This window comes from Thamnophis elegans, chromosome 7, assembly GCF_009769535.1.
Source record: "Thamnophis elegans isolate rThaEle1 chromosome 7, rThaEle1.pri, whole genome shotgun sequence".
Taxonomy (NCBI): domain Eukaryota; kingdom Metazoa; phylum Chordata; class Lepidosauria; order Squamata; family Colubridae; genus Thamnophis; species Thamnophis elegans.
Genome location: NC_045547.1, coordinates 48440520 through 48512608, shown reverse-complemented (window position 1 = coordinate 48512608; position 72089 = coordinate 48440520). Strand labels below are relative to the sequence as shown.

At 38.9% G+C, this 72089-nt stretch overlaps 1 protein-coding gene across 2 annotated transcripts; it reads left to right on the top strand.

Annotated features, from left to right (window-relative positions):
• Positions 1 to 39404: 39404 nt before the first annotated feature.
• On the top strand, positions 39405 to 57941 carry DYRK2 (dual specificity tyrosine phosphorylation regulated kinase 2). 2 transcript variants are annotated; one of them, XM_032221824.1, is made up of 3 exons: positions 39405 to 40676; positions 41471 to 41619; positions 55294 to 57941. In XM_032221824.1, exons 1-3 carry the CDS (start codon positions 40592 to 40594, stop codon positions 56887 to 56889), a joined length of 1830 nt encoding a protein of 609 aa, XP_032077715.1. In that variant the 5' UTR covers positions 39405 to 40591; the 3' UTR covers positions 56890 to 57941. The 2 variants fall into 2 exon arrangements, with proteins under 2 accessions (XP_032077715.1, XP_032077716.1); XM_032221825.1 differs by lacking the exon at positions 39405 to 40676 and adding an exon at positions 53545 to 53669 and having other exon boundaries at positions 41545 to 41619.
• The last annotated feature ends 14148 nt before the right edge of the window (positions 57942 to 72089 follow it).

The following is a 72089-nucleotide window of genomic DNA, read 5'->3' as shown; positions in this document are numbered from 1 at the left end:
AGAGGAATATCCCCAGCCTCTGCTGAAAGCAGCATCAGAAAATTGCCATTGTCCTAAAGCAGTGTTTCTTAAACTTTATTTCTTCAAGATCCCCTCCTACTTAAAAAAGAATATGGAGGACCCCAAAAGAGCTTTATTTTGTCTGGGTTATATTTACTGATATTTAGTGTACCACAGTGGTCCCCAACCTTTCTGGCTCTCTGGACTAGTAGCAGTGGCAGTGAGCAGGGGAGGAGATGGTTTTGTGCACCTGCCTGCCACTTGTGCAAATTTAGCTTCACACACTCGCATGTTGCCTGCATTGCCCAGTTTCCAATGGACTGCATACTGGGATTGGAGATCCCTGGCATGCAATATTAAAAAAAAATCAAAATGATGCATTTGTTGCCATTATTGCTTCTCATGATTGTTGGATGGGATTTTAATATTGAAAAGTAATAGAACATAGGCTGGAAAATGTTTTTTATTTTACACACCCTTAAGAGGGTTTTGGGAGGGGCAGGGGTCTAAAAACCATTCTTTAAGAAACATTGTCCTATGGTAATGTCTCCCTGCAGTTCCAAATGAAATTTTGAGAGAATCATGTTTTTAATCTAGCATTCTTGTAGGGGATTCTGGGAGTTGAAGTCCACACATCTTCAAGTTGCCAAGATTGAGACTCATATATTATTCTAAGACATGCCTAGAAGCAACCTTTATAAGTATCATAAAAGAAAAATGAGGTAAAAAATGTCCCTGACAGTATTATTTATTTTAAAAGACAACAGATTTCATAACATAGATTTAGGAGCAATTTATCTGATACTGATTTAACCAGTTGTGCAATGCAATTACGTTAGTGTGCTAGAAATGGTGCTTGCTCCATGCTCTGGCCGCCATGTGAGAATCAACCCATCATCATTTTGAAATTGGCCTGGTCTGTTTGTTGACTGTTTAATATTTTTTAAGCCAAATGAATTTTTAAGCTTTTATATTTGTAAAATAATACAGAAACAGTGACTAAGTATTTTTCTCCTGCACATGAAGTACACAGTGCCATCTATTTATTTGCTTTACTCTATTACATTTATAATTTAATAACAATAATAAGGAGATGGATGGAACAAGCCATTCCAGCTCTAGTATTAACAGATATACAGCATACTATTTGATCTTTATTCTAGTCTGGACTTTGGGAAAAGGTCAGTACTGTTCTGCCTTGCAAAGAGCAATAAAAAGAAACAGGCTAGTCAATTAATCCAAACTGCCATGGTTTACAGAATAATTCAATGGCTTTGGGAAAAAAATAGAAGACATATGTTTAGAATATGCAGAAGCTTTCCAAAGACAAGGCAAACAGAGCCTCAAAAGATTTATTCCTTAAGTGAATTTGCAACAAGTGAAGAAAAAAAAGTATCTTAGGCTTTGAATGTCCATTTTTGTCAGTTGTACCTGAAAGTCTGCATATACTGAACATATTCTTGTACATGCACTTTCTAATATTCACTTCCTATTACTATTTCGTTCTGTTTATAAACTTATACCATATTATATTGCTTGGTTATTTTCACTCTGATCTATACAGCTCGGTGCAAACTTTCCCCTGTATACATAGTTGTACTCAAATTTTAGAAGTAAAATACATCAAAGTATTCTGAAAAGAAGAGATTTCCACATGCTTACTTATTTGGTTCTTGTATAAATTTAGGGGTGTATGTTGATGGTTAACTTACCTCAAGTTTCTTTGATGTAAGATGGGTAGCATATAAATGTTATAACTAAATAAATAAGTAAATAATAAATAAATAAATAAATAAATACATCTCCTTCATATTGACTCAATCTATGAATGGTACTTTTGAAGTTTTGAAATAGCATTTCAAAATATACAGGTTTTTTGATAAATATCCACTATTATAGGTGGCTTGAGTTCTCGGTCTTAGCTCTGCCTCCTTCCCAGATGTTTTATGTTCATAAGGAAACATTTTGAGGGGGGAAAATAGGATAGAAATCCTGAGTTTTATTTGGTATAACAACCTAAGGAAACTTGGGTTCACGTTGTTTGGGCTTGAGATGAATTAAATATGATATTGCCTGGAAATGGGAGGGGAAATTGTCATTACATAAATATTGATCATACTGTATTTACCCTACCAAATCCCACTTGAAACTAAACATTCACACAATGGATGGTGTCAACATAGTTCAATGTCTCACACTGAAAGCCCCCGGAAGCACATGACAATCTTATTTCTTCACAAAAATCAATTTTTCCCAAGCACTCTCTCGTGTTTTCACCAGGCCTGTTAATTCTGTGATAAGGGCAATTCCAGTTGGGTATTGTATTTAGCTCCTGTTGCGTTTCTCTACTGTGCCATTCTTTGTACTGTAGCCATCAACTATCTAGTCAGCACTGATCTATATTTGGAAGGAATTTGGAGTCACTATACTTTCCTCTTCAAACATAACATGAGAAGTATTCTTGTCTTTTTCATAGCAGAGGCTGCAAAATGTTGACCAAGTTTTGAGTTAATCAAATATTTTTGATCAGTTGATTTGATATGAGTTTCTTGCAAACAAATTATATCATTCTTAAACTGTTTAAGATAGTGAAATATTTTCTTTCTCTTCTGTGGAGAATTCAGTCCATTGATGTTCCATGTTAAAATCTTAGTTGTCATCTTTGGTTACCTGAAGCTTTTTTAGAGCCTCCTGCATGGCCTGTTTAACCTTTGGCCTAGCTCCTCCCACGGCTTCTGAGCTTGTTGCTGTAACTCCTTGATCGATGGCCGGTGATTGTTGAGGTTGTTGCCTTTTAGCTTGTTTTTCCATTCGTCTGGTAATCATACGGCTGGGTCTTTGTTCCATAACACCTTGCCCTTCTGGGGAGGGGAGATGATCCATCTTCTCTGGTAGTTGTGTGGTTTGCTGTCTGTCTTGTCCGTCTTGTGGTCTTTCTCCAGATCCAGAAGGGGCAGGGCGTCCTGCCTTCAAAATATTGTGATAAAAATCTCGGGCTTTCCATACGGAATTGAGACGATATCTTTGCCTGTCAAATGTAAGTATAATACCAAATGGCGCGTCCCATCTGTACTGTATCTGACGGTTTCTGAGTTCTTCCACTAAAAAAGCATAGTCTCTCCTGTTCTTAGCATTTGAGGTGGTATTTCTTTCAAAACAGTCAAATCCTGGCCCCCAATTTGGAGCCTAGTGTTATAAGACTCTTGTAGTATCATGTTTCTGAGCTCTCTTGTAGTGAAATATATAACTATATCTCAGGGGAGTTGCTTCTGTTTTGCCACCCAAGAATTAGTGCGATAAATTTTATCGATCTGCCAGTCAAAGTTAGACCCCGGTCTTCCCGCCAGACAATCAAAAGCTTCTGAAAAAATCTGTTTCAAGTTCTCCTGTTTATCCTCACGCAACCCCCTTACTCTTAATGCCAGCTCCATTGGCCTGTACTGTATCATAATAATTTCTTTTTCAGCATTTTCAACTTTTTGTTGCACCACCTCAGTTTTGGATGTCAAATTGGTATTAGCTTCGTTAAGATCCTCGAGACTATCTTCGATTCCAGAAACATGTTCTGTCAGTACAGTTACAAGTCCCAGCATATCATCTTTCATTTTAGCAACCCTGGTATCAATTTTTTCATACAAGTCAGCCTTAAGTTCTTTTATCTCGTCTTTTATCTCCCCTTTTATTTCCTCTTTGAACTCTTTCAGTTTGTTTTCCACTTTGTTTGTCAGTTTGTTAGTCAGCTTGTTATGAGCTTCGCTCAGTTCTCTCAGAAAGAGTTCTGTCGTTAGTAACTCTCCAGTAGGGGGCATAGAGGGCGGTGGCTGTGACTTTGTACCAAGTATTGGCGATGTGCTTCTGGGGGCTGAGGAAGAGGGCGGTTTCAGATTAGGATTTGGTTTTGATGCCATTCCAAACTTTATCTTCAAGCAATTAGGAAAACTCTACTGGCCCGCTATACAGTTGTGGAATGAGGTACTTTTTTTTTTATAAACTTCATAGGACTTTGCAGAAGGTTTGCAGAAGGTTTCAAAAAATAAGCATTGTAACGAAACAGTTCAGCATATTCACCTCTGTTTTAAATATCTCTATATTAGCAAAGAGTCTTTTAAAACTTTAAAAGTGAAACTAATTAGTAAAGATCTGTTGGCCGGCTGTGAGGCAAAATTCACTCCCTTTCTTTGAAGTTTTGAAACTCCGTATAATTAGATAAACAATGTTACTCAGCAATTCAACTGGCTCGTCGCCATTTTAGACGCCTCTTTAAATAGATAAAATAACAGAAGAGGATCTTGTATAAAAGAAGCTAGGATTTAAATAAACAATTAATGCTCTCACATACGAATGCTGCTCATTTTGAAATCAAGTAATTCAATCTTTGAACTGAGTGGGAGGGAAGCTTACTTGGGGCTGCAAGGCAGCCAGAGAATTCCAGCACGGAGCAGTTCTGCCTTCAGCTGGCCCCCCTTCTCTTCACAGACACAGAAGCTGCAAAGATCAGAAAGGCATTTGCTTGACAAAACTCCTCTCCTTTCCCTTCTTTTCCTGAAGAGGAAGGTGTCTGTCAGATGTCTGATAGATGATCATCTTAACAGATAAAGCAACTGGTAATACGGGAGCAGCTGTGTTTAGCTGCTACCATCAGTAAGTCCCGCCCAGGAACATGGTATAGTTGTATACTTAAGAAAAGACATCAAAGCTGAGCTAATTGAAGCAGATCTCTCTGGAAGATATATTACGCTAGATCTAATCTTAGAAGGGAAAAAGACATTACTTTTGGGAATTTATGTTCCTAATCAACAGCAAGACGGATTCTATAGAAATCTTCATGCTAAATTAGTACAGTGGGACTATAGGTCTTGTATACTACTGGGTGATTGGAACAGTGTGATAGATACTAAAAGAGATAAGACCTCTCGCCCAAACACCAAAATGCGAGCTAAGCTACCCAAACCTTTTTTTGACATGATGGACGACTTTGAATTGAGAGATATTTGGTGAGAAAGAAATGCAGAGGAATATGACTTCACCTTCTTCTCTGATAGACATCAATCCCTTTCAAGGATTGATTTTATACTAATCACTAATGATTTGCTTTCTAGGGTGAAGAGGACAAAGATTGCAGCTAGGTCCTTTCGGATCATAACCCAGTTTGGATGGAATTGGGAAGGGCAGTGCAGGCAAGAAGGTCTTGGAGATTGAATGAAAACTTATTCAGACATAAAAAGTACATTAATCATTGTAAAAAATTGTTATCTGAATACTTTGTTTTGAATATGAATAAGGGTATACCTATGGAATTCGTATGGGATGCAAGCAAAGCGTATATGAGAGGGGTGCTGATGAATATAAATAAAATACATAGACATAAACAAGGGCTAAAACGAACAGAATTGGAAGAGGAAATTAAGAGGAAAGAGTTGGAGTTAACAATGAATCCAGGCGATACAAAGGTTAAGGAAGCAATTACAATATTAAAATCTCAATTTGACATGTTGATCTCTGACCAGGTAGCCACTAGTTTATTATATGCAAAACACAATACTTTCTGTAACGCAAACAAACCTGGCAGATGGTTAGCGTATCAGATTAGGAAAAAAAGGAAAACTCGAAATATAACCAAACTGATTTATAGAGGGAAGGAGGTGTTTCAACAGGAGGAGATTCAAAAGGCATTTCGGGAATTTTTTACAGAATTGTATAAAGGGGATAAAATTAATGGTGTAGATATAGACAAATACTTACATAAAGAGAAAATACCCTCAGTTAGAGAAGAGCACAGGCAAAAATTGAACCAACTAATAACCTCGGGGGAAATTTTGCAGGTAATTAAGCAACTAAAGTTAGGGAAAGCACCAGGTACAGATGGTTTGACAGCGGTTTACTATAAAAATTTACAGTTAGAAATGGTAGAACCTCTTAGAGAATTATTTAATAAGATTCAAACGGAAGGTAAGGTGCCTCCATATTGGAAGACAACGTTTATATCTTTGATACCCAAAGAAGATCAAGGTATTACCCAACCAAAAAATTATAGACCTATCTCATTACTTAATGTAGATTATAATTTTTTTACTAAAATACTAGCAAATAGGTTAATGCTGGTTATTCAACAATTGATACACACTGACCAAACAGGTTTTATACAGGGGAGACAGATGAAAAGTAATGTTAGATTAATTATTAATGCATTAGAATATTTGGGAAAGAACAATCAAATTCCTGCTGCGTTCATATTTTTGGATGCTGAGAAGGCCTTTGATCAAGTTAACTGGCAATTTCTGTTGAAGATATTGCAAAAAGTGCAGATAGGAGATAGCTTTTTACAGTCAATTAAAGCAATATACCAACAGCAAACAGCACAAATCATAGTCAATGGAAGTTTAACAGACTCTTTTCAAATTGGAAAAGGTACAAGACAGGGCTGTCCTTTGTCCCCACTATTGTTTATTATAACTTTGGAAGTATTGTTGAATAAAATACGGGGCTTGGATGGTCTAAAAGGGATCAAGATTAGGCAGCAAGAATACAGAGTCCGCGCTTTTGCGGATGATTTGGTCATAATATTGGAACAACCGCAGGAATCCAGTATGGTTTTAATGAATACGATTAATCAATATGGTCAAGTGTCTGGTTTTAAAATAAATTTAGGAAAAACAAAAATATTAGCTATATGAATACTAAACAAAAGGAAGAACTAGGAGGGATGCTAGGATGTGAGGTAGTCAAAAAAGTCAAATATCTTGGGGTTAATATTTTAACCTCAAATGGGAAATTATACAAGCATAATTATGAACCACTTTGGCATAGAATACAGATAGAGATGAAAAATGGGAGAAATTGCACTTATCTTTGTTGGGTAGGATAGCGGCAGTGAAAATGAACATGCTACCAAAATTTTTATTTCTCTTCCAAATGTTACCTATACTTAAAAAAGATGCGAATCTTTTAGAATGGCAGAAGGGTATCAACAAATTTGTGTGGGCAGGAAAGAAGCCGAGGGTTAAGATGAAAATAATGCAAGATGTACGCGAGAGAGGATGCTTGAAATTACCTAATCTAAAACTATATTATGATGCAGTGGCGCTATCTGTAATTAGTGATTGGACTCATTTAACCAATAATAGAATACTGAATATCGAGGGACACGATCTGGTATATGGTTGGCATGCTTATCTGTTATTCAACAAAAAATTGGATAAGAATTTTAAAAGTCATATTTTAAGAAATGCTTTACTGCGGGTCTGGAAAAAATACCAATATAAATTAAATGACAAGATACCCATGTGGGCAATTCCTAGACATGCGATTGAAAATATGAATACAGCACAAAAACAGGATAGAACTACTTACAGACAGCTTCTCATTTTGGAAAGGGGGGTTCTACAACTAAAATCTTTAGAGGTATTAAAAGAGGAGAAGGTAGTTCAAACATGGTTCCAGTATGGGCAATTACAGGCCAGGTGGAAAATAGATCAAAAAATTGGTTTTATCCAAGTTGAAGATAATTTGTTTAAACAAATAAGAGATCAAAGCTTAATGCATATAAAGAAGATGTCAGCTTCTGCCTTGCTACTGCTTCAGCTGTCATGAAACGGGGAGGGAGGGTTTGGTATTTGGGTGGGGTTATTCGATGTGCTGGAGGAATGTTCTAGTAGTCACTGGATGGTTGGACTACGCATGCGTGGGTGCTTCCCGCCTGGACCAACGGCCCCGACATTCCATCTTCGTGATGCCTTTTGAAGTTATCTCACACCTGACACTTGAAGGACTTATGATTGGCCTGAGGCTATGATCCCAAGGGGTGGGGAATGGACTATTCTATATATCAATTGCTTTCGCACCTAATTAAACAGACTTCGTTTCGCAACTGCTCGCTAACCATTTGTAATTAGTAAAAGCACTTTTGATTTCCAACCCATGCTCCAGTGGTCACGCGCCAACAGGCCCGTGGCAAAACGGATGTGCCTCAAGATCTTCTTTCTGACCTTCGGAAGGGGGTCAGGGAGGGGGGTTCAGGGGGTGGGTGGGGGGGAGGGTGGAAATATAGACTCAATTTTCAGAACAATGAATGCACTTGGATACTGTTGCTTTTTTTTCTTTTTTTTTTCTTTTCTTCTTTCTTTTCCTTTTATTTTTCTTTTGTTTTAGTACAAAACAAATAGACCAATGAATACTAGAAATACACCGAAGCGAGGTGTAGAGGGAAAGAAGAGGGGGGAATTAAGAGGGAGTGAGAAGGGAATGTAAGGAGGGTGAGATGGTGGGAAGGGGAGAAAGGAATGGCTGAGGGGGAGGGGAAGTAGAAGAGGGGATTGTTGGAAGGGAGAAATGAAAGTTGGAGGGGTAGAAGGAAGGGTGTATGTAGGATAGAAGTGTTAGTTGTTTATTGCTTCTTCTTTTTTTTAACTGCACAGTATTTAAGTGATTGTATAAAGGAAAATGAAAATGTAATAAAAGAATCTTTGATAAAAAAGATCTCCTTTCTGACCTCAAGCTAGCGCTTCCTCATGATGACTGGTTCTTGAACCATCGGGACGAGTGCACTATGAGGGATGATCTGCCGTGGATCGGTGCCAAATTGTACATCCCCGCCTCCCTACGCCTGGTGGTCCTTCGTCGCGCTCATGACTCCAGATTGGCGGGTCATTTTGGATTCGTGAAAACTTTGCATCTAGTGAAGAGGCAATTCTGGTGGCCCTCTTTAAAGAAGGACATTGAACTTTATGTGGCTAGTTGCCTGGTTTGTGCGACCGCTAAACGGCCACCAGGGAAACCACAAGGGCTGCTCCAGTCTGTCGCTCGCCCGGTTGCCCCTTGGAAGGAGATTTCTATGGATTTTATTGTTGAGCTCCCCGAAAGCCAGGGGCACACTGTCATATGGGTTGTCACGGACTTGTTTTCCAAGCAAGTTCATTTCATGCCTTGCCACAAAATTCCTTCCGCCAAGGCGCTGGCTAAACTCTTCATTTCCCACATTTACCGCTTGCATGGAGTGCCCGACCGCATCATCTCCGATCGTGGTATCCAATTCACATCTGTTTTCTGGAAAGAATTTCTCAAATGTATTGGCTCCGCCCAGGGCCTTAGCTCCGCCTACCATCCTCAGACTAATGGCGGCTGTGAACGGACTAATTCTGTTCTTGAACAATATTTACGTTGTTTCATCAATTATCAACAGGACGATTGGGTAGACTTGTTACCACACGCAGAGGTGGCCTACAACAACTCTGTCCATTCCAGCACGGGCTTCACCCCTTTCCGGGTCGTTTATGGTCAAGATTTTGTTCCTATCCCTGAATTGCCTCAGGACCAGCCGCAAGTTCCGTCAGTCGCGGACTGGAGTGAGCATCTCAGTCGTGTTTGGCCATTGACCCTCTCACTCTTTGGGCGCTGCGCATCGGGCCCATAAGAAACAGGCGGATAAAAAACGCTCTCAGCCCTATGAATACCGGACTGGTGATTTGGTTTATTTGTCGACGAAGTTCCTGCACACAACGCAGAGGTCAAAGAAGTTGGGGCCCAAGTATGTGGGGCCGTTCCCCATAGTGAAAGTCATCAATCCTGTCTCTGTTCATTTACAATTGCCCAAACACCTCAACCAGGTCCACCCAGTGTTCCACATTAACCTCATAAAGCGGCCCCCTGATGACCCTCCGCCTGCTCCTTTGCTCGTTGATGGTGAACGTCACTTTTAAGTTTGTGACGTTCTTGATTCCCGCAAACGCCGTAATCGCATCCAATACCTGGTGGCTTGGAAGCATTTTCCTCCCTCCCACACGGAATGGGTTGATAAATCCCATGTTCGTGCTCCCAGATTGCTTCGGAAATTTTATGCTGCATACCCTGACAAGCCTTAACTTTCTCTCACCCCCTCCCTTCTTCTTTTTCTGTTTTGTTGTTTGTCTGTTCGTTTGTGTTTTTTTTTCTAGGCCTGACAGCCTTTTTCCGGGGGACGGCCAGATGTCAGCTTCTGCCTTGCTACTGCTTCAGCTGTCATGAAACGGGGAGGGAGGGTTTGGTATTTGGGTGGGGTTATTCGATGTGCTGGAGGAATGTTCTAGTAGTCACTGGATGGTTGGACTACGCATGCGTGGGTGCTTCCCGCCTGGACCAACGGCCCCGACATTCCATCTTTGTGATGCCTTTTGAAGTTATCTCACACCTGACACTTGAAGGACTTATGATTGGCCTGAGGCTATGATCCCAAGGGGTGGGGGATGGACTATTCTATATATCAATTGCTTTCGCGCCTAATTAAACAGACTTCGCTTCGCAACTGCTCGCTAACCATTTGTAATTAGTAAAAGTACTTTTGATTTCCAACCCATGGAATCTCTTGGCCTTTCTTTCCTAATTATATAATGGAGGGATGCTGACAGAGGATATATAATGTACTAATACAGATGGATTCGGAAACAGAATTAGTCAAAGACTGTATGATAAAGTGGGCTCAAAATATTGAAGAACCAATAATGTTGGATACATGGGAAAGAATATGGGTAAGAAATGTGAAATTTACACAAGCTCAAAACCTGAGAGAAAATTTTTATAAGATGTTCTATAGATGGCATTTAGATCCTAAAAAGCTGGCTTCTATGTATCCGAACGTACAGCCTAAATGTTGGAGGTGTGGTTCTCTCGATGCTACATATTTTCATATATGGTGGACCTGTCAAAAGTTAAGGCATTTTGGATTAAAATATGGTGGATTATGCAAAATATCTTTAAAAGAAGGATAAAGTTTACTCCTCAGTTATTTTTACTAGGTATATGTACTGACTTTACAGTGGTAGAGACTAACTTGGTTCTGCACCTAATAACGGCGGCAAGACTGTTGGTGGCGCAATACTGGAAGAAGGAAGACTTGCCTACAACTCAAGAATGGACATTGAAAGTTACAAACTTAGCCGAGAAGGCTAAAATATCGGCATATCTTAAAGATCATTCAAATGAGAGATATAAACGAGACTGGAAAAAATGGATTGACTATATACAAAACAAATATGGGACTAAGAAATTCCAGATAGTCTACGCTTAGGATCAGGAATGAGTTAAACTGTTCAAAGTTAGTGTAACAGGAAGAGGCCAGATGGCGCGGGTAATCAGGACCCTGGTCTCAGGCTGTTGTCGCTAAATGCCAGGTCTGTTGTTCACAAGGCTCCCCTCGTCCGGGACTTAATTTTAGACGAGAGGGCAGACCTGGCATGTATTACTGAAACCTGGCTGGGCACAGAAGGAGGAGTCCCCCTTGTAGAGATGTGCCCAGAAGGATTTCAGGTGCTTCATCAGCCGAGAGCCCAGGGAAGGGGTGGCGGTGTGGCTGTTGTTATCCGGGAGTCTCTAGTACCTCGTAGGGTCCCTGCTCCGGAGCTTGTCGGGTGTGAGACTCTGCTAGTGAAGTTGGACCTCAAGGGTCAAGTGGGTCTGCTGCTAACGTACCTGCCTCCCAACTACGTTGCAGCAGCCCTCCCCTCGCTCCTCGAGTCAGTAGCCAAGCTGGCAACTGAGTTCCCCAGGCTTATGGTTCTGGGGGACTTTAATTTGTCATTGCTCGGTGAACACTCTGATGGGGCGCAGGAGTTCATGGCTTCCATGACAGCCATGGGCTTGACCCAGGTAATTCGGGGCCCAACCCACTCAGCGGGTCATATGCTCGACCTCGTATTTCTCTCGGAGCAGTGGATGTGTGATCTTGGTCTGAGGGGTAGTGAGACCATACCCCTGTCGTGGTCAGACCACTGCCTACTGAGGCTCGACTTCCGGAGGCCAAACCCCCACCGTAGGGAGGAGGAACCGACCAGGTGGTTCCGCCCCAGGCGACTGATGGACCCTCTGAGGTTCCAGACGGAGCTTGGGGTTATTCCTGATACCCTCGCCCACAGTTCGGCGGAGACTCTGGCTGCTGCCTGGTACTCGGCGGCATCGGAGTCTCTCGACCGGATTGCGCCACTATGGCCCCTCCGGGTCAGCGGATCCCGGAGGCCTCCTTGGTTCACCGAGGAGCTCCGGGAGAAGAAGCGCCGGAGGAGACGCCTAGAGCACTTGTGGAGGTCCGATAAGTCCGAGTCGAACCGAGCACTCCTAACAACCTGCACCAAGGATTACATCAGGGCACTTAGGGCAGCAAAAAGATCTCATATTGCCACCTTGGTTGCGTTCGCTGAGTCCCGCCCAGCCGCCCTGTTTAGGATAACCCATTCCCTCCTAAATAGGAGGGATACGGGGGAACCCTTGCAGGGTAGAGCTGAGGACTATGCCCAATTCTTAGCGGACAAAGTTGCTCGGTTTCGGTCGGACTTGGACTCCACCGCTGCAGATCCAGCCGGGACACAAGAGGATTACTTGGCAAACCATCTCTGGGTTGAGTTTCAGGATGTTGCCTCTGGGGATGTGGACAAGGCCATTCGAGCTGTGAGTGCCTCCACCTGTACTCTGGACCCGTGTCCCTCCTGGCTGGTTGCCAACAGCAGTGAGGTGACACGTGGCTGGATCCAGGCGGTTGTAACCGCCTCCCTTCGGGAGGGCCACTTCCCCGCCGCACTTAAAACGGCGGTGGTGAGACCCCTCCTGAAGAAACCATCCTTGGATCCAGCCGTTTTAAATAACTACCGTCCTGTCTCCAACCTTCCCTTTGTTGGGAAGGTTGTTGAGAAGGTGGTGGCCTTTCAGCTTCAACGGGCCTTGGAGGAAGCTAGTTACCTTGACCCCTTCCAGTCCGGCTTCAGACCCGGTTACAGCACAGAAACCGCTTTGGTCGCATTGACCGATGATCTCTGGAGGGCCAGAGATGGAGGCCATGCGTCCATCCTGGTTCTCCTTGATCTCTCGGTGGCTTTCGATACCATCGACCATGGTATCCTTCTGCGACGACTGCGGGAGGTGGGGGTGGGAGGCACTGTTTTGCAGTGGTTCTCCTCCTACCTCTCGGACAGGTCGCAGTCGGTGTTGGTCGGGGGGCAGAGATCGTCCCTGAGGCCCCTAAAATATGGGGTGCCGCAGGGCTCGGTCTTATCCCCCCTACTATTTAACATATACATGAAACCGCTGGGCGAGATCATCCGGAGGCACGGGATAAAATACCATCAATATGCGGACGATACGCAATTGTATCTGTCCTCCCCGTGCCAACTCAATGAAGCGGTGGATGTGATGAACCAGGGTCTTGAGGCCGTTAAGAACTGGATGAGTGCTAACAAACTGGTACTCAACCCGGACAAGACCGAGTGGCTGTTGTGTTTCCCTCCCAACAATTTGGCTAATGTTCCACCTATCAGGCTGGGGGGTCAAATTCTATACCCCTCAGATAGGGTTCGTAACATAGGAGTCCTCCTGGATCCACAGCTGACCTTCGACCATCATCTGTCGGCTGTGACCAGGGGGGCATTTGCCCAGGTTCGCCTGGTCCGCCAGTTACGACCCTACCTGAATCGGGAGGCTCTCACAACAGTCACTCGAGCCCTTGTGATCTCTAGGCTGGAATACTGCAATGTGCTCTACATGGGGCTGCCCTTGAAGTGCATCCGGTGGCTGCAGTTAGTCCAGAATGCGGCCGCGCGAGTGATAGTGGGCGCACCGCGGTTCGCCCACATAACACCCATCCTCCGCGAGCTGCACTGGCTACCTGTTGATCTCCGGGTGCGCTTCAGGGTCCTGTTGACCACCTTTAAAGCCCTTCATGGTAGGGACTTCCTGGGGGCGTGGCCTGTTGCCGAGGAGGGCTCCACCGAGCTCCTCAGAGATCTGGTTTGTATATCTAAATAAGATCATAGATAGCACCCCTTTTTGGCTAAGAAAGGGGCAGGGAGGATAGCTCCGTAGGCTAGGGTCTATTCGTAAGCCACAGCCTTTTTCTTTTTTTTGGCTGTGGAAAGAGATTAGATCCAGCCGGAGCGGAGCTTTTATCTCCAGCCAGTTCTTCGCAGCTGCCTTTTTTTTTGGCAGCCCCAGACAGGCTAGCCCCCCCCAGGACAAAACAAAGTTTTTTCAAGCTAGAATTGATACGGGAGGGTACCACCCCTGTGAGATTTATGCTTTTATTACTATCTTAAATACCAGCACCATTCGTCTTAGAGACTTCTTTGTCTAAATAGACCTCAAAATGGCGATTTCTCTCCGTGGATGATTGATACTGGATGTACTTAGCCGGTGTTATCTTCCTGCAGACCGCTCCTTAACAAAATAAACTCTTCTTCTTTGGAAATAGAGGGGAGCGAAGCGCCGCTTACTTGTTTATTTATTATGGCACCCAGATCAAAGAAGCGTCTTGCTACAAATGTGTCTAAAGAATTTAAATAATTTTTACTGGAAACACAGCCTTTGTCTCCTACGCCCTCTACTGGAGAATTTTTAACACAGGAATATCTCCTTAAAATGTTTAATGCCTTTAAGCAAGAAATTAAGGAATTTGTATTGGAACTTTATGATGATCTAAAATCTAAAGTTAATCAAATGAAGGCGAATACGTTTGCAGCCGTGTCTGCCCTGTCAGATTACTCTGCTGAAATAGAGAACAAATTGGAAAGTCTGGAGAAGGCTAATCTTAATTTGACTACCAATATTCAAATTTTACAACAAAAAATTAGAGATAACGAAGAACAGCTTATGATGATAAATTTTAATAGGAAGGCATTTGCAATAAGAGTCAGAGGATTCCGTGAAAAGGAGCAAGAGAATTTGAAACAGACCTTTGCTGAAGCCTTCAGCCATGCGCTGGGAAGCCCGGGACTTAACTTTGATTGGCAGATTCGGAAAATCTATCGCCAGAACTCATTGATAGCGGAACAGCGACAGCTCCCGAGGGACATAATTATACATTTCTCTACAAAAGAATCTAGAAATGCGATTGTGCAAAAGTTTCATAATAACAGTTTCCGAGTTGACGGCCAGGACCTGATTGTTTTCAAAGATATTCCTTTTCAGATGCTGAAGGCAAGAAGGGACTACACCTTTTTAACTAAGGAGCTTAGGAGTCAACAGATTCGATACAGATGGGAGGCCCCTGCCGGTATCACGGTTACATTTGAGAATCAAAGATTTCGTCTTAACTCTGTTTCGGAGGCTCAAGATTTCTATTGTAGGATTCTGAAGGCGGGACTTCCTGACGCGCTTGGAAGAGAGGAGAGACAAGCGGAAGGAGAAGGCAAGCGGCTGGCCATGTGGCTGCAAGATGGAGGGGGTAGCCCCTCCTCCCTCGGAGAAGCAGAAAAACGGAGATCGAGAATTTAGACATTTCAAAATGCTTGCTAAAGTTGAGGACAGAATGGGGGTTTGAGACCTCTCTCCGGTAGAAAAAGCGGACTAATTTTTATCAGAAGGGAAAGCTGGGTGAAACTACTTTGAGCTAGATTCTAAATTAACGTCAGCATAAATTTGATAGTGGTAAACATCAGACAAGCAAGGGATGAGGGTAAAATTTACGTTGTTTAAAGCTTATTAGAACAGAAAGCCGGTTGGGATTATCTTAAGATAAATGTAAAAAGAATGCGGAATGATTTATGTTGTTTAAACTTTGTTAGATGGGATTATTTTAAAATAGAAGGTTAACTGACTTTTGCTGAAAGTATTATTTGAATATGTGGAATGATCCATGCTATTTAACTTTTATTTCAAGGGAAAGTTGGTTGAAATTGCTCTGAGTTACATTTTAAACAAATGCTAGTATAAATTTGATAGTGGTAAATATCAGACAAGTAAGGGACGAGGGTAAAATGCATGTGGAATGAACTACGTTATTTGTGGTAAACATCAGACAAGCAAGGGATGAGGGTAAAATTTACGTTGTTTAAAGCTTATTAGAACAGAAAGCCGGTTGGGATTATCTTAAGATAAGTGTAAAAAGAATGCGGAATGATTTATGTTGTTTAAACTTTGTTAGAAGGGACTACTTTAAAATAGAAGGTTAACTGACTCTTGCTGAAAGTATTATTTGAATATGTGGAATGATCCATGCTACTTAACTTTTATTTGAAGGGAAAGTTGGTTGAAATCGCTCTGAGTTATATTTTAAACAAATGCTAGTATAAATTTGATAGTGGTAAATATCAGACAAGTGAGGGATGAGGGTAAAATGCATGTGGAATGAATTACGTTATTTAAATCCTATTAGAAGAGGAAGTCGGTTGGAATTATCTTAAGATAGAAATTGATTCCTGTGTAAAGTAATATTTGATCTACGCTGTTTAATTTTACTAAGAAGGGGAAGCTTGGTTAGATTATTTTGAATTACTGTTTGAAAAGGGGGTAAAGAAAGATCATTTACGCTGTTTAAATTTTACTAGAAGGGAAAGTTTGATTACTTGTCTGTAAAGTTATATTTGAATATATGGCATGAACCACGTTGCTTAAATTTTATTGGAAGGGATCATGAGGTTTAGGAAGAGGAACGGGAGAATCTACAGAAGGTTGGGGTAAATAGCAAAGAAGTAAGAGACGAGAATAAAATATAGATAGAATGATTTATACTATTTAAGCATAGATAAAGATGGGGGGCTGAGATCAACACAAAGAGTGGTTTCTTTTTTTTCTTTTTTTTCTTTTTTCTCTTTTCTCTTTTCTTTTCTCTTTTTTTTTTCTTCTCTGTTTTTTTTTCTTTTGATATATTACTTTTATTTTTTAATCCATATGTATACAAGATATTTTAGACAGAAGGTAGTGCCAGGTGTGGGCCCTGGGAAGTCGGGAGGATTAGGGATGGGGATTTGTGGGGGGTGGGGTGGGGGGGTGTTAACATAGTCTTAATAAGAACAAGAATGTATTTATATACGGTGGTTCTTTTTTTTTTTTCCTTTTTTTAATTTCTTTTTTTTCCTTGGTTCATTTTACTTTTATCAGATCAAACAACACTCGAATAAAGGCATACACCAAGGAGGGAGGTAGAGGGAAAGAAGAGGGAGGAGTAAGGAAGGAGTAAGGGGAATGTAAGGAGGGTGTCCGGGGAGTAAGGGGAGAAGGAAGGTTTGAGGGGAAAGGGAAGTAGGAGGGGAGTGTTAGAGGGAGAAAGGAAAGTTGGAGGGGGTAGATGGGGTGTATGGAGGATGAAAGGGTTATGTGGGGTTGTGAATGATGAGTTGTGTTTCCTTTTTATTTGTTCGTTTTATTCCCTTTTTCTTTTTTTTTTCTTTTCTTATAGTAAATACCCTGTATATAAATGATTGCAAATGGAATGTGAAAATTGAATAAAATATATTTAAAAAAAAAAAAAAAAAAAAGCCCTTCATGGTAGTGGATCTGAGTACTTGAGAGACCGCCTTCTGCCAATTACCTCCCTCCGACCGATAAGATCGCACAGACTGGGCCTCCTCCGAATTCCATCTGCCAGTCAATGCCGACTGGCGACTACATGGAAGAGAGCCTTTTCTGTTGCAGCTCCGACCCTGTGGAACGATCTCCCCGTCGAGATACGCACCCTCACCACCGTCCAGGCCTTCCGCGCAGCCCTTAAGACCTGGCTATCCCAACAGGCCTGGGGATAAGTCTTCGATTTGCCCCACCCGAGTGTGAATGTTGAATGTACGTTGTGTTTTTATTATTTTATTTATTTTGTGCACATATTGTTTGTTTTGAATTTCACCCCCCCCCCTAATGATTGTAAGCCGCCCTGAGTCCCCTCAGGGAAAAGGGCGGCCTATAAATCCAAATAAACTAAACTAAACTAAACTAAACTAAGAAGCTAAGATCAATGTAGAGATGTTATTAATCTCTTTTTTTTATTTCTTTTGTCTCAATATATTTTAGACTGTGTTTGTTAAAAATCTATACCGTGTACGGGCTCTGGGAAGTCGGTGGGGGAGGGAGGTGGAGTGTTAGGGGGGAGGGTAGGGGAGGGGGGACATATACTATGAGTTAGATTTCAATGTAATGCGATTTCACATGTATACTGTTTCTCTTTAATTTCTCCGTAAAAATAGGACAAGCTGAATACATTGACATATAGTAGAAATACACCAAGGGGAGGAGGAGTGGGATAGAAGGAAGAGGGGTAGAGAAGGCGGGAGAGAGGATGGGAGGGAGGGTGAGAAGGAAGGGAGGGAATGTACTGGGAGAGAGGAGTGGTAGAGGGGGAGGGGAAGTAGGGTAGAGGGGAATGATGGAGGGAAGATAGTAAGTTGGAGGGGGCGGAAGAAAGAGGTGTATGGAGAGCGGAAGAGGTATATTGGGTTTCTATTTGAGTTTGAGTTTGAGTTTTATTTTATTTATATTTCTTGGGGGTATTGCTGACAAGATGAACTGCTGTGATTATTGTTTAATGTTGTATGGCCCCGGTTATGCACAGTATATATGTGACTGTATGAAAATGAAAAATGGAAAATAAAAACATTTTAACAATTTTTTAAAAAAAGAAGTATTCTTGTCCTAGGAAAGCCAAAATATTCATTTCTGAGTTCATAGTTCATAGTTAAAAAATCTGATTAGAGGTTAATAGAAAGCTAGCAAACTCCATGCAGCTGTCAGTGATTCAATGGAACAATCCAGTTTCATACTAAAAATACAATCAAGGCTTTTGTTGATGATGAATATTCATGAAGCATGTATATAAAATATTGTATTCAATGAAGGCTCACATACTGTATGTGAATGCAAGTGCATGATTGATCACTGTCATTACATGAAATGACAGTGATCCAATCATGCCCTTGCCATTTCATACTTTTAAAACAGAAATTAGCAGCATTTAGAAAAGTGATCAGAATTAAAAAGCTGACGAGAAAAGGCTTTATACTTGCACAATGTTCTCTCTTGCTCCCTCCAGAAACTTTCCCATTCAAAAGATAGCACACATAGGCAAATACAGTATCTGGGGACCTACAAAGAAACTTACAGGGACAGGAATTTAAAATGGCAGAATGACAGATGGGAAATAGTTGACCTGTTTTAAGCTGGTCCTCCCCTGTTATTTCTCCCATCCCATTAACATCCCAGGAGGTATCTTTTCCTGTTTGAAAAGAAATGTCATGGGGATATTTCAGACATCTCTGCATAATGTGTAGCTTGCTCCAAACTAAGGAAAACATATCTCTACTGGTTTATTTGAGAACTGCAGGAAGTGTAAGATATGAAGCCTTAGATCTCTGAATGTACCAGTAGCTAGGAAACAACAATGGGGTAGAGCTATTCGGTTTCTACTTTAGGTTTCTTGTACACAACTGGGGTCAACTTTGTAAGTAATTCAAACCAATGTAAAACTCACTGGGTGAGCTGCCTCTTTCTCTACAAATTGAATTGTGTCAACAATGCAAAGCTGTTTTCTCTCAGTAGAGTGCATTACAAAAAGTGCAGACAACTTTTGCACAGATATTCCAGCACCGTGTGTGTGTGTGTGTGTGTTGTGGGTGTAAGTAAAAAACAAGATTTGGATCATGATGATGTTTGTGATAGTGATGGTGGTCATCATAATGATGGATATAACTCTTTTCTACACTGACTAGACAGGTCTCTGCAGCAAATTCTTAATTATTTTTTATTGCTTGATAAGAATATGAAATACTAAATTAGTGTCAGCAACCCAGAGTCACTTTGCAGACTGAGATGGTAAAAAGGTAAAGGAGTCCCTGCAGATTTTACTCCGCTAGTTATTACCGACTATAGGCGGAAGAGCTCAGCTCCATTTCAAGGCCATTGAGCCAACACTATCTGAAGACATTTCCATATTTATGTGGCCAGCATGATCTCACAGACTGCTGCTACCTTCCCACTGAAGTGCTATCTATTTATCTACTCACATTTGCATGCTTTTGAATTGCTAGATTGCAGGAGCTGGGGCAAGGACAGGAGCGTACTCTGTCGTGTGGTGCTTGGGCCTTGAAAGTGGGCTACCAGCTTTCCAGCCACTGAACCACAGTGCCCTCCTTCAGAGTGAGATTGGCAGCATATAAACTTAATAAATCACATATTTTTAAAAACTGACTCTATGCATTTGACTGTGCTTTGCATATAAATTTAGAAAATGTTCATACCTAAAAGCCTGTTCAGCATAAAATTAAACTCTGAGCTGATTAAACATAACTTTCTTTAAAGAAGAACCATTTGCACCAAGCAGTTAATTGTCTGTTATTTAAAGTTTGGGGGATTAGAATATTCATTGTGCACAATGTTCCAAAGAATGCTCACTTCAGATGTAATCCAAGTAGTGGATTTGTATGTTTTTTTCTTTTTTTTAAATAATTCTCTAATATTAATTTTGCATGCTGTCAGAAAGCATATATTAACCTTTATATATCCTTGCACATCTTTGGAACAAATCTGAATAGTCCAGGCTATAGGGTTCAGAAAAGATAAGTAGGTGTGTGAAGATAGCAAAGAAACTATGACAGTTCAATCAGGCTGAAAAGGCCCCCAAGAACTGGTTCTGCAGCTAAATGGAGGAAATTGCCTTAAACCAAATTAAAGCATGATTTCTCTAACTCAGTACATTTCTCTCTGACTTGTAGCAACTATCCAAGATCTTATGGTACCAGCGTTTTTCCAAACACTGCCACTTTTGTGATGTCTGAGGACTGCATTGTGTGCTTTCAACTGGATCACCAAAACCTGCAGTGGGTGCTATGATGATGCAATGAAATAACCAGGGGGTGGGATTTCTGGGAAAATGGACACCCTGATTTCTTAATGTGATCTTGGCTTTCTATAGATTATAAATCTAAGGAATGATAATAAATTTAAAAAGTATTTTTTCAGTTGCTCTAACAGCCCTGGTGCTAGCAATCATATCTTTTAGTGGGGATTTCTAGGTGTTCCTCCTTGCAAGAAATTTTGAGTCCTTTTAGATCACGTTATATCCAGACTTAGCTAAGTACCAGAGCAATTTAGAATTCTGAAGTGAATACTTTCAGCCATTGCATAAATACAGTCTTTGATGCTAGGTGTGGTAGGTTAATTTAAAAGGTATGGCATGAGATGTTGAACAACAGAAGCCCCCTGGGAAGAACAAAGTATTTGCAGATAAAGCAGTGGCCGTAAACCAATTAAAACACCCACATTTAGAATACACTAGAGCAACAGACTATTGCAACAGAAATTAAACAAGTAATAAGTTTTTAATGCAAGGCACTCATATCATTCTTATTAATTTCGTTTCTGCAGAAACAAAAGCCATTGCATTCGTTTTTACTGGATTTAACTGCATGGTCCTGCTTATAGCTCAATCACATACAGCCTTTTTATTTTATTTTATTTTTTTAAAAAATGGACAATTCCATCCACAGGACATGGAATAGATAATAATGTGATACAAAGATCACTTAATTAAATATCTTTGAATTATGATGAGAAAGAAAAGAAGGTACTATTAATAAAATTCACAACCCTGGCCCTCTGATTATTCCAAGTTTTATAGCTGCTTGCAAACAAAAATTAAAAGTTAACCACTTTATTTAGAAAATTTTTTTGACCCAGGCCTCTGTAATCCAAATACTGCTAATTAAAAATAAGAAATGATCCTCAGTATTTTATCACTAGAACCCTGTTTATTTATCTAAAACTTTAAACTGCCCAATAGCCAGAGCTCTGGGGATGTTTTACGGTGCCCCAATGGAACTGGATTTAAAACAAATAAAATAAAATAGAGTAAAGAATAAGGACAATATACAAACTTACAAAATACAGTAGCAGGACAGTTGTGAAAATCTAAAACAATAAGAATATATTTTAAATGTTACACCTGCAAAAATATAAAGATTTTGCCTGGCTCCAAAATAATGTCAATGTGAATAAAATTTTGAAAGGGAACCCCATCATACAACTTATTTGCACGTATACAAATGGGATACTTCACTCAGCTGGCTGGACATACCCTCTACCAAGAGTATATCTGTCTTGTCTAGATGGTATTGAAATCTCCTGAGAGCTCCAGATAGATCAACAGTGTTGCACTTCCCCTGTCATTTTCTCAATACGGGTCATCCTGCAGATAATCAAGAGGATTTCTGTTCTTTAGTCAAGTTTGAAGTCAGATTGAAATGGATCTTTAAAAAATAAGTTTCATGTACAAGATTCTGGAGATGGAGCAGTGACTAATCAAGCATTCATACAAGCACTTTACCGAGGAAGGTGGATTAGCCACTGGCCTATAGCTGTTTTCATCCGCTGGGTCAAGATTTGGTTTCCTCAAGAACACTGACCTTTTAAAAAGGTTGTAGGAAGTTATCACCCAGCCCTCCCCCAGAAAAATGAAATATCCTAGAAAATATTGAAAAGGCAGAAAATTTCTCTGGAAGTGAAAAGAAAGAATCATGTTTTAAAAGACAGAATAGCTGCTTGTAGCTTCCTGCCCATCCCCACTTTGTCAATGGGCCATTAAGAAGGCCAAGCTAGTCCCTTTACATAATAAAGACTTCTCCACTTCAACTCCAGGGGGATGGGATTAAGGCATGATAATATTGGCCCTTTATTCAACTGACCACATGGCATCTGAGAACTCAACCAAACCTGGATTCAAAACGCAGCCTAGAGAGTTGCCCCTGCATGGCCCCATGGGAATCTGACAACCAATCAGAATACAAGCTCAAGATCAAAGGCCAGAGAGGGCATAAAACCAGGGACTCAGCATCTCAGTCTTCCTTCTCTTTTCTCCACCAACATTGAAGCATGTGATTACCTTTTCTGTTCAGGCCATGTGATCCTGTCCACCAATAAGCCATCTTTCCAAGCAGCCTCCGTGTCTCCAGTGCCTTTTTCCCCACTTGGAGCCAAACTCAGAAGGACATTTCTTTCATCAGTTCCATAACTTGTTGATTAAATACAGCTTTCAGAGGCAGAAGGCTGGATTTTTTCTCAATGTTAGATCCTTTGAACAGTAGATTTCTTCATCTTTACATAAGCAAACTTTACATGTGAGCAAAATATTTTTTAAATGATAACCTTTTTGGGGTTTTTGTCACCATGAGTCCTAACATGTATAACAAAGGCAAGGAAATATAGAATTGCCAAATCTGGAGGGTGCTGGGTTGCAATGGACTCAATAGTCCAATGGAAGAATCCAAAGCTACAGTATGTGACTGAAATTCAGTAGGGCTGGCATGCTTCAGGTTTGTATAGAAAACCATATGCTAACAGGCACCTTGAATATTTTCACTGAAGCAAGGTGGAAAACAAATATCTATGTCATTTGTTAACAAATTACAATTTTTGACAATTATTTGATCTTTTCACTTTCTGAATATTCTCTTACTTTGTAGTAAGTAGAGAATATGAATCCTTTATAATTTGCTTTCTAAAATACTTGTTTTTTAAAAATAACTAAATGTTCTTTTAAACAATAGAATGAGAATTATAAATTCAAGTAAGATATATTTCCTGATATCTAGAATATTTACTGCGACCATTTGATCAGTGGGTGCAGCAAAATTGCACAAGCTGACTATCTACAATGCCATGACCAAGTTGCTAAAATCATTCCCTGGAAATTGTGCCAGAAGTTTGGATTTGAGTACAGCAAAAACCACTGGGAACATCAGGTTGAGAAGGTTCTAGAGAATGAAAAAGTTAAGAACAGAAAGGATGCTGCAAAAATTCAAGAGGAACAAAGGACCAACTGCTGGTTGACGAACAAATCCTAAAGAATTCAAAGAAAAAAACAAACAAACCTGTTCATGGCTTGGATAGACTATAAGAAAGCATTTGATTCAGTTCCCCATAGCTGGATCAAGAAATGCCTGAAAATCTTTGGCATCAGCAGCAACATACAAAAATTCATGGAAACTTCAATGAACCTCTGGAAAATGAAGTTTATAGCTAATGAAGAAGTACTGGGTGAAGTTGAAATTAAATGAGGCATTTTCCAGGGCGATTCCCTTTCACCCCTACTTTTTATACTCTCAATGCTACCACTGACAATCATTTTGAAGAAGATGAACTATGGATACGAACTTGCAAAGAAAGGACTGAAAATTTCATACTTGGTGTACATGGATGATTTGAAGCTGTTTGGTAAAACAAAAGCTGAACTAAATTTATTAATTGAAAGCACAAAAGAATTTAGCCAAGACATTGGTATGCAGTTTGGAATTGACAAATGTGCAACAATGGCAACCAAAGCAGGCAAGGTCATAGAAGATGATGGAATAGAACTTGAGAATGAAGAAATGATAAAGGCAGTAAAACCAGAACAAGGCTACAAGTACTAGGGGATTTTAGAGGCCTCTGACTTAATGCATAATAAAGTCAAGGAATTAACTTCAGCCAAGTACATTCGATTAGAATATTGTGAAAAGGTGCAATATTCTAGGCTCAAAATGTCCCACTCCAATCAGCTAATTAAGCCATAACACTTGCAAAGGGTTCCTGAGCCTTTAAACGGTCTCTCAGTCTGGTTCAGTAGGAATCACAATCATGGGAAAGACTGCTGACCTGACAGTTGTGCAGAAAACCATCATTGACACCCTCCATAAGGAGGGAAAGCCTCAAAAGGTAATTGTAAAAGAAGTTGGATGTTCCCAAAGTGTTGTATCAAAGCACATTAATAGAAGGTTATGTGGAAGGGGAAAGTGTGGAAGAAAAAGGTGCACAAGCAGCTGGGAGAGGATTGTCAGGAAAAGGCCATTCAAAAGTGTTGGGGACTTTCACAAGGAGTGGACTAAGTCTGGAGTCAGTGCATCAAGAGCCACCACACACAGACGAATCCTGGACATGGGCTTCAAATGTTGTATTCCTCTTGTCAAGCCGCTCCTGAACAACAAACAACATCAGAAGCGTCTTACCTGGGCTAAAGAAAAACAGACCTGGTCTGTTGCTCAGTGGTCCAAAATCCTCTTTTCTGATGAGAGCAACTTTGCATCTCATTTGGAAACCAAGGACCCAGAGTATGGAAGAAGAATGGAGAAGCACACACTGCTTGAAGTCCAGCGTGAAGTTTCCACAGTCTGTGTTGATTTGGGGAGCCATGTCATCTGCTGGTATTGGTCCACTGTGCTTCATTAAGTCCAAGGTCAATGCAGCCATCTACCAGGAGATTTTGGAGCACTTCATGCTTCCTTCCGCAGACGAGCTCTATGGGGATGCTGACTTCATTTTCCAGCAGGACTTGGCACCTGCCCATACTGCCAAAAGCAACAAAACCTGGTTCAATGACTGTGGGATTACTGTGCTTGATTGGCCAGCAAACTCGCCTGTCCTGAACCCCATAGAGAATCTATGGGGCATCGCCAAGAGAAAGATGAGAGACATGAGACCGAACAATGCAGAAGAGCTGAAGGCTGCTATTGAAGCATCCTGGTCTTCCATAACACCTCAGCAGTGCCACAGGCGGATAGCTTCCATGCCACGCCGCATTGAGGCAGTAATTGCTGTAAAAGGGGCACAAACCAAGTACTGAGTACATATGCATGCTTATACTTTTCAGAGGTCCGATATTGTTCTATGTACAATCCTTGTTTTATTGATTGCATGTAATATTCTAATTTTCTGAGATTGTGGATTTGGGGTTTCCATGAGCTGTAAGCCATAATCATCACAATTATGACAAATCACAGCTTGAACTACCTTGCTTTGCATGTAATGAGTCTATCTCATATATTAGTTTCACCTTTTAAATTGCATTACTGAAATAAATGAATTTTTGCACGATATTCTAATTTTTCGAGTTTCACCTGTACAACTTAAAAAACCCACATTTGGGTAGAAAACACTAATGAGAACACAGAAAACACCTTAAAATTAAATATTGAAAGGTCACTTCCCTGCAATCTTCCAAAAATGTTAGTTAACCTAGAAATAGAATGAAACAGATTAATGGATTAATTTGTGCAACAGTGTGACAAGTACGAAGAGATTGATTCACCTGTTCCTAAAACAAAACCACATCCTACAATGTTTCTACACAGTGGATTTCTAGTGATCTTGGTGATCTCTTCTATGATTTATAAAAATATTAATCGTATTTGTGGAAAATATAGCCATCAGATCATATTATCTATTGAGACTCAAATTCTGCATGCAAAGAATAGGACTGGGCAACCCGAGCGCTCTTACCTCATGTTGCTTCTGCAGTTCTACAAAAGATCTAATTCAAATCCAGGAGTTGAAACTGTAAAGTTTAACAGAGGTTACTGTTAGAATATAGCAAAGAATACAGTTGGATGGTGATAAAATAAGAAGATAAACACTACTAACTTTGAGGAACACTTAGGACTGTTTCACTCATGGACTGGGAACCACATGAAGTCAATGTAGCGGGAAATTGCTGTTATCATGTAGCTTGCAATGGATTTATTCAGCTGAATATGTAGCATTATTGCTAACATTCTTGTGTAGCTTTCCCCCCACCCACCCCCTTTTTTTAAAGAAGTGGGTTATATTTATTGATTTCCACTCTGCTATTTTACCATATATGTATGTGTACATTTCTCTGGAGGTTTGGATAATTATTCGTCTTGACACATTGCTATGGGACTGCTTGCAGTGGAAGATTAAATTTTGAAACTATAACTAAAAGCAAAAACGTCGCTTTCATCTTAGTAGCAGATAAACAAATCTGTGAAATGTGATAATGTGAATCCTGAGCTTCAGCAGCAATCTAAAACTCAATTTTAGAATTTCTTTATAAGGCAGTCTTTTTCAACCTTAGTAACTTTAAGATGTCTAGACTTCAACCCCCAGAATTCCCCATACAGCCATGGGTGGATGGAGAGTTCTGGAACTTGGTATCCAAGTATCTTAGAATTGTCAAGATTGACAAATACTGTTGTAGACAATAATGTGTGAGTAAAATGTAAGCTGGAAGGCAAGGCAGGCAGTCTCCAAAGAAAAATATGCCGACAAGCACAGATGAAACATGATGAAAGCAGCATTTCATCTGAAAGTGTGGAGAGAAAAATATAAATAAAAAGCTGGTTTTCCAAGAATGCCATGAATCAGAGGGTTGGGAGTTGTTCTTGTTTTGCATCATGTATGTTACTGCTTCTTTGATATCAGAATTGTGCAAAAGGTATTGATGTGTAGGCAGCAGAGGCACAGAAAAACTGACATGTTTTGGTAAATAATGTCATTTCATTTCAATAGAAATAGACCATATGGACATGGGGTTATGTCCTCTGCAGCTGATGGCTAGTCCAAAAGACAATAGGACCTAAAAGAAAGAGTTCCATTTTAGTGTTACTCTATGCATCAACTCTAGCAGATGCAATAGGGCAGAAGTTGATTTTCAACTTCTTTGACTTCACTATCAAAGAGAGTTTGCTAACCACCATGAATGGAAGTTACAAAAGTTGAAGGAAGAGATGCAAAAATGGTGCTAAGCAGATAGCTTTTGTGATGTATCTTTCTTGCAAAAGCTTTCATCAAAGAAAAACATTCTGCCAGGATCTCAGCCAATTACTCTTGTTTTCTTTTTTGGTAAGGATTTTTCTAAAAAAAAATTTAGAATGTAATCTTGCTTCTATATTCTAAAATAGGACAGTCCAGTCTATTAAAAATTGGGCTATAGTACAGAAATGAAAGAGATTGAAGTCTATCATTTCTGCTATTGGGAACTATGCTATCATGACCATTGTCAAATTTGTAGTGGAAGTTAACAGGAAATGGATGTTTTGGATTGATTTGGAATTATAGTTAAAGAGCTGAGTGTTCCATCATTTTTATCTGATTTTTCTGCATCTTTGTTTATCCTTCCTGCTTAGTTTCTTATCTCATTTTACCATATTCTATTTTGCTTTTATTTTGATACGGTTTCTGGGTCTATGACCTTGAATACACCTTTTTGATTTGATATTAGGGAATGACATTTTCTAGCACTTCCTAAAATTATTTTCCAGACATTCTAACTGCTGCTTGTAGATAAGCAATGATTCAAGTCATTGAATATATTTCCATATGAAAAAAACAATTTCTATTTCATGATAGAATGAAGCTGCCATTAGAACTGTTTAATTCCTAGCTTTATTATAATGTCACCTACTATGGTCATATTTTTTCTAAGCATATTATAGTAATAACATTATTTTTGCCAATTTTCTTGGTTCATAACTCATTTAAAGGGGGAAGTGGATAAAATGTTCCTAGGTCATATATTCAAATATTCAGAGGCAAACTTCATAATATCATTTGAAAATACTTTATTGTAGTGTTAAAAGAAATGTCCTTCTGGGTTCAGCTCCAAGTGGGGAAGAAGACACTGGAGACATGGAGGCTGCTTGGAAAGATGGTTTACTGTTGGACAGGGCCACATGGCTTGAGCCCTGACCAGAAAAGGTGATCACATGTTTCAATGTTGATGGAGAAGAAGAGAGAAGGGCTGAGGAAGGGGCTTGCTAGGCTTTTATACCCTGTTCAGTCCCACCTCTCTGTTTCCTGTTCCTGTGTAAGAAATGTATTCTGACTGGTTGTCAGACTCCCATGGTGCCATGCAGGGGGCTACTCTCTAGGCTGTGATGAGTTCTCAGTTGCCTTGTGGTCAGTTGAGTAATATCCCTTCCCCCTACAGCTGCAGTGAGGAGAAGTCTTTATTATGTAAAGTGGGCTAGCCGGGCCATCTTAATGGCCCATTAGCTGGGGATGGGCAGAAAGATATAGGCAACTATTCTGTCTTTTAAAACATGTTTCTTTTCACATCCAGAGAAATATTCTGCCTTTTCAATATTTCCTAGGATATTTCATTTTTCTGGGAGAGGGCTGGATGATAACTTCGCACAGTAGCAAATGGAAGATTTTAAGTGGCAGAGGCCAGCAGTTTATCACTTAGATCAATGTTTCTCAACTTCATATGATGTATGTATTTCAATTCCCAGAATTCCTCAGCCAGTATGATAAAACTGTATAGTTTATAATAATGTAAATACAATACTATAAAATCAACATAGTCAAAAAGAATTGAAGTCCACAGATTTTAACATTCCTGAAGTTAAGACATATTAAATTGATGTGGAGATTCAAACAGATACCAAGGGTATCTAGCATATCCCATTGGTCTTTTCTCTTCGGAAAGGATGAACAAGACTAAGGAATGTTAGAATGGGAATGTGAGAGAAAGAAGGACAGCAAACAACCTGAAAAGAGTTATCCTGTCCAACACATATTGTATGATGTGCTGTAAAATGCTCAGAGTCATATGAAGTAGGTAGGATAGAAACATTTGTAATCAACAAACAAATAGAGTTTTCAGATGCATCTACTATTGAAATGGAAAAACTGCCCATCATTGAATGAAGAGTGGGGGAGGAGATTTGTATTCTTACATGCTCTAGAGGCTAAAGTGCTCTTGTGTTACAATTGGTCTGTTTTATAAGTAACTATCCAAATATTGCAGCATGCATCATCTCTTAACCATTTTCATTCAAGTAGAAATAATTAAAACTAATAAAAATGAAATTATCAGTCTACAATACAATAATACCAACTAAAATAAAGTTAATTAACGAAGACTTCAATCATTCAGGGTCATACTTGACCCTGAATGGAACTATTTTGTGTAAATATCACTTGGATCGTGACATGAATATGCCAAAAAAAACCAACCCTGTCTTTCTTATGAACACAATAGACTCATTTTTACTTGATATTTTCAACTAGACAATATATCCCTTCTTCAGCAACTAATGTAGCCTCAGATGCACAAATTAAAACACTCAAAATGAAGTATCCTGAGCACTGAAACATTTTTGCAAAAGTTGTTGAGGCATACCAACTATATCATCCATCTAGCTGTTCAGAACCTGATGAATAAAAATGAAAAAAGGATCGTGGTTTGGATTTGGTTTTTATTCAACGACATATAAGAATGTCCAAAGAAGTGTAATTTTGAAGTACAATCCCTGAGCTTCAATTCAGTGTAAGATCCTGACTATTCGGCATCCCCCTTTTAGGGATAGAGGCATTATAAGAACTAGCTACAGATCTCTCAAAACTACATCCGAAATAAGAGGCAATAAAGGAAAAATACCCTGCAAGTAAGAAATGCCAAATCCTTCTATACTGTTTCTGAGTCAATTGCATGGATGTGCTTATGCAAATACTATATCAAGAAACAGGGCTGTTTTTACCTTTCATATATGAAATGGGGGAATCCCCAAAGAGAAAATATTTCTTAATAAGCCCCATAGCTACCATAAAGAGCAAATGCTGCACCCAATTTCTCTTTGACTGAGTTTTCAGCCATTCTCATTTGGTGAAAAAGGGAGCTGCTTTCTGAGAAGAACCCTTTGGTGGGTGAGGAGTTCTTGTACTTATCTTTGTGCTGAGATGGCTGAGGGGTATGGAGTAACATCTTTTCCTTGACTACCTAATCATGTATTCAACAAATTGCAGCCTCCCTGGCTTTTCGCCCTTAATTAAGTCCCAAGAGGATACATCAAAAAGGGATCCTTGGGGATGCTGTAAGGGACAGATAGATATGTGACAGAAAATAACAATAGCCTCTGCCCCTCATAGCAACAAATAAGCCTTAAAAATCCACTGAAAGACATTCAAAGCTCAGTAAGAATAAGGAAGAAAAATAGAGGCCTGTTTTGCAGAGGAAATTGATTTTTAAGGAATTAGAGGATATATTTCAGAACAGTATAAGGAAAACCCTCTACACTTCTGAACATTAGTGGAACCAGAGCATTATAAAGCATTTTGACTATAAAGTAAGATATATTACTGCTGTCAAAGTCACAGCCTTTCTTTAGTGTTATACCTTACTGCTTTCTGCCCTGAGCCGACAAACTGTGAAATAAGAAACAGTAATCACAAATATTTTCTTAATCCAACACAAATCCATTCTGTATAAATTATTCATACAAAAACAAGACAGAAATAATTTCTGGAAAACAAGCAGGCTTACATAGATTGCTAAAATATAGTGTAACAATAGCTAAAGAAAAGGAAATGAAGCAGAGTTCAAAGACTTTTAAAGACAGAGAGAGAGAGAGAGAGTGAAACTTAGACTTTCATCCCTGGTGTCAATTTCTTACTCTCCTTTTTAGATAAGTGTTTGGCTTTTTATTGCATCTGCCCTTCCTTTGCTTTATCTGTAAACAAGAATTGTGGCATTACTTTGCATTCCAATTGGCACAAAGCCAGTTTGATCTAATGGGCAGGGCACTGGACCAGAAACCAAGAAACTCTGAGCTAGTCCCAGTTGGGATAAAAAAAATCTAAAAAAATAATCTTCCTTTAAGATTGGAGATTTTAGGGAAATGACAGATTAATTCACAAGCTTGAGAAGAAATTCTTAGTTAAGGTTTTAGAAAAAAGTGTAAGAACTATGCAGCTCCATTAGTTTATATGAAGAAATGAAACTAATTGAAAAAGAATGTAAATATCAATTCCTCTTTTTTCCAGGCAAATACTTCCTGATTAGATACAAGGAGTAATAAAGATTACAGGAGTTACTATTAGAGGGGATCAACTTCACTAGATTGAACAGGTGGCATTGAAACAACCTAATAAACATAAAGCCACAACTGTTCTAGACCAGAGGAGTTTAGAAATAGAGAACAATGATTTAGAAGTGCATGTATTAAAAATGTGTAAGATTTCAATTGGATGCAACTGAGAATAAAAAAGTGAAAATGGATAGACCTTCCCCAAACAGTGTTTTTAAATAATATTCCAGGGGGATACATCAGATAAAATGTTTTTTCCAGGTTGATGCTCTCCAGATAAGTCAGAAATACAATTCACAGAGTTACAATATTTTTTCTTGAGTATATACCTTACCCAACACACTATAACCTTTTGGGATGAGTAACATTATGTAGAACACAAAAAAGAACAGAAGGGCATGAAGATGGAAATAATAGTGTTGATATAAACTAGGTTTATTTGCTTTCTTTTTTTCAAGTCTTACTAGCTCTTATTCCCATTCGTCACTTTCTGTGCAGTCTTTATTCCAAAATCAATGGGATGTTTTTTTATATAATATATAGTAGTGACAATAATAATACATGATTGGATAAGGCTGACCAACCTTGGAAACTACTGGAATTGGAATAAAAATAATATAATTCCCCAGTGTTCTTTATATGTTGCTTGTATAAGTAAATTAATTACTGAGGCTGTTTGATATCCATTACTATTCTTTCAGCCTAATCTTTTCTAAGCTCCTTCATGGGACCCTGACTCCTACAATTCTCAGCCACTAGTTGTTCTCCAAGATGGAATTCTGAGAAGTATATCTCTAACTTATCTGGAAGGCATCAAATTAGGGAAAGCTATTTTACTGGTATATCTTTCTGAATATTCTATAAAAACACTCTTGGGGAAGGTTTATCAATTTCTTATGTTTATTTCTATATGGATATTCTGTGAGAAGAGTTTATCAACTCCTAGTTCTTTAGATCTTGAATGCATATTTTTTTGGAAATAAGCAAAAACCAATACTGCTGGGTGGAGAATGCTGGGAATTGAAGTCCACACATCTTAAAAGTACCAAGATTGGCAAACACTGATACAGAGGTAAAGTTATGTAACATAATTGTTTGAAGTAAAATGCAACAATCCTTTGCTAGTAGCTAGCATGTATTGTTGAACTCAGACAAATTGTAGTTTGTTTACTCTTGGCTTAGAATAATGAACTTGAGATGGGAATTATGAAGTACTATTATGATAATGATATTAAATACTTTTCCCAACTGTTCACTTCAGAGATTCCAAGTACAAAAAATGTATTCTTGCATTAAAATACAGATATACTGAAAAAGGTTATAGAAAGGTTTTATCCAGCACGACTGAAATAAATATGAGCCTATAAAAGTGGATATTTTTAAGTAATTCAGAAGCTTAGGTACTTAGAAGTATCATCATAGATAAGGGAATATTTTCAACAGTTTTGTCATCACAGGTTGGAAAAGTAATTATTAGGATGAGAAGGGATGGCAAACTAGTTATAGTAATACCAAAGTGTGCCTTTCTGATCAGGCAATTGCTTCTTCATGTCTGAGCACAACCTCAGAAGCTGCCTGAAAGGGTCAATAATGAGCCTTAGATTCATACAGAATGGTTTCTAGAGAGAGTCCTCATGGACCAGTTAAATGCCTATTTAGCTCAACTGTGCTATAAAAATGACAGCTTCCCTAAAATGTCGAGACAGTCAGTTTTCAAATAAGCTTGAAATGTGAGAAAATGCACTCTGGGTCTCAACCACTCTGCCACTAAAACAGTGAATGATTGCCCTGCAGAAAGTTATATTTCTCTACTATTTGGTGTATTTCATCCCTTCAGGATTAGTAACGCTTTCAGTGTCTAGGAGTAATGGCTCATAAGATCCCTTATACAATAACAGATGATAGGTTTTTGCCCTTCAACCAGTTTAGAGTAAACTATTTCAGAATTGTTTTTATGTGTTTCGTGAGAAGAGGGCAGGAAGGGGGAAATGGGACAGAAGCAAGATTAAATGCAACAATATCTCAAACACCATTTGGTATTGATCTGTAGATTTGGTATTTGGTATTTTTTGTAGATTTCAGCAGAATCAATAATGATGACTGAAGCCAGCTATCCATAGAGTTTAACTTCCACCTCAGTAGTAGCTTGGAGTCTATAAACTCAGTTTCCTAATGGGGGCTCCTTCTCCAGCTAACAAATGTATTTCATTCCATTTTCTTTTAAACAAAGGTGTAGAAGTCTTGTATGGGGTCTCTACAAGTCCTTCAAAAGATATTTTTAAATAATGGGAGAATATTCATATTAACAGTTAAATGATTAATTTTAATTAAATTTAGTTTTTATCTTCTTCCTGCCTGTTTCATTATCCTAACCATGCCTATATTTTGGGATGTAGCTCTTAGTATGATGGTCAGTTGTTAAATGCAGCTGTTAGTCCAGTTTCACATTCCTGGTTTAAAATATGCTGGCCTAGCATATTGGCTTCTTCCTCTTGCTCCTTTCTCTGAGTGAGGCTTTGGACATCTGTCTCCAGATCCTTGCTTAATGGCATAGCAATTCAACCATTAATATTTACATTTCAGTTCTTAGAAAAAGATGCCTAGAATTAAAACATTTTTAAAGCAAGAATTCTTTGTCCTCAATTTGATGCATTCCAGATCTGTTGAATTGTTGTCATCTCTAGCTCATTTGACCATTCTCATGAGAGTCCTTTACTCTCATGAGAGTAAAGCACTAAGTTGTACAGGATTGGATTGGAGTGTAGTTTCTAAAATGAAACTAATGAAGAACATGCAATTTATACTGATGAAAATAACAGCATTTTTAAGCACATAAAATACTGTACAACCACATTTATTTTGACATTGTAACTTCCTTTTAGTAAAACTGCTGAGTGTTTATGTGTGAAAGAACTTAGTCTATTTCTGTTCTAAGTAGCTTCCACTGGAGTTTACTGTGGTATTTAAATAATTCTATTCTTGCAGGGTTCTGTCTTTCTAGAAGTGGAACATGGAGGACTGCCAGATATTGTTGAACTACAGTTCCCAGGATCCCTTGACAAAACTAGCTTCATTGCTGGAAGTTGAGCTCAATAACATTTGGAAGACCATTGGGTTACCCTGTCAACAAGCTGCAAGCATGAAATGTTTCATTCAAAGTAGAACATTTGTTGTTTTGTTTATTTTTTGCTGGAGCTGCACTAGCTGTTCACCCATTACTGATGTACTTTGTAAATAATGAGTTCCTGGTTTAGGAATTTATTGGATAATACATAATTTTAATAACCAATTGTTGCAATCCATTAGGTCATGCCTTGGTCATTTTAAAAACTAATGCATCAAGAAGTTTTAATTTCTAACCTGTTCCTTATCTCTGTAATAACTTTATAGTTTGATTTTAGTTTCAACTGACATTATGCTTCATTCTTGATCCAATCCCATCCATTATTGTTTGGTGAAACATTTGTTGACCGATAAGATTACTGGGTGTTGCCACTCAACTTTTGTGATTTCCTCTTTCTTCTTTGTCTCTGAAGACCAAATTACTATGGATAGTTGTTGTAGTTTGAATTTGCTAGCACTCCAGTGCTTTAATTATTTGATGTACATCAGCTTGGAAGCATTATCATCAAACAATGAAGAATATATTAAAATATATATTCTGTGAAATTACCACTATTCAAAAGATTCAGACTGAATTCATTTTAAGTTCAGATCCTGATTCAATGGAGCAAGATTATTCAAATGATTAAAGTATTATGCAATTATCCTCTCCAAATCACAGAACATTTACATGGCTGGTGATTTCAAATGATACTTTCTGTGTTTTTACACTTATTTTTTCTTCCAGCAAAAACCATTAAAGATTAAAAGATGAAATATCTGCACAATTCTGTTTTTTTTTATTTGTTCATTATTATATTTGTTTACCCACTAAGGCAGACTCTCTTTTCCTCAGACAAGACTGCTGGGAAAAAAAACCTTCAACAACTGGTTATATCTCAGGAATATAACATTTTCCTAGTGGGGATTGAAAGGATGCTGCAGTTCTTACACATCTATCAAAGTTATTGCTATATGTTTCCTGGAATATCACATTCTGTACTGCAAATGCCACAAAATATCATTTGGTAGATACTGCATGTGATACCCTCAATAAGAACATTTACAGTTCTAGCTATCCACTCTTCTTGTGACCATTTCTTTGCTTTTTAGGGGCTGCATATTCCATATATCAGTAGATGCTTAAAGCCTCACATACCGTATATACTCGAGTATAGGCCGACCCGAATATAAGCCGAGGCACCTAATTTTACCACAAAAAACTGGAAAAGTTATTGACTCGAGTATAAGCCTAGGGTGGGAAATGCAGCAGCTACCGGTAAATTTCAAAAATAAAAATAGATACCAATAATGTTTTTGAATATTTATTTCAAAGAAAAACAGTAAACTAGCGGTGTATTCAATGAAATACTTCACTCACCTCATGATGCTGATGTCCCGCTGTGATGATGATGTCCCGTGCAGCCGCGGGAGCGATGTCCCGCCTCCTATGACACACGGCACAGTGATTCATATCATTGGATCACTGTACCAGAGGAGGTGGGACATCGCTATGTGGCTGCTTGCCATAACAAGGAGGAGGTGGGACATCGTTGCAGAGCGGCAGGAGGGGGAGGAAGGGGAATCGTAAGACAGCCCTGCATTACATTAGAACGTGAGGAGGGGGGATGGTGTGGTGCGCGCTGCGCGGCAAACTGACACAGAGGGAGGGGAAACCCCTTTTTCTCCTCCATTTCGGGCAAATTTTTCACTGACTCGAGTATAAGCCGAGGCGGCTTTTTTCAGCCCAAAAAGTGGGCTGAAAAACTAGGCTTATACTCGAGTATATACAGTAATCCTTTACAAAGGAAACCAGTCACAAATAAGTCACCTCGATATGATGGGAAGCACATATCAGGCAGACAGACCGACAGACAGACCAACAGATAAATAGAGATAGATAGATAAATAGATAGATAGATAGATAGATAGATAATATCATATGCACATGTCTTAATATTTTTATCTTTTATTTCTTACTTTGCTTTGTCTTTTGCTGTGAACTGCATATTGTACATGAATCTTTTTTCAAATCTGCAAATAGGGAAAATCTATGTAAGAAAACCTCTCCTTTTTCATGTGGATATGATTTTGCACTATGGTCAGAGTGTGAGATTTATATAACATTTATATGGAGAACAAACTCCAAATGTAGGTTGTTTTTTTTAAAAGAATATTCGGAGACAGCATAGCTAATTTGAGGGTTATCAGAAAGCAGTCCCTGCTGGTCTATCATTAAAGTTGTTAGTCACTTGTGAATGTCTGCATATCTCGCAAACTGAGAAATATCTCAGCAAAGCTGAGAAGTATTAAATAGGGATAGCTGAGACCAAGTAGAGTAGAGGGGCTGTTGGTTAGAGAAGGTGTTGCTGATAGAGCATCACAAAGGCAGTTAGAGATCACTGCTGGGAAAAAGGAAAAAGAGGTCAGAAGTCATAAAGCCCATAGAAAGTAATCACTTCAAGACTCAGAAGACATTTCAGATGAATGACGATGAACTGCTGAGCTGGAGGACAGTGCTGTTGGAGTATGTGTAACTGCAGATGAGAACAGGAGCAGAGAAGTTGTAACCAGCAACCCAGCAGATCAAAAGTGCCAGGCAAAAGATGACTTGAAGAGTAGAGATTCAAAGGAGAGCTTTGTCATTTATAGTCCATTAAGTTTGGTGACAATGAGGCAAACAAAAAAAGGGCCATTAAACAGCTGTGCAAAATCTTACAATGGGCTAGAATTACAGCAAGGATGAAAATTCCCACAGATGCTTTTTAGAGAATGATGAAAGCTGAGGAACAGTAGAATATAGAAGTCATTCATCTTGTAAGAACTAAACCCAAACCCAGAAGCCTGAAGGAAGAAGTAGAGCAAGTGACTTTGGGAGGAGAAATATATACAAGATATAACAAAAGTAATAAAAATCCAAGATATTTGTGAATGAGTTAAGAAAATGGTAACAGAAGTCAAAAACAACCAAAGAGTAAGAAACAAGAGGGATGAAGTGAAGAAATGTTCCAGCAGCATAAACTTGTTATGCAGAAAAAGTTTCAAGATTAAAACCTAAAAGTAACTAAAAGGAATTGAGTTAAAATAAGATTGAAAAACAGGAAATCCTTAGAGAGAAATAGGTAAGGTTTTAAACATTGCACAAATTAGAAACCTCAATATTCAACATTAGTGCACCTGAAGTATTTTGCATAAATTTGCACAATAAAGCCTTTTTGTGGCAAACCTGATGTCCGTTTGATTGTCATCATTCCGTATATTAAAAAAACGTATCTACAACAGAATGGCTCATGACAAATTTTACACTGCTCTAAAATTTAAACCAAGTGAGGACAGCAGCATTATCAACTATTTGTTGTTTGCAAAATTTATTGGCTGCCCTTCTTACCCTGGGTTAACTCTGATACTATTAATGAGTGTCCAATTATTATTAAATTTACATATTTCAGAAGACATTAAAAGCTTGAAATATCTTAAGACTTTGAAATGTTTTGTTCCAGGTCTCCGTATTTTTTTTGAACAATAGCTGTGTAAAAAAAATTGGGGGAGGGGGCTTTGGAATAGTTTAAAATTATGTGCCAAAATTGATCTCAAAATCTACTTTCATTTCCCAAAAGTTTTCTTTTGCAAAAGAATTTTCATCTTCTTTTCTTACAGCTTGGTATTTTTGATTTAGGTCATTATTGAAAGTTCATGTTTTTATTTCCTATTATGTCTTAGATTTGTTAAAATATAAATGTTTTAAATAAAAATAAAATCATACTGAAACCTCCCTGGCTGCCCCCATTTCTCAGGCTGAGAATGCCCAGTTGGAGAACTTTCTTTACAATGCCTTCCTCAGCTTGGGATTCAGCTGCCCTGTGGGAATCCAGGGAAGCTGCAGGCCACTGTAAGGACAATTGTATACTGAAATTGTGTATGAAAATATTCATATACATTTTTTGTCCAACTGAGTAAATACAAGAACCACAAGACTTAATCTTTCCTTTTAAAAGGTATTCTGCAAGCATATTGTCTTTGAGTGAGAACCGTTTTTATGCATGACATGCATTTTGAACATATTTTGACAAATTACATAGTGGTCAAACTTTATTAATAAAAAAATAATGTTGGCATTTTTTATTTCTTCAAGAATCCTATTCATGTATTGGCCTCATGCTGTACCTATCTGGGTAAGGCAGCTGTTTCTTTCATTTGAGACGTTAATTCAGCACACATTTGTTACCCTCTGATACTGGAATCCTGGCCCTACATTGACTACTACTCCCACAGCTGTTATCTGTTAGTTTAACACACACACACACACACAAACACACACACACACACAAACACACACACACACTCCTTGCATGGTAGCATAAACTATCACTGTGTGCACATTTATTTCTGTATGGTAGAAATTGGAGTTGGCTACAGAAACAAAACTTATGTTGACACTCTCATTTTCTTCTTCAAAAGAGAAAACCTCTCATTAAAAACTGTACTGTAACTAAATTCTAATGTTCTCTTCCTTCCCCTGCCAGCTATTTACCAGCTTCATCTCATCTTTTTCTGCTCTGAACTCTGCTCTGCACAGAAATGTTTCCGCGTACACAAATATCTGCAGTCAGCAAGGCACAGAAGCCACAAGTCAAAAGGAGTGTTTTGCTTCTTGCTTTCTAAGGAGGAGTTTGTTTTAACCATAGAGATATAAGTCCATCACCCCCAAAAGACATTTGTTTTCATCACTATCACATCTGTTTTATTTTTAAAAAGGAACATTAAGGACATACAGTAGTGAGATTAGTGATTTTGGAAGAGAAGTTCCATTCTTTTCTAAGAATTTCTTATCACTGAAAAACTGCAGTACAAAGCACATTTTCAAATACATTCTCCACTTCAGTGATCTTAGCCTTCACTTAAAAGCATTTGCAGTTCTGTTTCTCCTTAAATGGGGATTGTTGGCTTAATGTTTTCCAGGTGTCTTCAGCTATAACTCCCATGCTTCTTAAGTACAATGGCCCAATAGGGTTTATGGCAACTGTTGTCCATAACCTGAGAGCATTCCATTTCTTTCTTCCTTTCTTCCCTTTCTTTAGTGTCATCTGTATTATCTTTCATTACTTTCCTATTCTCTTCTTTTCTTTGGTGTTCCCTTTTATCTCAAAAAAGGAAGGCTTCCCTTTGCAAGAATGCCATGGTGGAGGAAATTTCTGAGAGAAGCTGGATGGGGTAGAAATTGTTATGTCCCACCAATAAGAGTACATGGCAGGTGACAAGCCTCTCTTTGCACTAAAGGCCATGGAAACAAGACTAGAGGCCGAAATGGCTGAGATTTCCGACATATTGGCTCTAGGCGAGGGTGCATTAAACATGAGGAGGGAGCTGGCCATCTGAACTCCTCTGCCCGGGAGGGGTGATGGTGGAAGGATCCTCCAGCATCGCCATTGCAGGGCCTGCGCTCCTTCTCTCTTCCTGGGTCCCCTCCCGCTTTTCTGAAGAGGGGAGGGTCGCTTCTGCTGCTCATCCGAGCTGAGGACAGCTGCAGTCCTCGGGGGGGAGGAGGAGGGCCCAGACAGGCTCCCGGCCGACAGCGCCGTGGGGCGGAGACTGGTTTTGGCGGAGCCTCAAGCCCATTTTTTTTAAAAAGCGAAAGTGTCGTGGGGGGCGCGCAGGGGCGTCTGAACGGGCTCGCGCGGCTGCGTGGGAGGAGAGGGCAAAAGGAGAACGGGGAGGGAGGGGGAGGGGAGAGGCCGGCGGTCTGTGCCCGTCCCTCCGAAGGGAGGGGAGGAAGCGGGGTGGCTGGGTGGGCGGAGGGGGCTGTTTTCTGTTCCTCCACCGCTGTTGTTTAACGGGAGGGACCGGGGATCCTGGAAACTGGCGAGGTGATGCGTTTCGGGCGGGGGACGGCGGCGGCGTTCCTGCTGCTGCCGCCGCCGTCTCTGGAACCGCTGGAGAAGGAAGACGAGGAAGAGGCGGTGGCAGCGGGGGCTGGGATCAAGGAGAGCTGGTGCCCGGCGGGCCCGGGCTCGGCGGCGACGGATGCCGCGGAGGGACGTGCGGCTGCCCGGCGTAGCTGCTCTTTTCTGGAAGACGGCTGCCTTCGGAAAGACGGTGGGGACCGCCGGTCGCGGAGGCCGAACCCCAGAGGCGGCCGCGATCCGGAGAAGTCGCGGCAGCCCTGAAATGTATTCCCCTTTCCCTCCCCGTCAGCGGCCATGTTAACCACCAGGAAACCGTCTGCCGCCAGCGTCGCTGCGGTTAGTGCCGGTGGAGCTGCCTCGGCCGCCGCTTGCCCAGCCGGTAAGTAAGGAAAGACCTAGCCGCAGCCGAAGCGGGTTCGCCCCCTGGCCGCCTTTCCCCCCGGGATCTCTCCCGGTCCCCTCCTCCCACCCCAAGGCCGGAGAGGCAGAGCCCGAGGGGGTGGGAGAGAGAGCGCACGCCTCTGGGTCAAAGATAAAGCGGCCCCCTCCCCGGCCGAAGCCCCTCTGGCCAAAGCGGGTAGCCTCGAACGGCCTGACTTTCAACCCCCGTTTTCAAATCTTCTGGAGGGATTCCTGGAGCTTCTCGTGATTGACAAGCTTCTCGGCGTGAGAACGGGCAAGTTGAGGCAAACGTGCCGGAGAAGAAGCGTTTCTTGCGCTGATTTTGTTTAGAAATGGTCTAGCGGGGGAGTCGTGGCTGTGGGAGCACAGCCCAGTTCTCGTTCCCTTTCGCAAGAGGCAGCGGGCAGGCTGGATTGGATGAGGACTGCAAAACTCCTCCATTGGCGGCCAGATCGGATTCCCCTTTAGGCTCTGAAATGTTGGGGGCCAAGCATGGGTGGAAGGTTTAGCTGGGTTAATGGGCGAGCGAGTTCCCCCTTTGTGGACATCCTTGAGGTGTCCCCCCGCCCCGCTTCGACGCCTCGTTTGGGATCAACTCCTGCCGATCCCTCAGACAAGATTGCCATGGCGGCCGGGGGAACAAGAGGAGGGGCGCTGGGGAAGGGACAATTTCGGCGCCCGTTTTCATTCCCTCTGCCCCCCGTTGTCTTCGATCCGGACCCTGCTCGACCCCCGTCGTTTTCAGCTGGTGTCTTTTGCCTCCCCCCGCAGGGAGCAGGGGAGGAGGAGGAGAAAGCAGCCGCCAGTTCCAGTCTTCCCCAGGGATCGGGGCTGGACGAACTTCCCGGACGGGCGCTGGGATCGGACCGCCGTCCCCGATCGCTTTGCCGCCGCTGAAGTCCAGCAGCGCAGCCCACACGGTGAGATGGTGGGTCAAGGGAGGGGTTGGGGAAAGGTCTGGCTTGCGAGAAGACGCGGATGATCTCTTAACCCCTCAATTCCTGCTGATCCGCCCTTCTCCTCCTCGGCTCCAAATCCTGGGCCGGCCCCTTAAGCCCCCTTCCGTCCCCCTGCCTTTGGCATCCCACCCCCATTGCTCCTCCTCTCCCGGGTATTAATAGCAATCAATGTGCTAGGCACAGTCAGGCTGCCAGCCAGCCTGTCTGAGTAGGATCTGTGAATGGGTGAGCGAAGGCCAAACCAGCTGGTTATGGAGAAGCCCTCTTAATTACCCCGGCATGTCTCAGCAGGTCCTGGTCCTGCTCCCCGTCTGGTTTCAGCAGGTATTTGGGCTAAGGAGAAGGAAAGGCAACTTTTAGAGCCACTTAAGAATTTCCTACCAGGGAATGTTCAAATTAGGTGATGGAAGTTGATGAAATGCAATTAATGGTAGTTCCATGTTGTTGTATGAGGATGTAAATATGGGATTCCCTGCCTTCCTCCCCGGGAGGGTCATAGGTAGGCACTGTTGTTCATGCTTCTCAAATGAGAAATAAGTCTCTGAGTTATTGATATTGGAAGGCTAATGCAAGTTGAGCTCTGTGGAAATAAAAGGAAAGGAAACAAAATGAGAAGTTGCCATGCCTGGACAACAGGTCATTGTAACCAACTATGTATGTATGTATGTATGTATGTATGTATGTATGTATGTTTATTTGTGCTGATAAATAAAAATATATAGAAAATTATATTTTATGTTTATAGTATATAAATGTGATATATACAACACACACACACGCACAGACACACACACACAGAGCCAGAGGACCCAAGATTGAGAAAGATATATACCACTCACTTTTTTCTTTAATAAGCTTCTCAGCATTTCTGTTCAGTCTGTTGGGTGGTTAGTTCTTTTTTTATGACTTTAAAAAGCACTTCATTTTGTGATTAAGAATGCTTTTTCCTCAAAGTGAGAAATTAAAAGTGTTCCCTTAATTATCAGAGTAACTCAGAAGAATGGCCTCTTTCCAGGGGTACAAGTGCACAGGCATTTAATGGGAAGCTGAGTGACCATTACAATCTAACTAGATAACAGGTGTTTTTTGGAGGTATTGTTTAAAGGGCTGTGGTTTCTCACTTCCATTCATTGCCATTTTACTACTAGAGATGGACCTATCCAGGCATAATTTAGAGGTACTGAAGAAAAATACACTTGAATATATAGATAGCTGGGTGGACATTATTTAACATCAACTTTGAACTTAAAAAACATAATTTGCATTTCATATGAAAGAATCCTTTACATTTAATTCAAATAAGCTTCTTTTTGGGGGAACTTATAGATCCACTGGAACCTTATAGATGCTTATACCGTAGATCTAGCTGGACAAAATTGGAAGATGGTTACACATTCTTAATTGTCATTAAAATCATTACTTCAAAAATACCATAAGATTTTAGGAATCACACTTACTTACGAATGGCATTTCCTTTACCTGAAATGCTCTTTTTCTGCAATAGGCATGGAAAACTGGTTGTTGCTGTGGGAAGAGGACAAACAATCTGCCTTGTCTCTTTTTATTAGCTTATATACTTTGTATTGAACACTTATCCTAAAAATCAGTAGCAGAATTAATCTAGTTAAACTTGCATGTATTGAGAAGGGGTTACAACAAAAGAGAAAAGCTATATGAATTCCTATATTTATTGCTGCACTGATTTCATATGCTCCCATGGTGTTCATTATCAGCTTTAGAATCTAGTAATATTACTATGCACATATTCACAGGAATTGAACTTATGTGGCTAGAAGCAGTTAAGAAATGCTGTCTCATCAGACGTGCTACTACGTATGTATGCATAAGTAGATGTAAATGTATAAGTGTATGACAAGCAATGTGTTGTTGGACTGGCAATGGGGGAGGCTTTGATTCAAAACCACCTTCAATTGGTTCAAAACACACCTTATGTGGTGTTGTGGCTAATGTGGCTAAGCTTATGGATAAAAAACAGGATATCAATCTAACAAAAATATTTTAAAATGTGCATGAACAAGTTATATACCTGTTGCATAAATCCATTGAAAAGGTTATAACCATTGTATAGCTAGTTGTAAACCAAATCAGGAAGGCATTGATAATTAATTCAAAAAGAATAAATAACATGTAAACATGAACTCGATTTTCCCAAGTTTTCTTAACTGTCTCAGAATCCTATTATTATCAGTTTTCTGTGAGCTATTCTCACCACTTTTCAATATGTTTAGCTCATCTTACATAATAATCTGACCATGTTGATATATGTTTGCCCTAGATATGCACATTCGGAAAGACTATCGCAAGGAAATACATTATGAAACACAAACTTTCCCTTATATAAAAGTAAGCTTTGTCTCTTTAGTGGGATAGGTTCTTCCTGGATGAAAAACCTTGATAGGTTCTTCATTTGTCTCCTAAATAAGACTCTTTGAGAGTTTGAAGACACAATGGAAGATTTTTCAGATGCTCAAGTGAGCATGTGTATGGAAGTGTATGTACTGTATAGTAGGGGGTGGCTTCTGTTTTCTATTTATGGCAATTGTGCTACTAAGCAGATGTCTTGATGGCTGTACAAATGGAGTGAACTCAGGCTACACAGCTTCTTTCCAGATCTTACCATCTCCATTACAATGTAACTTCCAACTTACTTCACTGAATAGCTGATCAAGTTTCATACTCTTCTGTTTCTTTGTTGCTATACTTCATGACATTCATTTCTAATTCGGCTCTTTTTTCCTACTTACCCTTGATCCAGTGGGCAGAATCCTAGTTGGGGTTTAGTTAAAAAGGATCATCAAAATCAAATCAAATCAAATCTTTATTAAGATCATAAATCAGTAGGGTGGGTCATTATTTCTTTCTTCTCCACTGCTTTTGGTACAATCACACAAAGATGTCATTCTGCATCTATTTGTTTACATAAGGTGTTGTCTGAAACAGAGCCTGCTCACTGATTCATCTAGCCCAGTCCTGTGAAGATTTATGTGCTTCAGGACTTCAGTTGCTGGCCCAACACAAAATCCTTGGGTTCTCCTGCATTTAAAGCACTTACTGTACTCAAGTAATGACTTCCCCTATATTCTCTCTTCTAGTTGTGAATAGTACAGTACCTATTTTCCCTCTGGACAATTGTATTGTTTTATGCTCATTGTTCTCAGTGATATTTATGAGAAAGTTTGTGTGAAGGCATTCTTTTTGAATGCCATTGTTGAAACCTTTCCCTCAGTCCTGAGGAATTTTTTTTCTTTTATCTCTTTGCCGGTGTACTAAATTGAAAAACACTTGAGCCATTTCAGAAAACATTACACACATGGACTTACTCTAATATCTCAGCATAATGCCTAACTGTTTTTAAAAAGACAGCTATCTGATGGCGATTAACATGGAATATGTGATCTATTGCTTTGGTGTGAGGACACTTTGTGGTGACTGTCATCTGTTGAGGCAGATGTTCAAGTTGAAGGTGAGGTGTCGAATAGAAAGAAGCTGCCAAATCCATAATCAACAAACTCTACTCAGCTCTCAGTAACAAATCTGCAACAGATCCAAATTGTAAAAGAAAACAAGGTAGGCCTTGTCTAAGAAAACCTATTTGGTATAAGGCCTCAATCTAGAAACCAGGAGAGTGTGACTTCTAGTCCTGCTTTAGGGATAAAGCCAGGTGGGTGACTTTGGGCCACTCATTTTCTTTCAGTTATAGTTAGCAGGAAGTGGTTCTGAAATCTTGCTCAAAAAATTGCAGGGAGTTGTCCAGGCAGTTACCAGGAATCAACACTGATTTGAAGACGGAGGGAGGGAGGGAGAAAGAGAGAGGGAGGGAGGGAGAGAGAGGGGGGGACTTTGTCTAAACTAGAATCCCAAGATTCAAGAAGTTATTGAAATAACAGCAGCAATAGTAACAGCAAAAACTACCAGTACCTCTGATCATTGTACTGTATGGCTGATAGGAGTTTGATACCCGAGATTATAATGAGGTGTTCCTAAATCTCGTTAATGGATGGTCACTTGTAGCTTTAAGTCATGGATTCTGTTGTTGCTGTCATTGTGACCTGAATGTAAAAAGAAAGAAATTCTGTTTTATAAACTATAGAGAATGAATTTTTACATCAGCCCAAACCAACCTAGTCAAAATAAGACTTAACATTATTCAGTCTAAGCACATAACAGTTTCCTCATTATCTTTAAATCATTTACAATATGCTTGTACCGAGTGAGATGTTTTTGGTGTTGCCAGATCATGTTTTAATTTTATTTAATAAATGATTCAAAACAACAAAATTAATTTATTTTAACATATATGCAGGTAGCAACAGTTTTCTTATATAAAATATTTATGAAATAGAATATATAATTACCGTACCTGTTACTATAACATAAATACTTCAGATTGCAATTAAATCACCCTTCTATACAACCTAAAAACACAATCTAAAACTTCTGGATTTAGATCATTTATGGTACATTTATTATAATATTATTGAAGAGTTATGCTTTTGTGGAAACACAGAACAGATTTTGATCCTGGATAGCAATTGTAACAATCTCTTTTTTTTTCTATAAATGCAAGTAAGTAGTACTGTTTAGGATTAAAACTGCAATCCCATGTTCATTTATTCAGAATATCTGTTGCTCAATGTGGGATTTATTTCCAATTGAATATGCACATAATTAAGCTATAACAATTGCCTAGATTTTTTTAGAGGCAAAGAGCAGTGGAAATGAGCCACATAATATTTTTCCATGGGAAAAAATGTGAATGCTTTTCATTTGACTAGCAGTTGCATTCACAATAGGAGAATAAAAATCATGAAACTGTCATTAGAAGGCATAAAGTGGAAAGTACACAAGGATATGTAAGATAATAGATTATACTAATATTTATTGTCATTTCGTTGAATAGGAGATCATGATCTATATATCACATAGAATTTTGACATCATTTTATTCCTATTTAGTTTTTCCCTTTCCATTGACAATGTTCTTTTCAGGGATTCCCCATTCCCTTTCCATTCCTCCCCAATCTGATTCAATATTTTGTAACATTTTGCTTCCAGTTGGCCTTAGTGGTCTGTATCCAGTTATCCATCGGAAGGGAGAATAAGACATGATAAATCATTCATTTATTTATTGAAAACAATTTACTATGCCTAACCACTGAAGTTATTTTATTCCTCCCCATTCCATAGGGATCCCGATTACATAAAAAAGTTAACCTAATTACCTGATCCTCATTTGGTCTGTAGAGACTGAAAGTGGACAAATACTTGGAACTTGAGCTGGAACAAACCAGTGCATTCCAGAGGTTCTGACAAATGGTTACCCAAGTGCTGAAAGCCTTGGTTGTTCTGAGTTAGGCAGGCAAATAGGACAAGGCTGGAAGATCTCCACTTCTCCCCCTCAGTGGCTCCCATGATGGTATATCCCACCCATCATCTTCCCATTGCCTTCTTTCTTTTCCTTCCTCCCCCTCCTTCACTACTCCTACTGCTGTCCCTGGACTGTTCTACTACACCACCTGCCTCCAATTTCCCAGGACCTTCTTTGCTTCTTCTCAACTGCATTGTATATCCTCACCCAGTCATCTTTTTCCCAATCTTCCCAGCATCTTCCTTGTCACCCCTCTATTGCTGCCAGTGTCCCAGCACAGCCTATCCTGATGGGCTGCCTGCCACTCTACTAACCTACACTTCCCCCCCGCCCCCCGCCTCTGATCTCCCATTGCTAATATCCCAGTCCGATACATCCCTCTGCCCCCACTCCCAGTCTTCCCAGTGTTGTCCCTCCCCTCGTTTCTTCCTTCCATATCCTGGGCATTTTCCTTGCAGCTCTTGCTGCTCCTAGTTGAAGCAAAACAGTTCCATTATGGTCTATGCATGGAAACACACGCTTTCAATTCTTAATCAAACCACCCAAAAACAGCTGTTCTGGCATGGACTCCTTCATACACAAAATGTTTTACTTACCCTGGTAGACAAAAGAAATGTGTTTAGTATTTTTCTTCACATAATATAACATTAAATTATATTAATTTTGTTGCTCATATTACAGAGTTTATTGCCCTGTTATAATGAATTCCTTTGAATTTTATTTTAAAAGGAATCTGATTAATTTTTAAAAACCAATTATTACTGATTACTTATTTTTTTTAAGAAAATCCTTTATATATGGCAAAAAAAGTCCAACTATGAGAAGTCAAGTATGACAATAAAAAGAACCTTCCTTGCACTGTTTATATACAAGCACTACCTTATACCATTGTTCCTTTTACCCTTGTTAACTGAATAAATCATAGCTGCCTGAATTCACACAAATCACTGAACCATATACAGGCAGTCCCCGACTTACAACAGTTCACTAAGTGATGGTTTGAAATTACAATGGCACTGAAAAAAATGACTTATGACTACTTTTCATCCTTATGACTGTTGAGCATCCACATGGTAATGTGATTTACGTTCAGATGCTTGACAACTGACTCATGTTTATGATGGTTGCAGTGTCCTGGGGTCATGTGACCAGCGTTTGCAAACTTCTGACAAGCAAAGTCAATGAGGAAACCCAATTCACTTAACAACAACCCTGTTACTAATTTAACAATTGCAGAGATTCATTTAACAAATCAGACAAAAAAATGTCATAAAATGGGGCAAAACTCATTTAACAAATTTATCACTTAGCAACTTAAAGTTTGGCTCAATTGTGGTCATAGGTTGAGTACTGTATAATAAGTTGTATTATGGTTTACAAATCATAATGATTGGTTTGCTTCTGCTAACCCACAGTCATTTGAAACTCTGTTACAACGTATGTCAGGAGTTTGCAATTATGCTAAACACAATTTGTTTCAATCTTAGCTCATTGAATAAATGCACATAATTCTGAGTAATAGCCATGGTTTACTAAATCCAAGATAATAAGGCAAAAAGACAATAAATAGGGGCTATACAATATGTGAATTAAGTTACCACATCTCTTATGGCCGGGATGGTGAACCTATGGCACGCGTGCCACAGGCGGCATGCAGAGGCATTTGTCAGGGCACACGAGGTGTTGCCCTGTCAGCTGGCCAGCTCACATGCATGCACTGGCCAGCTGACCAGCCTTTTTCTTAGGCCATTTCAGGCTCCAGAGGTTTTATAGGAAAAAACAGCTCCCCCCCTCCCGAGGCCCTCTGGAGGATTCACGAGCTTCCCTGAAGCCTCCGGAGCACAAAAAACCAGCCCTATGGGCAAACTGGAAGTTTAGGAACGGACTTCCAGTTTGCTCGTAGTGCCATTTTTAGTCCTCCGGAGCCTTCAGGAGCCTCCCATAGGCTTCCCTGAATGCTCCAAAGGGTGAAAAACAACCCTATGAGCAAACCAGAAGTCACTTCCGGTTTATTCGTAGGGCCGTTTTTAGTCCTTCGTAGCCTTCAGGGACCTTCAAGAGGCTTCCCTGAAGGCTCCGGAGGACTAAAAATGGCCCTATGTACTTGACTTCTGGTTTGCTCGTAGGGTCATTTGTCGTCCTCCGGAGCCTTCAGGGAAGCCTCTTGAAGGTCCCTGAAGCCTCTGGAGCACAAAAAACCGGACATACTCCCAAACCGGAAGTTTGGGAATGGACGTCTGGTTTGCTCATAGGGTTGTTTTTCACCCTTCGGAGCATTCAGGGAAGCCTCTGGGAGGCTCCTGAAGGCTCCGGAGGACTGAAACCAGCCCTACAAGCAAACCAGACGTCTATTCCCAAACTTCCGGTTTGGGAGTATGTCCATTTTTTTGTGCTCCAGAGGCTTCAGGGAAGCTCCTGAAGCCTCTGGAGGGACTCCGGTGGTGGGGGGAGGCTGTTTTCATCCTCCCCAGGCTCCTTTAAAGCCTCTGGAGCCTGGGAAGGGCAATAAAAGCATGCAAAAAATGAGGAGAGCGCTGGTCATGCGTGCATGCATGCTGGGGTCACGCATTGCATTATGGGTGTGGCACACCCATGCATGACCCCCCTACACTCCCCCCTTTTGACACGCGAGCCAAAAAAGATTCTCCATCACTGATTAGGATGTATTCATTTAAACCACTTATTGGTGCTGATAAGTATTATAGATATTATTGAATCTAAACTTAGATGTATGGCAAAAAGTTTGGTAGAAAGGAACTACTTGCCTTCTCCTTCCCATGCCCCACTTCCATCCCTGAAAATGATACAGTGATGAATTGGGAAGGCAGTAGAGCGGTATAGGGGATTCTCCAAAATTGATCCAAGCACAATTTTTGATAGACTGCCTCAGTCATTGCTATTGCAAGGAATGGACCTTCATTGCCTCATTGCAACTGCCTAAATTTGCATCCAACCCATATTAATTATCACCATCCATATCATCATTTATGGCTAACTGGGATTTTAAACCCAAATTTCCTTAACCTTAATGTAATATGTTTATGTGATGATATTCATTGTAGAAGGCAACCATATTGAGTTAATGTTTTTCTGGTAACTTTGTTCTTTGTGGCCCATTCTGGACATTCAAGAAAGGACAACATATTTGATCCAAGTAACAGTCATATTTTGGTCATTCTGAAATCAGTGAGGTATGTTTGTCATTTCAGTGGGACCAACATATGATATAGTCAGTACAAACCAGCACCTTTCAACATAAATATATTTGAAGAGAAAATTATTGCCTTTGCAAATCTAAAATTGACAGAATAAAGTTTTTGGTTTTTCTATATAATTGGTTATAATTTCTAGATCATTTTGTCATTTAGGATAGAGATGAGTGATTTGCATTTTTGCATGTAACTGGCTAACAAAAGGGTTTGTGCGGTGCTTTTGAGTTGAATGGAAAAAAACTTCCAAGGTTGCACATATAACTCATTAAAGCAACTGCACTTCCCCCTGTGCTTATGAGGCTACTCTTTGCAGCTACAATGAGATCCCAGGAAAAGACTTGAGTTTCCTATATGTTCTATGCACACTTGGAACCATCTTTTCTCCTTCATATGAAAAGCATTCATACCCTGAGTAGTAAAATATTTGAGATGAATAAGTCTGAATTGCAGCACATTTGTTTTAGTGGTATTTGGAAAGAGCACCAACAGCAAATTATCAATACGAATTACAGGGGCCTGTCTACATTTTCCCTGCTTTGCACCCAGATTTATCAGAAAATAAAATAAAAAACTTTACAATTAATTATAGTACTTATTTTTTTAAAAAAGAAAAGGGGGAGGCATGGAACAAAATATCTATATTGAATACACCAACCTGCATCTCACAGGCATACTGGAATATAATTCAGATCACCTCCATCCAAGATTGTGTTAACAAAACATAATGAAAGTTGTAGTCAAGCACATCTAGATACCACTGGACTTTGAGAAGATGCAAATGCTCTTATTTAGAAGATTAGTAAAGCATTCAGACAGGACAAAGAAAAACCAGAAACAATCATTTTGGGGAGGGCGAAAAATGGGCCGAATGGGCCAACTGGAAGTTTGTTTCCAAAATAACAAGCTCAGCTTGGAAGCAAGTAATATGGTGCAGATGGGGGAGGGTTGTGCGCCCCTGCACATGTGGGGGCACATTTTGCATTATGGGTGCCCTTGCATTTTTGGCACCCAACAACAAAGAGATTAGCCATCACTGTTATAGATACTGCTACATGAGAAGCAACATAGATGTAAGTATAGATGGTCCTTGACTTACAACAGTTCATTTAGTAACCATTTAAAGTTACAACAGCATTGAAAAAAATAACTTATGACCATTTTTCACAGTTATGACTATTGTAGCATCTCCATGGTCATGTGATCAAAATTCAGTGCTTGGCCATTAATTCATATTTATGACAATTGCAGTGTGCTGGGATCTTGTTTTTTATACCCTTCTAACTGGCAGAGACAATGGGGGAGCCAGATTTATTTAACAACTGTGTTACTAGCTCAAAACTGCAATGATTCATTTAACAATTGTGGCAAAACAGTTGTAAAATGAGGCAAAACTCACTTAACAAATGTCTTACTGAGCAATATAAATGTTGGGCTCAATTGTGGCATAAGTCGAGGACTAACTGTAGCTACTTTGAACAATCTTGGAAAAAAAGAGATACAGAAATAAATACTTGTAGAGACCTTTTCAAGATTTTTGCTACTGTTTTTCTCCAGATTATTTTGTAACTACAAAAGCATGAGCCCAATTATCTAATGAGGGATTCTTTTCCATACAAATTTTTAAACAGATTGTTGCATACAGTCATTTGGTGGTTGGGAGCAAAAGAAAAATAATAACCAGAAGTCTAAACTGGACAGTTGTTCTACACCAGCCATATAGGATTAACTTGTATCATATCTGAATGAAACTCTTTTCATAACTATGCATTTAAAGTAGTACAAAAGCGATAGTAGGAAATAATATGGATTTGTAATGTCATATGATTTCTGATGACAGCATGCATTTTCATTGGGAAAACCAATGGTAATGTTGTCTGTACTTTGGATGCTTACTTAAGTAAGGTACAAGCAGCTAGATGTTTTAATTTACTAACCATTAATAGTTTTCTTTTGATAATTAAATTTGGAGGAAAACACTGTAAAAAGAGTTATGGTGGGCAGTTATACATCCATCCTTGGCTCAACTAAAAAAATTGCAAGAGTAATTTACTTTTTCCTGGCAAACTGTAGAGGGAAGAGAGTGAAAGAAAGGAAAGGGTACTAAAACAGATATAAAAGGGAGAGAAAGTAAGAAAACAGGAATTGGATTGAGGTTTTAGATACTGACCTCATTCAAAATTAGTCCCCGTCCCCCCACCAGTATCTTTTTTATCCTTACTGTTGAAGGATATACCTGCAACCATTGTAAATATGAGCTGATTGCCAAGTGCCCAAATTGTGACATGTGCCCACCGGGGTGGTGCAACAGTCATAACTTTGAGGTCAGGTCATAAGTATTTTTTTCCAAAGTGGGATGACGCGCAGCTCAATTTGCATAAATTGAGCTACATATATGTGCATGTGTGCCCGCTTCCTTGCTCGCACAAGATCACTGACCTGCTACTCATGTGGCCAGGTTCCAAATAGGCCAGGGGGATTGGGGACGCCTACACTAGACAAACAATTAAGCAGAAAATAATACCCTACCAAGGACTTAACAAGAAGAAAACCACATCCCCACCAACAAGCTACTGTAAAAAAATAGGGAGTAAACTGTACACTTACTTGCACTGATTACCTGTTGAATTAATAAAAGTGAGAATATAAGTTTATTTCTAAATTATTATTCAAAACAGGCATTTAAGTACAAAGCTGTGTAAGAATGGGAAATTTTAGGCCTTCAAGACAAGGCTATATTTCTCATCATTGAGCACTGGGAGTTTTATTCTGGAAACTTCCAGAGGGGCCCAAGATACTTATCCATGCCTTAAAATAATTAGTAAACCAACAAAATGGAGTTTTTAGAAGATTCTTAGAAAGCAGCCGTGGCTCCTTGTTCCCTTTCCTAGGGACAATGGTACTCTGTGTAGCATATTTCCATTGTAACTTCAGACAGATGCATACTGCACCCCTTTCACCATTTTACTTTAGTTTTCCAAAAGGTGCTTCATAACATGGTTCCGCCCCCAACACTCTCTTTCAAACTTACTGCATGTGTGCACATGTACCAGCTCACCATTTGCACAAGTTGAGCTGCATGCACATGCATGCGTGCTGGCCTGATATTTGGCCCAGTTCCAAATAGGCCACAGCCTAGTAGTGGGCATTGGCCCAGGGGTTGGGGATGCTTGCATTAGACAAACAGTTAAGCAAAAAACAACACCCTCATCCTTATTGAGAATGTGCCTCTTAAAAATCTGGGTCCTTCTCCCTGTACTCTTTGCCAGTTGATTATCTTTCCTCTTAGTTATGCTGCTTCATATGCCTTATTCTTGGAAGAAAGGCAGTAGTTTGTTTTGCTCTGAAGATTGGGAAGGATAGTAGAGGAATCATTACACAGTGAGCTGATGCTGCATCTTACCATCTAACCAGGTCAGTTTCAGCACTTTTTGCATAAAGGAATAGTTTCAGCAGGGTTCCTATGAAAACTTACATAATATATAGGCTCAGATTTCTGCATTAATACATTTAGTCAGACAAATCAGCAGAGAGACTGTTCATTCTTCATGTTCTATATTTATTGAGGCATCTATATGATTAAAGAAGTAGATATATCTCTAACAGGTATTCTATGTGTTAAGAATGTGGAACCTATGCCTTCTAGATGCTGATATTCATCCCCAGCCAGCATAATTACTCCTGATGTTCAACAACCTCTGGAAAGCTACTGTTTTCTCATTTTCATTTCTGCTAAACATTGACAAGTTTTATTTAAGAGGTTGCTTAGTTTTCCAGACTTTCTCTTGGCTACATAGTTTATATCCCACTGTATTTCTTACTTTGCAAAATACTTTTTTATCATCATGGGACAAGTATGTGATCCAGGCTCTGGTTTAAGACTACATTAAGGCAGAACATGACAAGAATAAATTGGGAAAAATAAATTATTGTTCTGTGATTCTCTTTAAAGTATAATATTTTGCAACACTGTTGCAAAGAAAGAAATCATATATGTAAATGAGAGGGGGAAAAGAAAAGCATGTTATATTATTATATGTATGTATGTTCCTAAGCGATACTCAGGAGCCTTATTTCTGAGCTGGCAATATGTCTTCCAGGACCGTGTTACCAAGGGGTTAAAATAAATCGCATGCAACCAGTTAACTTTTAAAGATAAAAAGCATAACAAAACAAAAACTTCAAAAATGTACTTAACCCAGGTTTACTTAAGAGAACAATCCGCCCAGAAGAAAAAATGGATAGGTGACTGGTGACTTTATGGCCGCACCCAGAGGGAGGAACTAGAGTCTTTTAAGATTCTTCTTCCTGGGAAGAGGGGTCCACAGCCATCCAAAAATCATCTTGGGTCATTCCTAAGTCTTCCCATTCATATCCAGGGAATAATGCTGCCAAAGGAGATTGTCAGCACGAGAAAAAAATTCCCTTACCATTCAGCAGCGATCCTGGGGGAGGAGTGTGCCAGAATGCTGTTATTTTGATATAAGCTAACCTGATTTGAAACTTCTGAACTAAAATATGTGCAGTGATTTTCTTTTAAAAAGAAAATTGAGTTTACTATTCATTATTAAAGCTATATATTTATTTAGTAGTTTTTTTAGAATTTATAATGAGAGTTAATTTGAAGCAACACGTATTAATGTGAAATGCTTCCAATGAGTTACTAATAATGTGCTTACATAGCCAAGAATGAGGAAAGGACTATGGGAGGTCAAGCCAGTGCATAAGATATTTGAAGTATAATGGATTGGATCTAGATCTATAATTTATTATTATGGAAAAAAACTCCAAAAGTAATATCAATTACTATTTTGGAGTGTTCTATGATCCTAGAGAAGCTTTTGAAAGGTCACACAAAGTTGTTTCCTCTAGCAGAAGAAATCCACTAGTGATCTGGATCGTTAGTGGTCTTAATGTACAGAGAAGGACATGTAAATCATATAAGTCCATAATTAATTTAATATTATTTTTTATAGAATTTTGGAAACCTTTATCAGCATGCAGTTTTTTAACTAGAAAATCATGCTTTGTATTTTAGGTTGGTGGAAATAAGCACACCATGAATGAGCATCTACATGTTACCAGCCATGGGCAGATCCAACAGCTCTTTGAAGATAATAGTAACAAAAGGACAGTTCTATCCACACAACCAAATGGGCTTGCAACAGTAGCAAAATCAGGACTGCCAGTGGTACAAGATAGACAACTTGAGAGCTGTCATAGGCGTCAGGGAAGCTCCAACTCCTTGAAATCTACTGAAGGGCCAGGAAAGTTAAAAGCTACTCCCATGACTCCCGATCAAGCAATGAAGCAATACGTGCAAAAGCTAACAGCCTTTGAGCATCATGAGATCTTCAGCTACCCTGAAATATATTTCTTGGGTCCAAATGCAAAGAAAAGGCAAGGTGTCATTAGTGGTCCAAACAATTGTGGATATGATGATGACCAGGGATCTTATGTACAAGTACCCCATGATCATATATCATACAGATATGAAGTTCTTAAAGTTATAGGGAAAGGAAGTTTTGGACAAGTGGTAAAGGCATATGATCACAAGATGCATCAACATGTTGCTCTGAAGATGGTGAGAAATGAGAAGCGTTTTCACCGCCAAGCTGCAGAAGAGATTAAAATTCTGGAGCACCTTAAAAAACAGGATAAAGATAATAACATGAATGTTATACACATGCTGGAGAACTTCACATTCCGCAACCATATATGTATGACATTTGAGTTGCTGAGCATGAACCTTTATGAGCTCATTAAGAAAAATAAATTTCAGGGCTTTAGCCTGCCTTTGGTTCGCAAATTTGCCCACTCCATTTTGCAGTGCTTGGATGCTTTGCACAAAAACAGAATAATTCACTGTGACCTTAAACCAGAAAACATTCTGTTAAAACAACAGGGTAGGAGTGGTATTAAAGTGATTGATTTTGGCTCTAGCTGTTATGAGCACCAGCGCGTCTATACATATATCCAATCACGTTTTTACCGTGCTCCTGAAGTCATCCTTGGTGCTCGATATGGGATGCCAATAGATATGTGGAGCCTGGGCTGCATTCTTGCTGAACTCTTAACAGGATATCCTCTCTTACCAGGAGAAGATGAAGGAGATCAGCTGGCTTGTATGATAGAACTTTTGGGTATGCCTTCCAGGAAACTACTGGATTCATCAAAAAGAGCAAAGAATTTTGTGAGCTCCAAGGGCTACCCCCGATATTGTTCCATTACTACCTTGTCAGATGGTTCTGTTGTGCTTAATGGTGGACGTTCCAGGCGGGGCAAAGTGCGTGGCGCCCCAGAGAGCAGAGAATGGGGGAGTGCATTGAAAGGATGTGATGATCCGCTCTTCCTCGATTTCTTGAAACAGTGTTTAGAGTGGGATCCAATGCTGCGTATGACACCCAGTCAGGCTTTACGGCATCCCTGGCTAAGGAGACGTTTGCCAAAGCCGCCAACTGGGGAGAAGACTTCAGCAAAAAGAATCACAGAAAGCACTGGTGCTATCACATCCATTTCCAAGTTACCTCCAACTTCAAACTCAGCTTCAAAACTGAGAACTAATCTGGCACAGATGACGGATGCCAATGGGAATATTCAGCAGAGGACAGTGTTGCCAAAGCTTGTGAGCTGAGGTTTGAATAATCTAATGCTGATTAAAAGAAAGGGAGAGAGAGAGAGAGAGAGATTGCGCAATTATGTCACTGAGCCTTATTCACATGAAAAAGAAGCTCAGATTTCTATTTTTATTTGATCAATATCTTTAAACATTTGTATTTTTTTCATTGATTACTTTAAATGTGTTAAGCACGGTTTTGATTTTATAAAAAAACAACATGGGGATAATGCTTTAAGTTTTTACACTTTTTTAAATGAAATGTTTCTCTTGTAAACAACAATTAGCCTTATCATGAAATTTGTATGGCACAACGAGGTGTCAGTGGCAGGCCACTGGTAACTATCTAAGCTTGATCTTTTTAGCTAGGTGAGGAAAAGAAGAGTAAATTCCTTTTCCTCATCATGGCTTTCTTAGGAGTGAATTTTAATACTTTCTTATCATTGCTTTTGTTATAGCAGTAGGCATCATTCCTATAAGCATTTATTCATATTTTCATGCAATGATCTAGAAAATATTCAGGGCTACAAGTGAGGTTTTGCATGGCTGTTTGTGGTTCTGTCGGTAGTATGGATTATTTACAGAATGGCACATAACATTGTTAAAATATCCCAATAGAGCATCCACAAAGGGCTTACTTCATGCTCATAACATTCCTTTAACAATTCTCTATCAAATATCCAGGAAGAAATACTGAAATTTGATGCAAAGTTTCTGAAGATACAATATTTACATTTAAAAAACCCAAACTTATTCCACTATTTAGCCAATGTAAAAGTAAACATTTATAGCATGAAAATGTGCTATTTGGCATATTTATGAACCTCAGAGAACAGTCCTGAATCTGTTCATTTGGAAATAATTTCCACTCCTTTAATGGAATTTGTAAAAATAATAAAGGTAGGATAAAAATAAATTTTAAAAAATAGGGATCGAGCTTAAATACTTTAGACTGCAACTCACTCAGCTGTTCCTCTGAATTAAATTAGACTTATTACTGAATAAGGTAAAGGTTCCCCTCACACATATGTCCTAGTCGTTCCAGACTCTATGGGGTGATGCTCATTTCCATTTCAAAATTGAAGAGCCAGCACTGTCCAAAGACGTCTCTGTGGTCATGTGGCTGGCATGACTAAACACCAAAGGCACACAGAATGCTGTTACCTTCCCACCAAAGGTGGTTCCTATTTTTCTACTTGCATTTTTCCATGCTTTCCAACTGCTAGGTTGGCAGAAGCTGGGACAAGTAGCAGGAGCTTACTCCGTTATGCGGCGCTAGGGATTAAAACCACTGAACTGCTGACCTTCTGATCGACAAGCTCAGTGGCTTACCCACTTAAAGATGGCTAAGAAAGGTCAGCAGTTCAGCAGTTCGAATCCCTAGCACTGTGTAACGGAGTAAGCTCCCGTTACTTGTCCCAGCTTCTGCCAACCTAGCAGTTTGACAGCATATGAAAATGCAAGTAGAAAAATAGGAAGCACCTTTGGTGGGAAAGTAACAGTGTTCCGTGTTCCTTCGGTGTTTAGTCATGCCGGCCACATGACCACAGAGATGTCTTTGGACAGCGCTGACTCTTTGGCTTTGAAATGGAGATGAGCACCGTCCCCTAGAGTCGGGAACTACTAGTACATATGTGTAAGGGGAACCTTTACATTTATTCCTGAATAGGCAAAGACAAAAACCTTGGCAAAGTGTTTGAGTCACAATTGGCACCATAGACGAAAGAGAGCACCCACGTGGGAGGTGACAAATAGGAAGAATGGGAGGACATTTCTTGCATTTCTCTGGCACTCAATCCAGACAAGACCGAGTGGCTATTGATGTTTCCTCCCAAGGACAGTCCAGACTCTCCATCTATTAGCCTGGGGGGTGAAAGTTTGCACCCCTCAGAGAGAGCCCGCAATTTGGGTGTCCTCCTGGATCCGCAGCTGACATTAGAACACCATTTGTCGGCTGTGACCAGGGGGGCTTTTGCCCAGGTTCGCCTGATGCACCAGTTGCGGCCCTATCTGGACCGGGAGGCACTTCAAATGGTCACTCATGCCCTCGTCACCTCAAGGCTCGATTACTGCAACGCACTCTATATGGGGCTGCCCTTGAAGAGTGTTCAGAGACTATAGTTAGTCCAGAATGCAGCCGCGCGAGTGATATCGGGTGTACCTCAGTACACCCATGTTACACCTATCCTCCGCGGGCTGCACTGGCTCCCCATTGGTCTCCGGACGCGCTACAAAGTGCTGGTGATTACCTTTAAAGCCCTACATGGCATTGGACCTGGATATCTGAGAGACCGCCTCCTGCTACACACCTCCCAACGTCCGATAAGAACTCACAGGCTAGACCTCCTCCGGGTGCCGTCGACCGGACAATGCTGGCTGGCAACCACTCGGGGGAGAGCCTTCTCTGTAGCTGCTCTGGCTCTGGAACGATCTGCCAGCAGAGATCTGGACCCTTCCCACTCTCGTGGCCTTCCAAAAAGCCACCAAAAACAGGCCTGGGGTTGCTGATTTTTTAAATCAGGTCCAACCCCCAGTTAAGCCAAATGTATGTTGTGTGTTTTTTAAACTGTGTATGTTTCTTTCCCCTATGTGTTATTTTATTTTATTTCATATTTGTAAGCTGCCCGGAGTCCTCCGGGATTGGGCGGCATATAAGCTCATTAAATTGCAAAATTGCGAATTGTGAGAACACAGCAGCCAAATGTGATTCTGGGTAGCCATAAAGCTTCAATGTACATGAAAAGTTGAACTTAGAGGGAGATAAGTTTATCTATCCCCCAGTCCCTCAAAAACTTTGCCTTGCCTTCTCCTTCCCCTGCATGGATGACCCGATCACAAACTAAGCACAGTATTTCAATTCCCTGCACATTTTTGTTTTACAAAAAATAAACATCTATGGGACTATAAAAACTGAGACACATTCTTGTAAATTCTGATGTCTCAAAAAACCCCACTTTGCAGAATAGTAGTGTCTTTCATACATACATCTACATGTGTTTGTGTGTGTGTATACACACACATACACACCTACACACATTTTAGAAAATATAATTAGGGGAGACACAGAACTTCTGCGCACCAAAGAAGGAATCTGGGCATGTTGATGACTTATAGGCACCGCCCAGCTTGTTCTTGCTCTAGCTGTAGGAACGATACATATGTCTGCAGCAGCCTTGTGATTCTCAAGCTATCCCTTTGGAGGTGTCACTGGTTATGCAGACTAAGAACTGTAGGAGCTGTAGGCCAGGGCATAGCCGAGAGCTTAGCCTGGGCATAAGTGATCTATCTTTTATCCAAAATTCACTTAGACATACAGATTAATATAACATGAATGCATAAAACCATAAACCTTGTCTTAATTTCACTCATTCCAACACTGAAAATATATCATGGAAACAACTTCAATGTTCCTCAAACTTCCAATTTTTTAAAGAAAAGAAAAGTATCCTGTACTGGGGAAATAAATTCAGAGAGTTTTTGAATGTGATTCCAAGCCAACTGTCAAGCTAAGCAGCTTGATAGCCAAGTAGCATTGCTGCTCTTCTGTCCCTTCCTCCCAGCTTTTTGATCTGCTGATACAAGCAACAAAGCTGCTTTGACAAAAGCTTTCCTTCCTCTCCCACTATATAACTGCAAGACTCAAAATTAAATGAAGCAGTTCTTTTCTTAAGGCTATGAATACTGAGCTGCATCAAATAAAGTACAAGGTTGATTAGCCACTGTAAATTAAAATCTTGTGTTGACCTATATCTATATTTAATTTTATCCTGTTCCATACTTAAAACTGAAGTTCAGATATGAAGGGATGGAGAGGCAACATTGATTTTTGTTTCAGAAGCAATGTAGACCAACTGGATTATATCTTGCCAAGACTGAACTAATGTACCATGTTTTGGTCTGTGTTCATTATATTATTCACCTACAACACTAATCCTGGACTTGGTTTACAACTAATACAGTCCAATTAATGCATTCTGTTCCCAGAATTCATACATTTCCACTGTGAAAACAAAAACCATTTCCCCACAAACCTATTTTAAATGGTAAGTGAGGAAAGGATGGAGAGAACACGCTGGTCAAATATTTTAAGTTATTTCCATATGCAAAATCAAGCAGTTGATGCTAGACTTTAAAAATGCAAAAGCACAACATTCATATTTTGTTCGTTCTTACTTTCCTCCTACCATTTGCAATTGAAACTATTCTGTTGCCTTTATTTTTGGAATATTGTCAGTAGCAAAGCTGTCTCTTACAGGCATATGTGCAAAATTCCATACGCTGGGAAAATGGGACAACTTCCTTCCAATGTGTACCGTGGTGTATTACTTCAACATTTCAAGGGTTATGTTACTGGAAACACCCATTCCATCTCATTGTTTCCTGTAATCTGTATTATGTAGCTATGTCATCAGAATCTGGACTTAGTAATTGCTTAATGAAGATGACACATGAGACATTCATTAATGAAAATGCCTCTGTTATCTTAAAATTATTCCTTCAGTTTTTCAAAATTTCTAACTGCTGAACGGTAAAAAAAAAGATGTTATGTCTTTATGTTTCTAGAGCAAATGAAAAAGTGAAAGAACCTTAAAAATGAAAGTAATATCTGATTTACATATTTATTCTATTTAAAAGGTTTACATGGAGAAAAAATCAAAATGCAATTTACAAAATGCCAAGATGTTCTTTATATTCTATTAATATTAGTATAGATGATATTAGATTTTATAGAGAGCAAGATACAGGCTTTCATGGGCAACCTTGGGTTATGAGTAGAACATCAAAGGCCACATTCCAAAAAATGTCTCAGACAAGAAAAATAAATGAATATATTAGAATGTAGTATAAAACTACTTATAGCAACTGTGTTTTTATTAAATTTATTTATTTAATTCAGTATAAAATACCCAATTTCACAATTAAAGTAAAATACATTGATAGAAACAAATTCTTGTTGAATACATTCTTTTCTTTTGCTCATCTTCATATGTACAACTACATATGCATCCTGAGCAAAAGGATTTTCTCAGGCTGCCTTTCAAACTGTAAATTTGTACGTTTTCATAATGGAGCATTGGAGACTTTCAATTGGAATCATCTTAATAGAAAACTATAAGGGGAATGGAAATCTTAACACAATCTGTTGCCCAATAATCCAGGAGTTTTATGGAATATGAATTTTACAAGTGGCAGATAAAGCTGAAATTTTCCTTTGTTGGGCTGAAGTAGATTTAAAATCCTTTATAATGGTGGATGCTCTGTTGCCAAAGTCAAACTTAAGAAAGAAGTGAGATGGAAGAAGACAGATGAATGACTAAAAGAAACCCATAGACTTTCACTTATCCTGTCTTCTAATATTTTTTTAGCCATTACCTATTTACTAATTAAAAAATTAAAAACAGGAAAACACATACAATACTAACATTGAATAAATAAATAAAAGGAATGGAAGATGGGAAGGAGAATGGTATATCAGTGACAATTTGCAGAATCACTGAGAGTACACCAATAGTCTTCAGAATGTGAAATCTCACCATTTCTGCTGTCCAAGAGCTAGGATGATTTATTACTGGCTCAGCTGTGGTATATGATTAATCACAAAAAAGCTGGTCTTTTCACTTGAAGCACAGCAACTCTACAGAATTTCTGAGTGGTCCATTCTAGTGGTAGGAACTCTTCTTCTCCTTCCCCAGGTTTTGACCAGTGTAACATTTTACTCAACAATTCAATATGGGGAAAATGACTACCAGATTGAGATTTCCAGGTTGGGAGGAATAGAATGTTCAGAAAATGTGTCCTTTTCAATATATTTTTTCAAAGGAAACAAATGTTGCTAAAATGGATGTTACATACAGATTGATAATATTTGAAGAGAGTTGAAAGGACTGCCAATGCTAGCATGGTGACAACTTTCATTAGAGTGCTGAAAACTTCAGTAAAACTTATAATTTGTTATTATGCACATATCTTATTATAATAGTTGTAAAAATGTTTAAGTACTTAAAGCATGTTCCCCAGGCAGTCAAAAAGTTTCCGGTCAGTTTATTTTCTTTTTATGCAGATTTTTCATTCAAAACAAAGAAACAGAAGCAACATATTTTACTGAACTTTTATGTTTTGAAAATTGGCATAAATGAAAAATAAAGAATTCTCAGGAAATAAACAAAAACCTGTTTGCCAAAAATATACCCTATTGGGGGAGGAGAACCTAAAGAGGCCCTTTTCTCACTATTAGTAATTTTGACTAGAAAGTCTAGTCATCTTTAACAACTTCAATAATCACCTAACATTTGACCTCCATTTTGTGTAAATGCAGCTTCTATAGTGTGTGGCTATGCAATGCGTGTATATTAGTAAACATGAAATAGGATCATTCATGATCTATCATAGAATTAATTGCAATCTGTGACTCTAATAGTAATCTCAACTGACCCATAAAAACTGAGATTGAGTTCTTGCATTTGTACTTTCCCATTTACTCAAAAGACAAGGCAGTTTCCAAATGAAAATCTTATACATAGAAAACTACATCCTGAAATTAATGGAAAGATTTCTAGCCTGATGAAGGTTTCATCAGCATAGGAATACATCTCTGTGTAAAATGGTAAAGCTCTATTTTTTCTCCCAATAATTGGGAAAAAAATCTTAATCACCAGGCTAAATAAATGGTTGTAACTATTACATTTTTACCTGAATTTGAAGATGTTAACAAATTTCATAGAAATTGTTCGTAATTTTCATGAGTCATTCATGAGTTAAATCCACAAGTTTAATCTGACAAATACATGAGATTTAGAATGCCAATATTGCATTTATGATTGACCATGTTCACAGTTCTGCCGGAAACTTTTTGGCCACAATACCATGTGCAGAATCATTTAGGGGGGGAGAGTTAAGCAACTAGAGGCTGCCATTTTCAATGACTTACATGATTTTTTTTTTGTACCATTATTTTTAACTGGGGAAAGGAAATAAAGTAGAAAGAAGTAAAAAGTTGCTTCTTGCTTTGATATGATTTTGTTTCTAAGGGATTTAATTTGGGTGCATTGGTTGGAAATTTTGTTCAGTGTAAAATGTTACAATTGTCTGGAAATTCAGAGCATCTTTGCAGATTTAGTAATGACACAGACATTTAATGTCTTTGGCTACAGTCTCATTTTACTTAGTTCTTGCACATGAAAGGGTTGGATAATTTGCATTGTCAATGTGTTGGAATAATTAGGGGGCAACAGATGTGCAAAAGAACCATGAAGGATAAAGTTGTGCCCTTGATATTAACAATGTGCCTTTTGTTATAAACAATGCCATGTGATGGAGTATTCAACTTTGTCTCTTTAACCCTTTGAAAACTGTACTATGTAGTATGATTGAAATCTATTTTTGAAGTTCTACAATTCTTTTTAATATGTCTCTATGAGCATAATTCACTAGAAACCTCCTCTGGGAATACCATTATAAATTAATGATTGCTTTAGAAGACCACTTGGGTTTTCTAACTGCCCAACATATGAACTGGACAGAAATTGGAAAAGTTTCTGGTTCATTTTGCCTGCTATTTTCAAGGCCTTAATGTATATCATAAGGCGATCATACTACTTAGTAGGGAACAGACTTCTCTGTTGCAAGGATTTTCATTTTTATTCAGGGGTTAAATAGGGTGTTACATATTACTTAGCTGAAATCATAAGATCTGATTAAATTTTTAAAAGAACAATATTGTGTTGGCTATTATAACAGCACTAGACAGAGTCAACTGTATTTATATAAAGAGAAAATTACCTCAAACTGTTTAATTTTATAGTGAGAATTAATCCCAGGGCATTTGGTATGAACCAAAGTGCATTCCTTTTTCTATATGTCTGGCTTCACTAAATGTGGCCGGGGATTTTTACAACTTGGGTGCAAGGCATTTAATGCCACTTCTACTTTGTGGTTAGTCAGGGAGTCAGAAAGAACCCCTGAAGAATTTTTTTAGCGATTCTTTTTTAAAAGCACTTCATGGCTATTGTCATGTAGTCTCTGTTGATTAGAATGATTCTTGGGGAAAACCAGAAGCAGGTGCCATGAAAATCCATCGGGACTGGACAGTGACAGAGCTCAAAGGAATTATGTCTATTCAAGTAGCAACAAACTGGATTATTAGATTCTTTAAATACATGTCAGAATTCTTTGAATCCATCTATTTTTCCTAAGGATTTTTTCCCCAAACAGAAGTAGCTGTTAAACATTATGTCATAAAAAAGGGTTTAAGATGATGAAAATTGAGCATTATCAACTGGATAAGCTATGAGTAAGATTTAAAAAAATATTTGTGAATTATTTTGTTTCTAGGGATATTTACATCCGTGCTACAAAATATGAAAAAGATATATTCACAGTCCAATAGCTGCTTTTTTCCAATTTCTTTAAAATGAGCAACAACTTAGACATGTGACTGGTATGCTGCAACTCTTGTGTACTGAAAACATGTGAAAAATGATTGAATGTGTATTGTGTATATATGTATGTAAATTTTTATGTGAGATGCTGCTGCTGTCACAGCCACTTCACATTAAATATGTTGTAGGAGTTTTTTAAATCCAAATTCTTGTGACCAGTTTTATGATACTTCTGTATTGTATAGCTGATGACAGGAGTTAAGACTGTTTTAGTGAATATTTGTTACATTCATTGTTGTGGCCAGAGATCATTTCAGAATAAAAATTTTATGTTCTATGTAATTGTTTCTTCCCCTGCATTTCTGGGTTTTATCTTGGTGAAAGTAAAGTAGCCCTTTCCTTTAAAAAAAAGTTTTTATTATATAAAATACAAAGAAAAACAAATAGAAATAGGAAATTAAGGAAGGAAAAGGAACAAGAAAAAGGGGGTGTGAGATCCAAGGGAGGGGGACATTGACTTCAACTCTACTTAGCACAGTACAAGATACAAACATTCCAATCTCAACTTTTTGCTTTTACACATTATAACTAGCCATTTCTATAATGAAAAATCTTTCTGATCAACAAAACCAAAGTCAAAGTTTCATTTTTTAATCACAAGCACGAAAGTGATATCCAAATGAAAAAAATACTTTCCACTTTGAATAAAATAATCAATTTAACCATTCTTTCTTTATTTTCCTTGCTACGGAAATAGTATATATTTCTTATAGGCACCTAGTAATCTTTGTAAACTCTCACGATTTTTATGAACAAGATTCATAGTATTCTTTCAAATTCTTTGACCCTACTGAAAAACACCCCACTCTTTTTTCATCCTTTTTTTAATACTAAACTTTTTTTTCAATACTAAAAAGTCAAAACTTTCTAATGCATCTTTTTCCCTGACTTCTTGACATACAAGCTTTAAACTTCAGTATTACATTTATATCCCTTCTTCCAAACTCTCTTATAAACATCCTTTTTAACACAAATTTTTTCTTTAAACTGGTACATAATTTTCTTTAAATTTCTCTTTTAAACAGAACTTTTTTATTTTTCTTTAAAAAAAACACAAATATGTCATTTGTCAATCATTAAAACATTGAAGTACAATTTTTTTTGTGTGTGTACCCCTCCCTCCCTCCACCCCCCCACCCCCCCTCCTCCTTCCCCCCCCCCCGACTTCCCAGAACCCGTACCCGGTATGGATTTTTAACTAACACAGTCTAAAATCTATTGAGAAAAAGGAAATAAAGAAATTAATGACATTCTAGATTGACCTTAGCTTCTTCTTACTGAACTAACTTTTAACAGTTTAAATCATTTCTGATCTTAAGCATAGGCTAACTGGAATTTCTTAGTCCCGTATTTATTTTGTATATAGTCAATCCATTTTTTCCAGTCTCGTTTATATCTCTCATTTGAATGATCTTTGAGATATGCCGATATTTTAGCCATTTCAGCTAAGTTTGTTACTTTCAATGTCCATTCTTGGATTGTAGGCAAGTCTTCCTTCTTCCAATATTGTGCCACCAACAGTCTTGCTGCAGTTATCAGGTGCAAAGTCAAATTGGTCTCTACCACTGTAAAGTCAGTACATATACCTAGTAAAAATAACTGAGGACTAAACTTTATCCTTCTTTTAAAAACATTTTGCATGACCCACCATATTTTTATCCAAAATGCCTTAACCTTTTGGCAAGTCCACCATATATGATAATATGTAGCATCGAGAGAACCACACCTCCAACATTTAGGCTGTACATTCGGATACATAGAAGCCAACTTTTTAGGATCTAAATGCCATCTATAGAACATCTTGTAAAAATTTTCTCTCAGATTTTGAGCTTGTGTAAATTTCACATTTCTTACCCAGATTCTTTCCCATGTATCCAACATTATTGGTTCCTCAATATTTTGAGCCCATTTTATCATACAATCTTTAACTAATTCTGTTTCTGAATCCATCTGTATTAATACATTATATATCCTCTTTATATGCATTAAGCTTTGATCTCTTATTTGTTTAAACAGATTATCCTCAACTTGAATAAAACCAATTTTTGGATCTATTTTCCACCTAGCCTGTAATTGCCCATACTGGAACCATGTTTGAACTACCTTCTCCTCTTTTAATACCTCTAAAGATTTTAATTGTAATACCCCCCTTTCCGAGGTAAGAAGCTGTCTGTAAGTAATTCTGTCCTGTTTTTGTGCTGTATTCATATTTTCAATTGCGTGTCTAGGAATTGCCCACATGGGTATCTTGTCATTTAATTTATATTGGTATTTCTTCCAGACCCGCAATAAAGCATTTCTTAAAATATGACTTTTAAAGTTCTTATCCAATTTTTTGTTGAATAACAGGTAAGCATGCCAACCAAATAGCAGATCGTGTCCCTCAATGTTCAATATTCTATCATTGGTTAAGTGAATCCAATCACTAATTACAGATAATGCCACTGCATCATAATATAGTTTTAAATTAGGTAGTTTCAATCCTCCTCTCTCACGTGCATCTTGCATTATTTTCATCTTTACCCTCGGCTTCTTTCCTGCCCACACAAATTTGTTAATACCCTTCTGCCATTCTAAAAGGTTCGCATCTTTTTTTAGTATAGGTAACATTTGGAAGAGAAATAAAATTTTTGGTAGAATGTTCATTTTCACTGCCGCTATCCTACCCAGCAAAGATAGGTGCAATTTCTCCCATTTTTTCATCTCTGTCTGTATGCTATGCCAAAGTGGTTCATAATTATGCTTATATAATTTCCCATTTGAAGTTAAAATGTTAACTCCAAGATATTTGACTTTTTTAACTACCTCACATCCTAGCATCACTCCTAATTCTTCCTTTTGTTTAATATTCATATTTATAGCTAATATTTTGGTTTTTCCTAAGTTTATTTTAAAGCCCGACACTTGACCATATTGATTAATCATATTCATTAAAACCATACTGGATTCCTGTGGTTGTTCCAATATTATAACCAAATCATCCGCAAAAGCGCGGACTCTATATTCTTGCTGCCTAATCTTGATCCCTTTTAAACCATCCAAGCCCCGTATTTTATTCAACAATACTTCCAAAGTTATAATAAACAATAATGGGGACAAAGGACAGCCCTGTCTTGTACCTTTTCCAATTTGAAAAGAGTCTGTTAGACTTCCATTGACTATGATTTGTGCTGTTTGCTGTTGGTATATTGCTTTAATTGACTGTAAAAAATTATCTCCTATCTGCATTTTTTGCAATATCATCAACAGAAATTGCCAGTTAACTCGATCAAAGGCCTTCTCAGCATCCAAAAATATAAACGCAGCAGGGATCTGGTTGTTCTTTCCCAAATATTCTAATGCATTAATAATTAATCTAACATTACTTTTCATCTGTCTCCCTTGTATAAAACCTGTTTGGTCCGTATGTATCAATTGTTGAGTGACCAACATTAACCTATTTGCTAATATTTTAGTAAAAATTTTATAATCTACATTCAGTAATGAAATAGGTCTATAATTTTTGGGTTGAGTAGTATCCTGATCTTCTTTGGGTATCAAAGATATAAACGCTGTCTTCCAAGATGGAGGGACTTTACCTTCCGTTTGAATCATATTAAATAATTCTCTAAGAGGTTCTACCATTTCTAACTGTAAGTTTTTATAGTAAACCGCTGTCAAGCCATCTGTACCTGGTGCTTTCCCTGACTTTAATTGCTTAATTACCTGCAGGATTTCCCCCGAGGTTATTGGTTGATTCAATTTTTGCCTGTGTTCTTCTCTAACTGAAGGTATTTTCTCTTTGTCTAAATATTTATCTATGTCTAAACCATTAATTTTATCCCCTTTATACAGTTCTGTAAAAAATTCCCAGAAAGCCTTTTGAATCTCTTCCTGTTGAAACACCTCCTTCCCTCTGTAAATCAGTTTAGATATATTTCGAGTTTTCCTTTTTTTCCTAATCTGATAAGCTAACCATCTGCCAGGTTTGTTTGCATTACAAAAAGTATTGTGTTTTGCATATAATAGATTAGTAGCCACCTGGTCAGAGATCAACATGTCAAATTGAGATTTTAATATGTTAATAGCTTCCTTAACCTTTGTATCATCTGGGTTCATTGTTAACTCCAGCTCTTTTCTCTTAATTTCCTCTTCCAGTTCTGTTCGTTTTAACCCTTGCTTATTTCTATGTGTTTTATTTATATTCATCAAAACTCCTCTCATATACGCTTTGCTTGCGTCCCATACAAATTCCATAGATGTACCCTTATTCATATTCAAAACAAAATATTCAGATAGTAATTTTTTACAATCATTAATATACTTTTCATATCTAAATAAGTTTTCATTCAATCTCCAAGACCTTCTTGCCTGCACTACCCTTCCCAACTCCATCCAAACTGGGTTGTGGTCCGAAAGGACCCTAGCTGCAATCTTTGTTTTCTTGACCCTAGAAAGCAAATCATTAGTGGTTAGGATAAAATCAATCCTTGAAAGGGATTGATGCCTGTCCGAGAAGAAAGTGAAGTCATATTCCTCTGCATTTCTTTCTCGCCAAATGTCTCTCAATTCAAAATCATCCATAATGTCAAAGAAAGATTTGGGTAACTTTGCTCGCATCTTGGTATTTAGGCGGGAAATCTTCTTATCTCTCTTAGTATCTATCACTCCATTCCAGTCACCCAATAGTATACAGGAACTATAGTCCCACTGTACTAATTTAGCATGAAGATTTCTATAGAATCTATCTTGCTGTTGATTGGGAGCATAAATTCCCAAAAGTAATGTCTTTTTCCCTTCTAAGATTAAGTCTAAAGCAATATATCTTCCGAAGGGATCTGCTTCTATTAATTCAGCTTTCATATCTTTTCTTAAGTATACAACTATACCATTCTTCTTTTCCATAGCAGAAGCTGCAAAATGTTGACCAAGTTTTGAGTTGATCAAATATTTTTGATCAGTTGACTTGATATGAGTTTCTTGCAAACAAATTACATCGTTCTTAAACTGTTTGAGATAATGAAATATTTTCTTCCTCTTCTGTGGAGAGTTCAGTCCGTTGACATTCCATGTTAAAATCTTAGTTGTCATCTTTGGTTGGTTGAAGCATTTTTAGAGCTTCCTGCACAGCCTGTTTAACCTTAGGTCTAGCTCCTCCCATTGCTTCCAGATTTGTTGTTGTAGATCCTTGATCGATGGCCGATGATTGTTGATGCTGTTGCTTTTTAGCTTGTTTCTCCATACGTCTAGTAGTCATGCGGCTAGGTCTTGGTTCCATAGCACCTTGCACTTCTAGAGAAGAGAGATGCTCCATCTTGTCTGGTGGTTGTGTAGTTTGCTGTCTATCCTGTCCTTCTTGTGGTCTTTCTCTAGGTCCAGATGGTGCAGGGTGTCCGGCCTTCAATATATTATAATAAAAATCTTGGGCTTTCCATACAGAGTTGAGGCGGTATCTTTGCTTATCAAATGTAAATATGATGCCAAATGGTGCATCCCATCTATACTGTATCTGACGATTTCTGAGTTCTTCGACCAAAAAAGTGTAGTCCCTCCTGGCTCTTAACATTTGAGGTGGTATCTCTTTCAAAACAGCCAGGTCTTGACCGCCAATTTGAAGCTTAGTATTATAAGATGCTTGCAGTACCATATTTCTAAACTCTCTTGTAGTAAAATATATAACGATGTCTCGAGGAAGCTGCTTCTGCTTTGCCAGCCAGGAGTTAACGCGGTAAGCTTTGTCAATTCGCCAGTCTTGATTGGTCCCTGGTCTTCCCATCAGGCGGTCAAAGGCTTCCGATAGGATCTGTTTCAGGTTCTCCTGTTTCTCCTCACGCAGCCCCCTTACTCTTAATGCGAACTCCATTTGTCGGTACTGTATCATAATAATTTCTTTTTCAGCTTTTTCCACTTTTTGTTCCACCACCTCTGTTTTCAATGTCAAGTTAGCATTGGCATCATTAAGAACCTCTAGAGTATCTTCCACTCCAGAAATATGTTCTGTTAATACAGTTACAAGACTCAGCACGTCATCTCTAATTTTATCAATCTTAGCATCAAATTTCTCATACAGCTCCTGTTTAAGTCCATTTATTTCACTTTTAATTTCTTCTTTCATTTCTTTCATTTCCTCTTTTCTCTCCTGCTTTACCACCTCTCTATTATCTCTAAACTTATCTTCCATTTTAATTGTCTGTGCATTGAGAGCCTCGCTTAGATTATTCAGGAAAAATTCTTTCGTTAACACATCCCCAGCAGGGGGTGTAGGAAGCGGAGGCTGCAGCTTTGTGCCAGGCACTGAGGATGTGCCCCTGGAAGTAGAGGGTGACGACTTCAAGTTAATATTTGGTTTTGAAGCCATTTCAAAATTTATCTGCCTGCAGTTAATAAAACTCTATTGCCTGAGTTTGCAGCTTTAAGTAAAGAGGCTTTTATTTTGAAGTTTAAGGCTTGGCAAAACTTTCAGTGAGTAAACATTGTAACAAGACCATTCAACAGATTCATCACCATTTAACTTCCAAATAAGCAAGGTTAATGAAGGAGTAAAATTCTTCTATTGTGAAACCAAAACAAATGATAAGCAATCTCTTTTGTTTTGAATTTTTGTGAGAGTTAGCAAAAAGTGTTCGTTATTACCGGAGAGGCCAGCCTGCTCGGCGCCATTTTAGAAGCCTCTGAGTAAATAATTTTTCGGAGGAGAAAAAGAAAAGAAGCTAAAATGTTGATAAGCAATTATTGTCCACAGTAAACGGATCCAGCTCGTGATAAGAATAAATCAAACAAAGCTTAGAGCAGAGTGGGAGA

Coding starts and splice junctions, on each gene's coding strand:
- DYRK2 (XM_032221824.1), top strand. CDS start 40,592: ATGTTAACCACCAGGAAACCGTCTGCCGCCAGCGTCGCTGCGGTTAGT. Junction 40,677..41,470: donor GGCCGCCGCTTGCCCAGCCG/GTAAGTAAGGAA, acceptor CTCCCCCCGCAG/GGAGCAGGGGAGGAGGAGGA. Junction 41,620..55,293: donor CCAGCAGCGCAGCCCACACG/GTGAGATGGTGG, acceptor TTTGTATTTTAG/GTTGGTGGAAATAAGCACAC.